The sequence below is a fragment of the Panthera pardus genome, unplaced genomic scaffold, assembly GCF_024362965.1.
Source record: "Panthera pardus isolate Hobbes unplaced genomic scaffold, ASM2436296v1 HiC_scaffold_12, whole genome shotgun sequence".
In the NCBI taxonomy this organism is placed as follows: Eukaryota; Metazoa; Chordata; class Mammalia; order Carnivora; family Felidae; genus Panthera; species Panthera pardus.
The window spans coordinates 54,352,125-54,424,213 of NW_026526677.1; the positions used below are offsets into that span (position 1 = coordinate 54,352,125).

The 72,089-nt window shown below is 36.7% G+C and overlaps 6 protein-coding genes, 1 non-coding gene and 1 pseudogene across 7 annotated transcripts; 5 read left to right on the forward strand and 3 right to left on the reverse strand.

Moving 5' to 3' along the window:
* The first annotated feature begins 13,165 nt into the window (after positions 1-13,165).
* LOC109267064 (olfactory receptor 52D1-like) lies at positions 13,166-14,405 on the forward strand. The gene has a single exon (XM_019449569.2). It carries the CDS (start codon positions 13,166-13,168, stop codon positions 14,108-14,110), a length of 945 nt encoding a protein of 314 aa, XP_019305114.2. The 3' UTR covers positions 14,111-14,405.
* A 7,222-nt stretch (positions 14,406-21,627) lies between these two features.
* Positions 21,628-22,572, forward strand: LOC109267065 (olfactory receptor 52D1-like). The gene has a single exon (XM_019449570.2). It carries the CDS (start codon positions 21,628-21,630, stop codon positions 22,570-22,572), a length of 945 nt encoding a protein of 314 aa, XP_019305115.2.
* A 10,700-nt stretch (positions 22,573-33,272) lies between these two features.
* LOC109267010 (olfactory receptor 52A1-like) lies at positions 33,273-34,321 on the reverse strand. Its single transcript, XM_019449525.2, has one exon. It carries the CDS (start codon positions 34,319-34,321, stop codon positions 33,371-33,373), a length of 951 nt encoding a protein of 316 aa, XP_019305070.2. The 3' UTR covers positions 33,273-33,370.
* A 7,770-nt stretch (positions 34,322-42,091) lies between these two features.
* LOC109267011 (olfactory receptor 52A1-like) lies at positions 42,092-43,936 on the reverse strand (annotated as a pseudogene).
* A 2,206-nt stretch (positions 43,937-46,142) lies between these two features.
* Positions 46,143-46,227, reverse strand: TRNAR-UCU (transfer RNA arginine (anticodon UCU)). The gene has a single exon. It is a non-coding gene; the product is annotated as a tRNA-Arg (tRNA).
* Positions 46,228-49,983: 3,756 nt separating this feature from the next.
* Positions 49,984-50,928, forward strand: LOC109267066 (olfactory receptor 52E4-like). Its single transcript, XM_019449571.1, has one exon. The coding sequence runs from the start codon at positions 49,984-49,986 to the stop codon at positions 50,926-50,928; it is 945 nt and encodes a 314-aa protein (XP_019305116.1).
* Positions 50,929-56,905: 5,977 nt separating this feature from the next.
* LOC109267013 (olfactory receptor 52K2-like) lies at positions 56,906-57,850 on the forward strand. Its single transcript, XM_019449526.1, has one exon. It carries the CDS (start codon positions 56,906-56,908, stop codon positions 57,848-57,850), a length of 945 nt encoding a protein of 314 aa, XP_019305071.1.
* Positions 57,851-67,049: 9,199 nt separating this feature from the next.
* Positions 67,050-68,069, forward strand: LOC109267014 (olfactory receptor 52E4-like). Its single transcript, XM_019449527.2, has one exon. It carries the CDS (start codon positions 67,050-67,052, stop codon positions 68,067-68,069), a length of 1,020 nt encoding a protein of 339 aa, XP_019305072.2.
* The last annotated feature ends 4,020 nt before the right edge of the window (positions 68,070-72,089 follow it).

Genomic DNA, 72,089 nt, shown 5'->3' on the forward strand with positions numbered 1-72,089 from the left:
TAGAGCAATTTTGATAGAGGCACGGGGTCCTTCATATTCTGGATTCTACTGACTGCTAAAGTATAGTTCCATATATTTCAAATTTGATTGGTAGTAGTTACAATAAACCACAGGCTACCATGTACATTCAGTTTTCCCTATTGATTAGTTGACTTTGAACTTAATATCAAGACACAGAATGTGAAATCTGTTATTAACAAATTTAAATATTTCCCCTTTTTATTACCCCAATATCTAAGACTATCTTCTTTTCTTGCTCATTTTCCTCAGCTTTCACTAGATTCCCCACTATATGTTTCTCATCTTTTAAAAATATTATTTAAAAACTAGCAGCCATCTGAAAAGGGGAGTGATATTTGTGCTGTGAAACTTTTTCTCACTCCTTGTGTCTTTATCCTACGAACTTAACATCCATAGCTAGGCACAAAGACTAACATCTCTGCGTTCACTAACACTCCATATGTAATTTAACTATAAGTAGAGTGTAAATTTTTCTGTTTTGGAAAACTGCATACATTTGGCATTATTCCTTTGACATCATGGATGCAGGACTAGGAGCAGTTTGAGGGCTACCGTAATACATTTAATTTGGACATGGCAGGTTTGAGATTCACGTGGAATATTGAATTGTATATGTCCTAAGGGAGAAGGTCTTAGCTAAGGTAAATATTCACATATTTTGAACATATAAGTGTGGTGGTCTGGCCAATTACGAGTAAATTCACTCAAGCAGCAGTTGCAGGATGAAGAAAACAGACAATATGAAAACATGCTGAAATTTTCGCTCCCATGCCCATTCACCTACATTTGCCTAAGACATTCTTAATTTACAGCTGTAGTTCCAGGTTAATTATCAAGGGTGCCCTTTTCCAGTATTTTTCTTCTCAGATAATGTGTGTTCACTCTGTCATTAAGACACCAATGACTTGTTACATTTTTAACAAATTTTAGACTGCTGCATTTGTAATGTATGAATTCATTTTTTGAGTGTAAAAATACAGTGAAATTGGCCGATCTTAAGTGGACAGTTAGATAAGTTTTAACAAATGTATGGCCCTTGTAACCCACCCCACAATCATAGTAGAAGACATTTTCATCACCCCCAAAAGTGCCCCTTCTCTTCTATCTTGAAAGTGTACTGTTGGGAAAATGTATTGTTTATATAATAGAAGTACTTGTCCTACCTCTGTCACTAGGAAATCAATGACTCAAGTTACAATTTTAAAGTTTTAGACTATTGCATTTAGTATGTTTATAGGCTGGAAAGTCTTGTAGTGGGGGTTCTGAATACACTTTTTCCAATGATTATTGTCCATGTCCATAATTTCTGTATGTGCTTGTTATACATGTGGATGAAACTATTATTTTAATGAATCTGATGCTGAGAGATTCTCCCCATGTGATTCCCAAGCCCAAATCTTGGTTGTATCAGGTATTTTCCATGGCCAGGACACTAGACTAAGAGGATCAGAGGTCCCTGGAAGGGACCTGTCGTTAGAAGTCATGTGCCAGTTGCCATGTATTCCATGAGATATTATCTATTCTACTGCCATCCTGTATCCCTTCCCCCCCACAGGATAACAGGTGGGCAGGCAGCTGGCTATTCTTTCAGCTCTCTGACACCTGAGTGTACTCCAGGAAGAAGACATAACCAGGTGCATGGGCAGGAGCACAAGTTCCTGGCACTGTTATTTTATTTGCATGTAGTAGTCACTCAGTGCTTCCAATAGAAAGGCATGGAAGATGATTTTTGTAGATGAGAGATCCTGTAAGGATGGTAGTCTCAGGAACTGCCCTGGAGGTTGGCCTAAGATATATATCAGCAGTGTACCTTACAGGAGAGCTGTTGTGATCCTTGGCATGGGCTGCTGCTGCCTTTTTTTTTTTTTAATATTTATTTTTGAGAAAGAGAGAAACAGAGTGTGAGCAGAGGAGGGGTGGAGAGAGTGGAGACACAGAATGTGAAGCAGCTGGAGGCTCCCAGCTGTCAGCTATCAGCACAGAGCCCTACATGGGGCTCGAACTCACGAACTGTGAGATCATCACCTGAGCCGGAGTCAGACACTTAACTGACTGAACTACCCAGACGCCCCTGGCCTGGGCTTCTTAAGATGGCAGCAAACTGATTGAGCCTGTTATACCAAAAGGTCTGCTTCCACTTCCCTTAAAGTTGATCATAATTTCACAGAATTTTTAAAAATGTTTATTAATTTATTTTGAAAGAGAGAGAGAGAGAGAGAGCATGAACAAGCAGGGGAGAGGGGCAGAGAGAGAGTGAGAGAGAGGGAGAGAGATTGAGATCCCTAAGCAGGCTTCGCGCTCAGCAAAAAGACTGACAAGGGGCTCGATCTCACAAACTGTGAAATCATGACCTGAGCCGAAATCAAGAGTCCCAGGCTTAACTGACTGAACCAACCAGATACCCTCAATTTCACAGGATTGATTTGACCCATTATACCAAAAGTCCTATATCTACTTCCCTCAAAGTTGATCATAATTTCACAGATCACATTCCAAGTAAATTTAGGAGATACTTTTAATCTTAGATTCCTAAGTTTTACATTTATAATATATGTGTCAACCAATTGCTTTCCAGATAACACAGTGGTTAAGTTTCCTATTCAGGAAACATTTCTAATAATTAATGTGTTTTTGAATCAAAATTTGCCACCATGGGTATGAGATTTCACCATATCTGATTTCATCATGGAATCAACAGGAGAAAAGGATAACAGAAAAAGAGGCATTTGTGAACAGCATGCGGTGAATTCAGAGAAGGGAGGAGAAAGAAATTCCATGGTGACTTTCCATTATAAAGAAACTGGGGACATGTTTGAAGCTTTACTTATTGCACGGTCTTTGGCGTTAATTTTTAAGAGAACTGATTTGTATAATTCATGTACAGGTTTTTTATGTCCGTTTGTGCCACAGAACTTAAGAAATGTTTTGCCTCCAGAATAGGGTATCCTTTGGATATTCTTAGTTTGGAGACAAATTATAAAATGAAAGAAAAAAAAAGAGAAAATTATGGTGATGAACTAAAAATCTACAAACAGATTTTCCTTTCAGTTAGAATAGTCTTTTCAAAGTAACTAACAGTAGGGTCTTAATATTAAAGGAAGATGTTGCACGTGGTATTATATTGACCTTATATGATATAGATTATTTTAATATTTTCACAATGACAATGGCTATATTTTTGTGATTATACAATTGAAATATTTTTATATTAAAAAATTAAACAACAGAGGTGCCTGGGTGGCTCAGTAAGTTAAGCATCTGACTCTTGACTTCGGCTCAGCTCGTGATCTCACGGTTCTTGAGATTGAGCCCTGTGTTGGGCTCTGCGCTGATAGTGCGGAGCCTGCTTAGGATTCTCTCTCTCCCTCTCTCTCTGCCTCTCTCTCTGTCTCTATCATTCTCAAATTTAAAAACAAATTTAAAAAAAAAGCAACCAAAGTAAAAATGAAGAAAATCAAAATACTGTTCTCACACACACACACACACACACGCGCGCACACACACACACACACACACACACACACACAAAACCCCCCAAAACCCAAAAAACAACTCACAATGGGTATTTTGTGAGTCTTTATTTAAAGACTTTAAAGACGTTTCTCTATAATGCAGTGTCATCCTAACCTCTGAGAAAAGACTCTAAATTATCCTTGTCTTATTTGAAGAATCTTTGTCTCCGCTATAGTATGTAAACTAGTCTGAAGCCTTTCCTCTGGAAAATGATTTAATGTGCTCATCAAACAAAATCAAGGAAATTCCAACTTTAGTAATACAAAAACCTAGGAGAAATTATTTTTTTGTGTGTGAATTACTTCTGAAGTCTGCAAATTCAAAATTGGCCATCAGTATGTTTTAATTTCCATGGAGACTAGTAACAAATATTAGAAAACATAATTACTAAATTAATAGAGGATAACCAGAATGATAAAAATAATAAATCTAGAAAATGCAAAAAGGAACAGAAAATTTACCTGACAACTTAAAATACAAAATAAAAATAGCAAAGCAAGACCCATTATCTAAACAATTAATGTCAATGCAAAAGACTATAGTTAAAAATCAGTTTAAAAATAATCATATACTATATAAAAGTAGTACAAAGAGCATACAGAGATGTTGAAGTAAAAGAATGGGGAAACCTAATACTATACAGATTTTTTAAAGAAAGAAAAATATTTTGTTTCAGATCATAATTAACATTTAACTCAGTACAGATCTTCATTGATATTTGCTCAAATTTATTCAAAACAATTTTGGAAGTGTAAGTTCCAAAATGTTTCATTGGTCACAAATCTCAAGTGGGCCCCATACATGAAACCTGCCATTTAAAAAATTTCACTTTTAATGTTTAACAATGTATATTTATTACTTAGACCATGTTTTAAATAATGTACCCTTTTTTGTTTTATATACTTAAAATGCACAGCTTGGTTATTTTGTGTATGTGTATATTGTGAAGTAATTGCTACAAACTTATTAACATATCCATTACTTCACATAGTTTCCTCTCTTTTGTATGTGGTGAGAATACTTGGGATCTATCCTTTTAGCACATTTCAAGTTTACAGTACAGCTATCCATAGTCCTTACACTATACATTAGACTCAGAATGTATCTACTTTCCATAACTGAAATTTTGTACCCCTTGGCTGACATCTCTCCATTTTCCTTTCCTCTCAGCCCCTAGTAACTGCTGTTCTCTGCTTCCATTTTATTTTTTAACTTTATTGAGGAATTATTGACAAATATAGTTGTATATATTTAAAGTGTGTAACGTGGTGATTTGGTATACACACATCCAACACATCACATAACTAATGTGTGTGTGTGTGTGTGTGTGTGTGTGTGTCTGTGGTCATCCTGAGTGGGTCTTAATATCTACTCTCAATAATTTTCAAGTCTACAGTACCATGTTATTAGCTACAGTCACCTGCAGTACATCAGATCCTCCGAACTTATTTTTCTTAGCTGAAAATTTGTACCCTTTGACCTACAGCACCCCATCCCCCCACTCTACTTCTGGAAGTCACCATCCTGTTCTCTGTTTCTATGAAGTCAGCTTTTTCTTTACTTAGATTCCACTTGTAAGTGAGATCATACAGTATTTGTCTTTCTGAAACCTTCCCTTTTGTTCTCATGAAAAGCATCCTGATACTGTAAATGGATTTCCTTATTTTCAGTGCAAATGAGTAAAAATGTTAATGTTGTAACATTCCTGTTCTAAACAGGAACTTACAATTCTTATTTGCATCAATCATTCAGAAGAGAGATGTGGCAACCTTTTTAGATTGCAATCAAATTTCTGAGAGAAGCATTGTTTTTCTAACAGATGACATTCTCATTACTATTTGATATATCAGCTGATATCAGTCAACATGGCTCACCAATAAGCTGATGAGTCCATTTCACAGTTATTCCAGAATCGTACAATACAGTATTTCACAGTATTTAACACATGAAATTGCTGTCTGAATCTCTGAAGACTTTCGTACAAAAAACAATTGCTTGTATATTTTCATTAGTAACAGAATTAGTATTTGGGTTGATCACATTACTAGATATGACAGTGGCTATTTGATAATGAAAGAAATTCAAGTAACCAAAATTCAGGAAGTTTTAAAACCTATATGCAACTAATAATTACTACAAAACATTAAAACATTCAAAAAACATTAAAACATTAATACAGTTGTGGAAATAAACAAATGAGAACAAGCAGATACTGTTTTTTCAGAGTTTGCTGTAGCAAGAGTACTGGTCATCACTCTGCCTTTTGCAGAGATTCAGACTGTCAGAAGAGTGGGAAGTTTGAAGGTAATAACATGCAAGGCCCGAGGTATGTTCTGAGTGACGGTTGTCAATATGTGGAAGCGGGTAGTGGGCTCACTAAAGGTGAGCTACTTGATTGATTTAGTTAACACATTTGTAGTGGGTCCTGTGTTGGAAATGGAGACAAAAAAAAAAAAAAAATAAGCAGTTGGCAGTTGTTGACCAAGTTCTGACCATTTTGGATTAATTGCTGTAGAGGTTGTGGATGAGCTTTCTGGACTTCCCACATGGGTCAGAGTTCATTGTCACAGAAGTCCTAGGCAATTTCCAGTTGTTCAATCTCATAGGGGAAGAATTATAAGAAGAAATAAGCAAATTTAATCATAATTTTGAGATTTTTAAATGATCTCTTTCATTAAATTATGAAACAATAAGAAAGATACAGATAAAGATTTAAACACGATTAACAACTAGACTTAATGGATATATATAGATCATTATATATCATAACAAAGACTATATATATTATCTTTCCAAGTGCACAAGATATTTACGGAAATTAACTATATACTGTGTCATGCATTCAACAAATGTCAACCAATTGAAATCCTGCATGTATACATGTATACATGTATGTATGTATATATTGGTGGGAGAGGGAGGAGTATGTGTGACTGCCTTTTTCCCCTTTGTAAACAGAGAAATTTTTTCCCACATCTCTTGATCCCTTGCCTATGGGCTGTCCAGTAGTTTTTGTAGGACAATTGACCTGAATCTTACCACATCTTTCTAGATTAAATACTAGTGTAAACAGAGGACAGAAGGTTGTTGCACTTATTATTTACTATGAGGTTATATGATAAGAAATCTATCTTGTTTAGGTCTCTGCTGCAGAACACCCTGTATGTATATTCAGGGTAAAATTGATGAAGGTGATCATATTCACCAGGATAAGATCACAAGAAAGGAAAGGGAGTTTAGACCACATGTAAGAGTCTGATCCTGGATTTTACACTGGGTAAATCAGAAAGTGATGGTTTGAAGGAGATGAATATTACCAATGGATTGTTGAACATGCAGTACTGGTGGGAACAAGCTGGGAAGTTATAAGGTTACAAGTGACGAACGGATGACTTGAGCTTGAGATTATGAACATGAGATTATGAAAGATTCAGGTTCATTGGTAATAAAACCTAGACTATGGAATGTGGGGTACTATTTGCAACAGGATAGAGAATAAGACCTTTAGAGGAGAAGAGATCAAGAAATTGAAAAACCAGGTTATTAGCAACTACAATCCCCAAGGAAGATGCAAAGTTCAATAATTCAGATATGGGGCACACATTATCAGGCATAAAATGCTGAAAATAATGGCACCTTCTTTATAAGGTTGTGAGTGTGTTTGTGTGTGTGAGTGTGTGCGTGCCTATAAAGAGAGATTATCACACTTATGAAGAATTTAGCAAATTTCCTGGTGTATCATAAGCACTTGATGAATGTTTTAATTGTGATGATTACAATCATAATGATGATGTTGTAATTGTTTTCCGGAAAGGGTGTTAACCTAGAATTTTCCTAAGGCATTTTAAATTATTCATTTTCTCCTTTCATTCATTCATTCATTCATTCATGGATTGACTCACTCATTCAACAACATTTTAATATATCAATGGTACACAACAAGACATAATTTCCTTTCCCTAAGTCCAGAGGCATCACTGTATGAGGTCAGTGTCCCCAGGGATATATGACTGGCATCACTGCCTACTAAACCCCTAGACTGTCATAATATTGGTTTAATAAATATTTACTAATGTGATAAATGAGAGAGTAGAAGAATACAGGTGGAATAGAAATGTAACAAACATAACTTGATTTAAAAAAAAGTCCAATGTTACTCTATCTGTAACCTTAAAATTAGCAGGAAATGAGAAGACATGATGTGAGAAATGGAGAGAATGTTAGAGGCAGAAGCAAAAACATGAAACAGAATCTTAAAGTAGACATTTTAAAAATGTCTAGGTTGGCTGAGACTCAAGAAAACTCAAAGATGAGCCCTTTAGCAGAAGGTAATGCCAAAGGGCTAGTAGGGACCAGATTATAAAGGCATTTGCTAGTTCTATTGGATGTTATCAGTTGTAATCTAGGCCCCTTACTGCTTTGCATAAGAAAGAATATAAACCTTAATTCAAGCATACTTCATTTTCAAACCTTAGTGATAGAGTAGTTAAGTAAATGAAACGTGGAGCCAGAGATATCTGGATTCAGATCTTGATATTACTCCTTATTAGCTGTAAACTTTTACAGAAAATATTTAATCTGTCAGTCTCTCTGTTTCCTCATATACTTAGTGATCATATTCTATTTCCAGAAGTTTTGGAAGTTCAGTGGGAGAAGGGATTTTAAGCACTAAGCCTAGGGTCTAGAAAATGATGATCTCTCAGTGCATAAACATAATCCTTTCCCTTGATTCTATGGTTTTATAATATTTTTTCCTGATAAATTCTGCAAATATATTCCATGTCAAAGCACTCAGCAGACCTTTGGGAAATAATGATGTTTCTATTTTTTATCTTAAGGGATAGTAAATAATGGTTGTTATACCTATAAGTAATTTAGTTCTTGGAGTTGGGGAAAAGGCCCTGTGTCCCAGAGGACCACTGATTTCCCTGCCATCTACACTCTTTAATCCAGTGGAATTTAGAGGTGGATGTAATGATAGCTCATGTTCACTGAGCACACTTCTTAGCATCTACTCCCTGTAGAAACTGACTCTCTGGATGACTCCCAGCTTTTGATTTGGGTGAGTTAAGATAGAGATACAAGACAGAGAAGGAGAGGAGAGGGCTACATTCAAACATCTGCATTTATAGAATTATGAGATCGTCAAAAAGGTAATTTATTCATCTCTTCAAATACACTTAGTAAAGCTCAGAATAAAGATCATAGACATGTAATATACTTAGAAGGTAGAATGGACCTTTTTTCCCCATAACTGATAAAAATATAGGTTAATTAGCTCTGAAGTATAGGGAGCACAAGGTCATATATACCCCAAATTAGAATTAATATAGCATTAAAGCTGCTTGACCAGGTAGGCTTTGAGGTCTGAGACAGCTGTGAACAACGAACAGTTTCTTTCCGCTCAACATTAGATGTGATGAGTCATTGCAAATCTTATGGGAGGAAAAATATTTGGAATAAGGTGAAAAAACTGTGTCTGTTTATTGAGGTGATCAATTGGGCAAGATCAAGCCATAGCCAACCTTTTCTCCCTATAGCCTTTATTTTCAAAACACTCCAGACTCCTACATTCTCTTAGTCACATTAACTATCATAATATTTGATGTAGTTCATCTTCAAACTAGTTAATCTGCACAGATAAGAGACAGTACAAAGTATAGAAATACTTCATTGTAAACCTTTGTGGGACATAAACATTTCACCTAAATGGATTTTCTAAAAGAAGGCAGTTGATATTTCTGTGTGCCGCCTCCACACCCACATGTTGATTTCCAGGCTGAAGTGTAGAAAGACTAATAATTCTAAGAAAAAATGCAGGGTATGTTTTAGTAGGTATAACAAAGTGCTTTGCTTGTGCTTTAAAATATAAGATTATTAATATATCCATGCATATTTGAATGCACTTTTGAGCATCAAAGTGGTGTGCTTTTGAAGGAGGCTTTATGTTGTATTCAAAAAGTTGAAGAGTCTTTGCGTGCTTGGATCTCTGGATGTAGTGTAACATAATTTATGACAATACAAAAGAAAACTTCAGATGTACAAAAAATCTGCTTGTTTGGGCCTCTAGGCATATGTGAGTACAGGTATCTAGATCTTCTCTGAATGAATTTATTAATTAAAAATTATTTTAATGTTTATTTTTTGAGAGAAGGAGATTGAGAACATGAACAGGGAGTGGTAGACAGAGAGAGAGAGACAGAGGATCTGAAGCAGGCCCAGTGCTGACGCAGAGAGCCCAGTGTGGGGCTCAAACTCATGAACCATGAGATCACAACCTGAGCTGAAGTCGGACGCTCAACCGACTGACCAACCCAGGTACTCCTCAATTTGTTAATTAAAACGTGTTGGGAGCCAACAGAGAAATGTGATAGCTTTGTGTTTCTCTGAAAGTGGAGATGTGAGTAATCAGGATCTTGAAGCCCTCAGATAAAACAGTAATTATACTGAAATCCTCTTTCAATTAGTTGCTTTATCTCTCTGTCCCTGGAGTCCTGTCTCAGAATCATGGAAGAGCAAAGCAGTAATAAAGATCAAAGGCAGAAACTCTTTTATTTCACTATGGGCAGAGGTGGCAGGGATAGTTCTCTTATCTTACCTCTGATATCTAGGTATCTTGTGGAAATCTTGATAAATATCAGACATGGCATTGCATTTGTGAAAGTGTTGGGAAACACGATAGATTTGTCAGTGAAAATAGGGATGTGGAGTTACACAGGCTGTGCAGCTACTTGTGTTACTGTGTTAATAGGCATCATCCAATGCCAGTCTCAGGGCTGGGTCATGGTAATATCTAGCTATGCTATTATTTCTGTACTGAGGAGAATTTAATCCTATGAAAGTGATAATAGTAATATATTTATGAATCTAATATTCCACAACTTGATAAGATCTGTCAAAAAGAAGTGTAAAAAGACTTGTAAAGATGCAATAAGAGCAAAGAGAAATAATCTGCCAATTTCTGTCCGAGGTAATTCAGCAAAAAGTCAGAGAGGAGATTACTTTTGAGCTAGACACTGTAAGAAGAGCAGTAGTTTGCAAAGGGAAATGAATAAAAGGGAGGGGGAGGAAAGTTGCAATTAGAAAAGTATGTGAACAAAAGCACAATTTTACAAAGAAGCATGACATACTGGAGAGTACTTAGAAGGTTGGTGTTACCCCATGGAGGGTATAGAAAGAGTACCTGGTGAAAAAGCCGGAAAGAATGGTTTATTTTGTTATCTAAAATGCAGATCTTATTATGGATACTTAGAAACTTTACTGGAGCTCATTACCTATAGAATGATTACCAAATTCCATTAGAATGATTAGTTTCTTAAATTCTTGCTCTTTGTAAGATAGTGTTCTAATTTGTTAATGTATTAATTAACTTAATCCTCCCAGCAAGTTTTTGTTTCACCCACTTTCCAGAAGACAATACTGGGGAAAAAGACATAGTCAGTATGTATAAAACAACCTAAATCTTATTATGGAGATAAATGCATTTGATAAAAAGACATAAGAAGAGTCTATGATGAGAATGAAAATAATCAGATGGAAGGGAAACAATGATAACATCACTAGTGATACTTGACCAATTTCAAGGTTTATTGAACTTTATTTCTTCTGAGCCAAATATTGTAATAATTAAAGTATTATATAAATGATCATTTTATAAGGCCCAGGCCAAGCTAAGAAAAATTCCCAATAACACTGAGAATATTTCTAATCAAATATATAATCAGTCTGATGTGTTCTACATTCTTCCCCAAATACTGGGTGGTGTAAGTCATATTCCAGTTTAATAAGGCATTTGACCAGTGTTTATGAATTATAATGTAGGGGTGTCAGGGTGGTTTACTCAGAGATCATGAGTTTGGAGCCTGTTTCGGATTCTGTGTCTCCCTCTCTCTTGGCCCCTCCCCTGCCTGCACTCTGTCTCTTTCTCTCAAAAATAAACAGTAAAAAATTTAAAAAATTTTAAACTATAGTGTAGCAAACAGGATTCAGTATTTGTAATCTCATTATTATTATATTTAATAGGTCTCTTTCTAACTAATAAACAGTATACACACCATGTTAGAGGGTTCAATACAATATTCTAGGATCATAAAAAGAATCCTGTTATTGGAATCTACTTACATCAAAATTATATTTCACTTGTTTTTATGTAGATGTATGTATGTGGATAAATGCTTAATAATAACAAAAGAAACACATGATAATGATTATTTTAAAATGTTACAGATTATAAAGTTTAAATGAAAGGGCTAATTTTTTAATCATTTGTTTAAAATCTCTTTGAGAGTCTTCCTTGGGGCACCTGGGTGGCTCAGTTGATTAAGTGACTGACTTGATTTTGGCTCAGGTCATGATCTCACGGTTTGTGACTTCAAGCCCTGCATCAGGCTGTGCACTAATAGCACAGAACCTGCTTGTGATTCTCTCTCTCCCTCTATCTCTGCCCCTCCCCTGCTCACTCTTTCTCTCTCAAACTAAATAACCTTTAAAAAAAATTAAATGAAATCATCTTGAGAAATCTGACTTGAAGATTGTGAAAAATATTAATAGGTTATAGTTGACTAAGACTGACCACTGTGCCACGAAATATTGAATATAGCATAATGAAAATATCATGGATTTGGCAGTCATGCAGAGTTTTGTGTTAAGAGTTCTGATCTCTCGCCAGACTTTCTGTGCTGCCATTGCATTATCTGTAGCACTCTGGGTTTCTGTTTCCTAACTGGTAAAATCGGCAGAAAAATATTTGGTTTGCATTGGTTTTCTAGCTAAAATGAACAAATAGAAGGATTCCAGGACAATGTCTTTTTTCATGTTAGGATCAACTAAGTATTACTTTTCTTCCTTACTTCGTATAAGAAATAATTTGAACTGAAATCACACTAATAGTGTAGAAATCAAAAGAGGTAACAAGTGCATGTATCTCTGTAGTGACTAGTATATTCAAATACAAGTAATAAAAGTTCATAACTGGACACAGAATGTACAGAACAGAAGAGAACTTAGTGGAAGCATGAGTATTAAATGACTTTGTGAAGACTATGCAGAAGACAGGTGAGTCTGTAGTGCTCCATCAGAAAGGCCAGTAATGCCTTGCAGCTCCTGGGGCTTGGTTCTGTGACAGCACTAAAAAAAACAGGACTGTCTGAGAAATGAGTAACTATACTTGAGAAAGTGAGACATCGGCTAGAAAATTACATTTCAGGATGACATTGAGAAGGCTGCTGGACTAGATAAATTTTAAGATCCATTTTGCCTGTAACACCAGATATTTTAGCAAAAGCTAATCTGGCCTTATGACTGAATCGAATTGTGAATTCAAGGAGTGGCATTGAGTTTTATTGTACATGGATGTTACAAAGTTGGGTTTTTCTGCTTTGTTTTGAACAAATTTGTGAAATTCATGACTTGATTGAGAATAAGGGCTTTGTGTTGGGTTGCATAGTTTTGCCTAGTGTTACTAAGTTTTTTTCACTCTAAATTATAACCTGAATGTTTTCTAATGTGATATTTTGGGGTCTTCCAGTTTTGTTTTCCATTTGTTGCCAGATTTGATTGTGATGATCTTGCCAGAAAACTTTTGCCCTAGAAAGGAGGATTGCTTCCACAAAAGACAGAGAGCAGCAGTACTATGGGACCAGCCAATAAATCTCAAACATCTCCAGACACCTTCTTGCTGATGGGCATCCCAGGACTAGAGCACCTGCATATCTGGATTGGGATTCCCCTCTGCTCCATGTACATGGTGGCTGTGGTGGGGAATGTGACCATCCTGGCCGTGGTGAGGGCAGAGCGGAGTCTCCATGAGCCTATGTTCCTCTTTCTGTGCATGCTCTCTATCACTGACCTGGTCCTCTCCACATCTACACTGCCTCGCATGCTCTGTCTCTTCTGGCTTGGAGCGCGTGACATTGCCTTTGATGCTTGCCTGGCTCAAATGTTCTTCATCCATAGCTTTACTGCTATGGAATCAGGATTTTTCCTGGCCATGGCCTTTGACCGTTACGTGGCCATTTGTCATCCGCTGCACCATACCACGATTCTCACCCATGCTCGCATTGCCAAAATGGGAGCTTCTGTGGTACTCCGGGGAGTGGCCTTCTTTTCCCCACATCCTATCCTGCTCAGGCAGCTGCCCTACTGCAGAACACGAGTCATTACCCACACCTACTGTGAGTTCATGGCCGTGGTGAAGCTGGCGTGTGTGGACACAGGAGCTACCAAACGTTACAGCCTCAGTGTAGCCTCTGTCATTGGTTCCTGCGATGGCTTTTTCATTGCTGTCTCTTATGCCCTAATCCTCCGTGCAGTCTTTCGCCTTCCATCACAGGAAGCAAGTTTTAAAGCTCTAGGAACCTGTGGCTCTCATGTCTGTGTCATCCTTGTTTTCTACTCCACAGCTGTCTTTACCTTCCTCACTCACCGCTTTGGCCACAATGTGGCCCCCCAAATTCATATCTTTATTGCCAATATGTACCTTCTGGTACCACCTTTCCTTAACCCCATTGTTTATGGTATTAGAACCAAAAAAATTCGAGACCATGTCCTTAGTTCTCTAAAGGTAAAAGTCACTTGATTATCCTGGAATTGTTTGCAGAGATGGTATCATAATCAGAAGGGAAGTAGGGAAATAATTGATCCCATTTTCATAAATGACATGGAATTTTCTCCCACTGAAATCAGACACAGAGAAGAGTGACCACACATAATAGAAACTCCACAATTGTAGTGAAACTAGAGGGCATGAGACATTTTGTGCACACATGGATTTTAAGGAGCTTCCTTAAAGCTTTTTTAATTGGAAAGCAGTCCCCTTCTGCTCCTTGCTGCTACTGATCTGTGTTGTAACTGGGCGTGGTAGTTTATTTTGAAGTAGGCGTGATTTAAAAAAAAGTGAAGAAGCCCATGAGAACCTCAAAAATTCCATGTAAAGTATTTGCAATTGAAAATTTAATGATCACTATCAATATTCTACAGAAGAGGCAATATAATAGGATTGATGTCTTTTTAATACAGGACATAGTAATTGTGTATTTTAGTCACAAGAATGGACACACACAAGACAAGTTGTCAAGCAGAAATGTGGAAAAGTTCAATAGTGCAATAATCAAGCCCACAGAATTTTTAAACATATTGCTCATAGAATATTCTGTCTCCACAAAGCATAACTTGTGCCTCTTATTGTTTTGTTACCTAAACTAAGATTGGGTCTCTTAAAGATATTCTCTTTACCTTCATCACAAATTATCCTGAAACCAGAAACAACTTTATGCTTGATGGTATGTATCTACTTGGGAATTTGCCCAGAGCTTAGGCCCAAGCCCACTGAACTAGATACAGATATTACATGTGCTTGCTCAAGGAGGTATCTATCATTATAAATAACTCAATTAATACATTTTTAGTGATTATGCTCCTGGTGATAATTAAAAATAAAATTATTTAAAAAAATATAAGTATTTTACTGGTAAAAGTCTGAATATTTTCTCTTTAAAAAATATGATTTATTCACTTCCTGGCTTGTACAAAATGGAAATTACTCCAGAGTCACTCAATAAACACATGCTGAATTTCCTTGAATTGATGTTCTCTTTTGTGGTTTTCTATTTGTAAAGTATTATTTGTATCTTCTTTCTTCTGTTTAGTATAGGAGCTTCTTAGAAGTAAATATCTGGGCCACTTCTCTGTATTCCTTTTCCTTAGACTCTGTTGCAATGTTGTTCAAGCTTTTATAATTTTAAATTTGGGATATTTCAACAGTTGCCACTGATATGTTCAAAGCATTAGTTTTTAATTACTATGTCTAATACATCCTTTACATTGAGATCATAGTTATCCTCATAAAAATTTAGAAAACAAACAGAATTGGGGCACCTGGGTGGCTCAGTCGGTTGAGCGTCCGACTTCAGCTCAGGTCACGATCTCGCGGTCCGTGAGTTCGAGCCCAGCGTCGGGCTCTGTGCTGACAGCTCAGAGCCTGGAGCCTGTTTCGGATTCTGTGTCTCCCTCTCTCTCTGCCCCTCCCCTATTCACGCTCTGTCTCTCTCTGTCTCAAAAATAAATAAACATTAAAAAAAATTAAAAAAAAGAAAACAAACAGAATTGATATGTCAGACCCATGTAAGCACCAGAATAGCAAAGCAAAACTTAATGAAATTCTTTTCTGCTCCTTCTCTTCTCATTCTTATATATCATTTGAACTGGTCCTGTTCATAAAGTCCCCCGCCTTCATTCAAACAATACGTCTCTCCATATCTTCGTGTTTTGCTTAGAATGTTTCTCTCCTACCTATTGTCTTTGTCACCTGGGAAGAACTTAATTATCCTTCAAGATCCAGCTCTTGTTTAAACTCCCCCACCTTATCAGAAAGATTACGTTTCTTTCCTCAAGTCAAATTAACTAAAAATTCCCCCCACCTCTATTGTAAAAAATGCCATGATATATTTTAGTTAAATTCTTAATATGCCTTTTGCCAATTAAACTCTTGGTATGGTTTGGGGTTAAGTGCACTGGCTCTAGAAGCAGAGTGCTGAGTTCATTATTCATCTCTGTCACTTTCTATCTGTGTGCTCACAGGCAAGTTGTCCAAACTTTCTGGACCTTGTTGTCAAAATTAATAAAATGAGGATTGTAAGATTTCTTGCCCCGTAGAATTTTAAGGATTAAATGAATGAAAGCATATGAAACACTTAACATAGTTAACATCGTGGATTATCATAACAAGTATAATTTTGTGTATTTATTATATGTCAGATTTGCAAGACATAGGTGTGCATTTAAATGTATATATGTGTGTGGGTAAATGTATACATTGATATGTATACATGCAATTTAAATTATATAATTATCACCATAATCACTAGATTATTAGTCTTGATTTTACATATGAGTAATTTAGACTCAGAGAGATTAAATAATTTGCTCATAGTCACATATTGACTAAGTGGTATAGTCTGGATTTAAACAAAAATGACAGTAATTAATCCCACTTTAAAATCCATTTACTTTTATTTTATTTTTTTTTAATTTTATTTTAAATTCCAGCACAGTTAACACACAATGTTATATCTGTTTCAGGTGTACAATATAGTGATTCAGTAATTCTATAGATTACCCAGTGATCATCATGACATGTGTCCTCTTTAATCCCATCACCTATTCAACCCATCCTTCCACCCATCTCCCCTCTGGTAACCATCAGTTTGTTCTCTATAGTTAAGAGTCTTGTTTCTTGGTTTTCTTCTCCTTTTTTTCCCCTTGTTTGTTGTTTCTTAAATTCCACATATGAGTGAAATCATATGGTATTTGCCTTTTTATGACTGACTTATTTCACTTGGCATCATATTCTCTAGCTCCATCCATGTCATTGCAAATGGCAAGATTCATTCCTTTTTATGGCTGAGTAATATTCCATTGTGTATATATACCTCATCTTCTTTATCCACTCATCAGTTGGTAGATATTTGGGCTCCTTCCATCATTTGGCTATTGTAAATAATGCTTCTATAAACATAGGGGTGTGTATATCCTTTTGAATTAGTGTTTTTGTATTTTTTGAAATCCCATTTACTTTTTATCTATAATGCCTCCAAGTGTCCTGTGAACCTATGTGTTCAGTGAATGATTCTGAAGGAATGAATAAAGCAATAAGATGTTTGAATTCACATTTCCTGTATTTTAGAACTCCCGATCATGTGATAGTTGTAATTAAGGGACCTGCATTAAAGCCATAAGGATATCTTTCAATGATCTTTTTTTGTAAGATAATGGAGAGTAATGACAATGACAGTAGAGACAGATCTCTCCCAGTCTAAAGAGAAAAGACGTCTTAAGGAAACGTAAACTCTGAGACTATTACCATTATGTTGGATGTTTCGTGAAGACAAATTATTAAGTCTGGACCTTCTTGCTATATTTTTGTTATTTGGAGTACCATGAACCATGGAATTTAATTATAATATATCCCCTGACAAGTATCAGCATTGCTTACATGTTAGGTTTGGAAATAAAAACTAAGGAGTTATGCTCACAGATTATATACCAATGGATGGCAAATAAGAAATGTCCAACAATAACAAACACAAAACTAAATCTAAATCTTCAAAGATTCTTAATTGAATTCTAGTTAAAGGAAGGAAGATATACAACTTATTCATATATTCATGCATCAAAAAATGATGGAGTGGCTAAAATGGGCCAGATTGTGCTAGGTTCTGAGGAGAGGTGAGCAAAACACAAGTCCATGTCTCAGGGACTTTACATTCTGGGGAAATGTAATGTGAAATAATTAAATGATGCTCAAATGCATAATTATACTGGATACTAAGGGCTGTCAAGTAGAAACAAAGATTTCTGTAAGTGCACATAACATGGGGTTTTGCTCTAGTCTAAGGGAGTCAAGGAAAGCTTCCTTAAAAATGATATTTGAGGGGCGCCTAGGTGGCTCAGTTGGTTGGGCTTCCGACTTTGGCTCAGGTCATGATCTCCAAGTCCGTGGGTTCGAGCCCCGCATCAGACTCTGTGCTGACAGCTCAGAGCCTGGAGGCTACTTTGGATTCTGTGTCTCCCTCTCTCTGCCCCGCCCCTGCTCGCACTCTCTCTCATTTGCTCTCTTTCGCTTTCTCTCTCTCAAAAATAAACATTAAAAAGAAAATTAAAAAAAAAAAACATATTTGAATGCCAAGTGGGAGTTAAGCAGCTGAGAAAAGAAAGATCATGAAATGGGACTGGTGATGTTACAGGGAAAGAGAACACGATATGTGAACATGTGTGGGTGGATCTTTAGATAGGAAGTGGCACCATATGTTTGAAAACTTGGAGAGAGTCCATTTTGTGGGCTGAAGGACAGAGAGTGAAGTGAAGAGTGGATGTCTGGGGCTGAGGATTCTCAGTTTTATCCTAAAAATGAGAGGAAGACTGTGAACATTTTATGCACAGGAGTGACATCATGTTTGTGTTTTTAAAAGATCATTGTGGGGCATGTGGATAGCTTAGTCCATTAAACATCCAACTTCGACTCAGGTAATGATCTCATGGTTTGTGAGTTCCACCCCACATGGGGATTTCTGCTGTCAGCACAAAGCCCATTTCAGATCCTCTGTCCCCTTCTCTCTCTCTTGCACATGCACACTCTCTCTCTTTCTCTCCCCCTCTCAAAAATAAGGAAACATACAGGGAAAATAAAAAGACCATTGTGACTACAGTGAGGAAAATGTTTCGCGACAAAGAATGGAAGAAAGGAATGCAAAAGGCCTCTTAGAACATTATAAAAGTTTTTGAGGACAATATGATAATAATTTGATCCAAGTTGGTAGCAATCATGATAGAAAGAATTAAATTTATTTGAGTACCCTGAGTATACTTTAGGCTAGGAGAAAATGGCTTAATGAAGACTTTGACAAGCTCACAGGTTGCAGGACTGTTGGTTACCCTTCAGGTGTTATTATAGGCCTAGAGTCTAGAGTGGAGACCTGTGGGGGCAGGGGCAGAGTGTGTGCATTTATTCATATGTAAACATTGGAAGACCTGCAATTCACCAGGTACTGGGGAAATAACCGTGAACAAACAAGATCCAGTCACTATCATTAGGATCTTTATATTTGACCACCAGCAAAACAGTTAACAGATTTTCCCTCTCTTTACCATTTACTCTCAGATTGAGCTTCTGACTTCTGCCAAAGGTCTTTCTGAAACTCAGTCTCTCCTAAACCCAGTATTGTGCTTTTTAAAAATTTTTTTTATAGAGCTCCTCTCTTGTTCCTACTTTAATCTCACTCCTTTATGTTTCTTTTTATATATCTTACTTACCTAACAAGGGCCTTATTTAGTCACTTAAGATGTATTTCAGTGGATACATTTTTTGAAGCGTAACTAACATATAGTTATATTAGTTTCTGGTGTAGAGTATAATGATTCAGAAATTCTGGGAGCGCCTGGGTGGCTCAGTCTGTTAAGCGTCCGACTTCCACTCAGGTCATGATCTCACAATTAGTGGGTTTGAGCCCCAAATCAGGCTCTCTGCTATAAGCAAAGAACCCACTTTGGATCTTCTGCCCTCCTCTGTCCCTACCCCTCCCCTGCTTGGGCTCTCTCTCTCTCTGTCTCTCTCAAAAATTAATAAATAAACTTAAAAAAAAATTCTGTACACTTCTCAGGGCTCATCAAGATAAGTGTGCTCTTAATCCCCCCTTTTTTTCCAACTTTTTGTGGATTTTAATTGCATCTAGGAAATCAAGACTCCTAATTTTAGTTTAAGTTTTGCTTATAGAGGCCCCAAAGTCACTGGAAATGAAAATGATTTCAACTATTGGTTTGGAAGCAAGCTGTAGCAATTTTAAAATGCTTATAGCTTCACACACATCTGCCTTCTGTTACTCCAGGTGTGCTTTAATTTCCATCCTAAATGATTCTCCAGCCCTTACTCTTTCTCTCTAGGGTTTCTAAACCTTATGAACAGTTAGATTTACAGTGCTCCTTAATATCTGCTCTTATTCGTACGTGGTATCCTTAGTGATTGGCTCTAGGATTTGTTTTCCAGGATATCCAGGCTAAATAAGGCACTTTGCCAACAGAGAAGCCAGTAGGGATCCCCAAGGACCAGAACAAACAGCATAAATCTGCCTTTTATTCTGGTCATCAGCAGATCTTCCCCATACCTTCAGTAAATGAATGCTTTGCTGCTCCCAGTCCCACTGTGACTAGACTCACAACCATCTACAGGTACTACTTACTCTAGGAAAAGAGAGGAAAAGGAGGGAAAAGAGTAGAAAATCCTGGGATGCAAGGTCATGGAGGGAAAAAGAGATTCTCTTTTAATCCACCTACTACCATCACCAGCCCTTGTAAGGCCATGGTTGGAATCTACAATCTTTAGGATACCCAGTGACACTCTTTAGAAAATAAGTATATTTCTAATTTTTATGTCTAAATTGGTGGTGTCTTTACTTATGATTAATGTTGATATAGTTGTTCCTGGCAACTGTTCGTGATTGCTCAGACAGAACTTCACCATGTTGTTAAAACTCTATAATGTCCTAATGTCCCCATCACATGGAGAAATTTTATCTACATTATTCCTCATGGTTCATAATTCAATTTCTACCTGAAAAGTCCAATTGATAGCGAGTTTCTGGTGTCACAGGACTGTCTTTTCTATTTGAATTTGTGATAGGATCATTTCCCCTATTGGACTAAAATGCACCTTTTAAAATTTTTTAACATCCTTTATTTGGCCGGATACCTATTTCTGGTGACACTATTTTTTTTTTTTTTTTTTTTTTTGCTCTTTAGTATTTGAGGATAAAGTTATTTAGGGCCATCAAATATTCCTTTTTATGGTGTCAATTAAAGAGTATTCATTATCCTCGTTACAGTTCTTTCCAAGAAACAACCAAAAGAACATTGCTTTCTCCATATCTCACTTAAAATTTGTACTTATAGAAAAAGAAGAAAATTTGCATTTATAGAATATCAAAACATTCGGAAAATTATGCCAGGATCATTGCATGTTTTATACAATATTGAAATTTAATCATGGATTTAATCCTCACTTCAAGCTTTGAAAGGTAAGCCTCATCCCAATTTTGAGATGAGGAAATGAGGCTTTGTCTTAAACAGCTTGATCAAGTCACTTAAGTGGCAGGACTGAGATTGTATCCCAGACATGTGTTTTCTCAAAGGCTTTGCTATTTTAACTATCCCAAGTTACCTTCGAGGAGGTCTGACTATCCTGTGGCTATCGTGTGCTTTTTGGCAAATGCAGTTGACACATGAAATACTTAGATCTCAATTTATGATGTATAAACATTACAGTAGTATGTTAGCAGATATGCCACTCTTATTGGGGGCTCTTCAAAATTTAAAATTTATACCTGAGACTGCTTCTCCCTTCTTCAGTGAGAGTAGCCTAGGGTTATCTCCCTCCACACCTTAAGTAACTGAAGCTTTTGATCATTAGTTTATACAGTATAATTATGATTATCACCATAAGCTACTGGAATACCCAGCATTTTAGGTGCAAATGATGCTGTGATTTCAAAATGTCCCTTGTTTCTTTCTCCCTAGGAATCAGACTGTTAGGAGTTCAGATTAGGGATGTCCTCTTGCAACAAGTCCATTCCTCAACCCTTGACATTTGTCCTGGCTGGAATTCCTGGCTTGGAATCTTCCCATGGCTGGTTCTCTGTGCCTTTTTTCTTGGTATTTGTCATTACAATGATTGGGAATGCCGCCATCTTATGCATCATCTGGGTGGAGAAGAGTCTTCATGAGCCCGTGTTTCTCCTCCTGGCCATGCTGTCTGTTGTTGACCTGTCCCTGGTCAGTGTCACTGTGCCCCGCATGCTAGGGATCTTCTGGATGAATGCCAAAGACATCAGCTTTAATGCCTGCCTCGCACAAATGTTTTTCATCCCTTCATTTTATGTCATGGAGTCTGGGATCCTCCTAGCCATGGCTTTTGACAGATTTGTGGCTATCTGGTACCCTCTCAGATATACGACCATCCTTGCTAACAACATACTTGTGAAGATGGCCCTGGCTGTCCTGACAAGGGCAGTGGCAGTGCTGACTCCAGCACCCATCCTGGCAAAAAGACTGGAAAGCTTCCAAACCCACATCATCTCTTACTCCTACTGTGCCTACATGGCTGTGGTACAGATAGCCTGTGGGGACATCTCCAACCACATTGTCTATGGCCTCATGGTTATTGTAACATCTGTGGGATTTGATTTGCTTTTTATCATTCTGTCCTATGGGCTGATCCTTCATGCTGTCTTTCGGATCCCCTCTTGGGAGGCAGGGGGCAAAGCTCTCAGTACATGTGGCTCCCATCTTTGTGTCATAGCTCTCTTTTATTCTCCTGTTGTCTTCTCTGTCCTGGCCCAGATTTTAGGCTACCATATGGCTCCCTATATCCAGATTATCATTGACAACCTCTACTTCCTAGTGCCTCCCATGGCCAACCCCTTGATTTATGGAGCCCGGACTAAGCAAATGCGGGAGCGGGTACTACGGATCCTCCGCTGTCATAGAAACTGAGGATGATATCTGAGGTGGACAGGATACCTGTGATATGGAGCTGGAAATCTTGTTAGGTTGAAGGTAGAGATAATGGCTGCCTGATTTCAGGCTTCCTGGGCAAAGGAATAGCAAAGGCAAGAGAAGGATTCGGTGAGTGTGGGCACATAATGGGGGGCATGTTCTCTCCATCAGAATGTAGTTTTTATGAAACTCTCATGACCAGAACCTTCCCCAAATGTTTATGTAAGTTATAAAGTAGGAGATATTTTGTTGTTAATTCTATTATTTAATCCCATCAGAGAACATAAATTGTAAGCTCATTTTTTTTCAAATGATGTAAAAAATGAATTTAGTCATACATTCTCATGATCTATGGGCAAAAATAATTATCCAAATTTTTTGTTGATTCCATGATTTTTCTTCCACACCTATGTTTTCAGATATTATACCAACATAAAATTATATATCATAAAAAACAATCCTAATGGGAATAAACATGTATAAATATCTATGATCATGTCTGAGTAATGAGCTCATTTTTGGTCTGAATGGTTTTAATGCAGAAGAGTCATCTTTAGAGAGTTACTATTGGTGTCTAAATATGGAACCAATATACAGTGGGTTGGACTTGGTAGGTAAGTATTTTACAAAGGCAGCGGGGGGGGGGGGGAAGGCCTTTAACAAAGTTATTTTTTCACTAGCTTCGTTTTCTCCCTTCCACCTACCTGACCTCATATACTTTCATATATTCAAGACACCCGAATTTGTATCTTAAATCATGAATTATGTCTGTGTTCCAGAAAAAAAAAAAACACATTATAATAGCCTTGTGAACAACTCTTCATATATACCCTCAACTTAAATCTTCCCAAACTAAACTCTTAGTCTCCTTCCTAGCTTGATTGTCCCTCTGCATTCCCCATTTTTTTCTTTTGACTTCAGTTAAATTAAAAAGCTTGAAATTACTTAGTTGTCTTTATTTCTTTTCCTTCATCCAACCAGTGACCAAGACATGCCTGCACATTTCCACTCTCTACTTCTCTACCTCATACTTTCATCAGTGTACTGCAGATTCTCCTAACCTTCCTATACCAAATCTCTCTCTCCTATCCAAAGTTATTATTAGCACTGCAACACGTCTTTCCCAAGCAAATATCTCATTTTGTCCACTTAAATCTCCAGCAGCCTATGCCTCAAGACAAAGCCTAAACTCCCCAGCACTCAAGTTATTGCTTGACTTGATGCCCATCTGCCTTGCCAGGTGCTTTCTTTTCACTAAATCATAATTAGGCATCAATCCAGCTAAAGCTGACTGCTTTATTTGAAAAGAAACAACACATATCTTGCTACTTTAGCTCATTCTTAATGCCATTTTGGAGGCATTTTCACTTGGTCTTTCTTACTCAAAATTCTTCCCATCTCACACTTCAATTTGTTTTCCTTAATGCCTGCCTTCAGATGATATCACTCAGTCATTTTCTGTATTGCCAGACACTAGGTTTCCTTGATCTGGCCTATACTTCAGATGCTGGTCTGCATGCCTTCCCATTACCCTTACACTGACATTTCTTTAAGGGCCATGCCCAGAAACTGAATTTTTCACTGCACATAAGCAGATTGTAATCCTCCTTGTCTTAGTTTTTCAGAAACAGTATTGAACGTCAACTCATAAAACATGGGATAACCTATACATGTAAATCATACCCATCTTCCTATCTCTAATGTTCACAATTTAGATATCCCTAGGTCTAACTGGAACAAAATTACACAGATGACATTTATGTCGCACAAATGTATACAAATATACATGCTTTTTGTTTCATGTACATGCTTACAATCATCTTATTTGTCTATAAACATCTCTTTCTCTCAGTCTCTCTCTGAAACATGCTATCATATTCATATTTGTACACGTTCATACACCATACCTGAGAAACGCAAGCATTCACAAGCACATATATGTACACGTGTATCTGACGTACATATTAATTACGTCCATAAATATGCAAAACCACGATTAAACTCCTTGCAGTTTGCCTGAACAAGTTTTCAGAGACCTAACTTTGCTCAGATAAATTAACGACTCCTCTCCGAATGCCCCTACCACATGCTGTTTATCATTATCTGGGACTCATTTTATGCAATACTTTCTATGTAAGCCTTCCTTGACCTCCCCTCTCTTCTTTTTCTCTACTCTCTATTGGGTTCATTTTCAGTGGTCTCCAGTGTCACTCAGTCCTCCCTTAATTGTAACACATGATTACTTCATATGACAATTGCCTCTTTACATGATCTTTTTCTACACTAAAATTAAATATATAATATTATAGTGAAATCTCTTCGACTCCATTTCTGAATATTATTTAGGGCATGTTCTTTCACCTTCAGTGTACCATTGGTGTTCCCTCAAATATAATTCCCCTTCTCAATTGTTATAATTAATTTAGCTAGGCTATAAACAACTCCCAAATTAAGAGTTTGGGATTGTTTGGGCTCAATACTCCCATTTCATTTTCTTTCATGGTTGCATGGCAAAAAGGGTTGCGTGGGGCTAGAATCTTGTGAAGAGTCGGTGAGAATGGACATCCAATGTGGCTTCTTCATGGACAAGCCTGGTGCCATAGTGCTCCTCCCCCTAGGCTCTCTTTCCATAACATTAGCCTGGGTTTCTTACCTGGTGTTTCAGGGCTTCATGAGGTAAAGACCAGAAGCTGCTGGACCAGATATGGTCTATACCCAAGACTTAGACAGCATCACTTTTGTAGTATCTTATTGCTCAAAGCAGTCAAAGGATTTGACCAAATCAAGGGGTTGGAAAGTAGTCTCACTATTGATGATTAGATTGCAGAAAAACATTGAATTTAGAAAATACTGTTATAGCCATCTTTGACAGATCCAGTCTGGCATAGTTTCTTCTCTGTCTACAACAGTTCACATCCCTTTCATAGGCAGCATATACTTAACATCTCCTCTAAAATTCCAGGCCTCATCCTATTATGATATCTGTCCAGAATTTCATCATCTAAGTCATACCCAGATGTAGGTGAGGCTTCAAAGGTTTGGTTCCTTAGATATAGTTCTTTGAGTACAATTTCCTTTTTCTATGAATATCTATTAACTGAAGAGATAAGTCTTCTGCCTCTTACACTGCCAACATAGAATGTTAGTACAGCAATTAGAAAACTGTAAAAACATTCCCATTCCAAAAGAGGAAGAAAGATGGAGCATGGGAGTCGCTGGTCCCTAGCATGCTAAAATCTAAGGCACACATTCTCAGCTTCTTGATTAAGTTCTTACCCTGCTCCATGAGGATAATTCTGCTTCTTTGTGATTCTTGGCTTTACCTGCTGAGACCTAGATCCTGTACTCTGTATCATCACTCATTTTCTAAAAGAAGTGGACCACATTTTCATTTTATCTTCCTAAGCCTATAGTTTGGGGACTCCAGTGGTTCTTTTCATTTTGAGATGCCTGTGCTTTTCAATCTAACCAGGCAGTTCTTCTGACTAGTAAAGGATCTTGAAAATGCATACTTTTATCCAGAAGCTAGCTCATGCTTTAAGAGTATATAATGTCTAGAGAAAAAGTGAATGAGAAACAATTTTGTGTTCGAACTCAGAAATACCTGAGGCTTCTGTGGCTGTTATGAGTAGTGTTTGCAAGTTAAACACTTACTTCTTTAACTCATTTTTCTCTATACATATTTTATTACAAGTGGCATTGTCAGCATTGTCTGGAAGTTTCCTTCATTTTTTATTTTCTACCTTAAAAAAAGTTCCACCATCCACAGATACCTTTATTCTCTGGTACACAATGACAAGTTTGTCATTCTATTTAATGCCTTCATTAACAGTCTTATTGGTATTCTTCAAGATTCTGTCTGTCCGCTCAAAGCCAGTGCTTCATATTCTAGGGGTTTCTGTTATTGCAGAATCTAGTTGTTAACATCATTTTTCATATGTATGTATGTATGTGTGTGTGTGTGTTTTATTGTTTATTTATTTTTGAGGAGAGGAAGGGGCAGAGAGAGGAGAACAGAGAATCTGAAGTGGGCTCCACGCTGACAGCAGCAAACCTGATGTGGGGCTCGAACTCATGAACCGCAAGATCATGACCTGAGCCGAAGTCAGACACTCAACTGACTGAGCCACCCAGGCATCCCTTTATATTTTAACTGGTGATGTGTAATATAACACTGCAAAACTTAGTGGCTTTAAATGGTATTTTATGATTTTTTTTTTTCTCTCAAGGTACTATTGATTGTCTGGACTCATCTGTATAGTTCTCACTTGGGAGTCTCTCAAGCAGTTGCAGATAATGTTTAGAACAGGAATCTAAGACTGGGTACTCAAGCCTTCTTCATTCATATGTTAGGCATTGCAGTCTACCTCCACACTGACTCCTGTTCCATCGGATTAGAATTAGGTGGGTTCTTACATGGTGGCATGAAAACAGAAAAGGTTGTGGTATTAGTTAAGGTCTCTACCAAGACCTGGCACAGATTGTTTTCTGTTGTATTCATGGCAGATGAAGGGCCCTAAACATATCAGGGTATAGGGAAGAGTCCATTCTTGACTGAGGAGTGGCAAGAGCACATAACAGAAAAGTGTGTGATGTGGAAGATACGGTTATTAGCCATTCTTGGAAGATAGAATTTGCCACACTGAACTTTTCTTTCACTTCCATCATAAATGATTTTTCAGTTTCTACCTCTTCTCAATGGCTCCATATTATGTTCCTAAACATTTCTATCATTGCTCACCAATGATGATTTTCCAGTGCTTCCCATATTAGGTCTCATACATATAATCAGTCTACTCTCGATTTTGTGAATTAGTTTTATTCTCTAGAGATTCCAAGGCAGCCAAGGTGTTTTGGATACAGAGATTTATAGGGATTCATGACAGCCAGGGCACACCAGCACACATCTATTCCTTTCCAAGACAACATGCCTAATTCTATACAATAGCAATTTTCTTCCCATGACTCAAAAAATTAGCTTCCCTTCTGATTCCTGCTCCATTGAGAAAAGACTCTCAATCAACTCTAGTTTCTATTCCAGGAAAAAAAAAAGTTGGATTGGGTACAGTTATGGAATGTAAAGTCATATGGAAAAAAGAAATACTCAAATATTCTCACTGATTAAATACACCAACAACCAGTTGTTAGTTCATATGCCTACCCACTGAAAATAATTATCATTCCTTACAGCTCTGACTCAACCCAACCAGTGGTACTTATAGCTGCTGTGATTTTCTTCTAATTCCATCTGCCGCATGAAGAATGTCGATCCATAGAAAGGATTGCTCAATTGCTATTTGAAAATCTCCTCTGATAGAGAGCTTCCTCCACATGCACACCTAATGGCACTATGTGGCATAATTTACATAATTCACACTATGGCATTGTGTTTCCCTCGAGTTCTTAGCAATAGTGAGCTCAAATTTACCTTTTTATCATCCACTCCTGAAATATATAAGATCTGGTGGCCACAAAAGAAATATGTTTTGTCTAGCGTATTCTTGCAATTGAAGTGACAGTTACCAGAGACTTCAAATTCTACTTTAATAAAGGTAAAAATTCAAAGTTCCTTAATAACATTAGTCACTTTCAATTCAATTACTCACAACAAATGTTTAGTTTGTAGATGACTTTCAAGGTTTTCCACCCCATAGGTAAGAAATAATATTTTTACTTTTTTAAAAAATGTATTTTAGAGAGAGACAGGGAGAGTGTGAGCCAGGGAGAGGGGCAAAGGAAAAGAGAGAATCTTTCTCTAGTCAGTGTGGAGCCTGATGTGGGGCTTGATCCCATGACCCTGGGATCATGACCTGAGCCAAAATCAAGAGTGAGACACTCAACCAACTGAGCCACCTGGGTGCCCCTATACTTTTTTAGTACAGATTAAGTGCAAGATTAAATTTTGTCATTTAACTATCTTATCACAATTGCAAAATTTATATTATTTTTTTTCATCAAATTGGGACATTAAAGCATAAACTTAAAACAACCATGTCCAAGGTCACCTCTAATAAACTCTGAATGTATCTCAGATATGTAGTACTTCAAAGCCTTTGATCTTTGGGTTATACCAGCTTACCTTCCTACATGCCATTATCATTTAGCTGTGTTTTCCCTTGTACCAAATACAGCTAGCATTTAAAGCTCCTTGATCTGACTAATGTCATCAACCAAGAACAATACTGTATTAATCTTTAAACATCTGGGGCACATAAAGTTTGACTCAAGCAGTTTGAAATCAACAAGAGAGAAGAAACATTTTTTTTTCCAAAATATGACACCATTTTTGTTATTTTTAAAATGAAAACAGGGACTGTTGGTGGGAATGTAAATTGGTATAGTCACTATGGAAGACAGTATGGAGGTTCCTCAAAAAACTAAAAATAGAACTACCATATAATTCAGTAATCATACTTCAGGGTATATACCCAAGGGAAATGAAAATAGAATATCAAAGAAATATTTCTACTCCCATGTTTATTACAGCAATATTAACAATAGCCATGATACGGAGACAATCTAAGTGTCAATCAGTGGATGAATGGACAAACACACACACACACACACACACACACACACACACACACACACAATGGAAGATCATTCAGCTATGAGAAAGAAGGACATCCTATTGTTTGTCACAACATGGCTGGACCTTGAGGGCATTATGTTAAGTGAAATAAATCAGAAAAATACAAATACTATATGATATCACTTACATGTGGAATCTATAAAGGCCAAACTCATAGAAACAGAGTAGAATGGTGGTTACCAGGGGCTGGGGATGGAGGAAGGGGAGATGTTGGTCAAAGAGTACAAATTTCCAGTTATAAGATAAGTTCTGGGCGTCTAATGCATATTATAGGGATTATAGCTAGCAATACTGTATTATATACTTGAAAGTTGTTGAGAGATAACATCTTAAATGTTCTTACAACAGAAAAGAAATGGTTATTATGTGACATGATGCTGGTGTTAGCTAACACTGTGGTGGAATCATTTTGCACTGTATGTGTTTTGAATCAACACATTGTACATCTTAAACCTGAACAGTGTTATATGTCAATTATATCTCCACAATGCTGGAAGAGAAATAAATGCAATGTAGAATTTAATTCTGCTGTGGTTATGAAGTAGGAGCTTGAGTCAGATTACACATAAGAATTTTCTCTCTAAATGATCTCACTTGGGCATTGGTACGTGAACATCTATTAACACATAATATGCTATGATTGTAAAGGCATAGACATTTATTGGAGTTTTTATAGAATTTAACTTCAGGTTTTCCCTAAAATCAACTTCCATTAGAAGTCATACACTGTCCATGTATCAAATATTTCCTTTAGGATGTTTCAAATTTGCACTACTTTTTAAAATAGGTATTCTTATTTCCATTCAGAGCAAGAAGCTTCATATCAAGAGGACTAGAAAGGAAATATAAATTTTATTATAGTAAGATTTTCTTCAATATATTAAAATTTTATTGTGGAAGCAACAAAAAAATACACCACCAGTGTTTCCTTACTCCGTCTATTTTTCCTTATCTCAGGTCGCTGTCATAACAATGACTTCCTTGCATTTTATATTAAATTTTTAATGCCTGTCTTCATTATTATTGTTAACAATTTTAATAATGATAATAACTATCTTTTAAGCGCCTTATCATTATGTGCTGTGCTTAAAACACATTTTAAATTGTTATGTCCATACAATCGTCCTTTAAGGGAATTATTATTATCCCAATTATAAAGATGAGGGAAACTAGGTTTAGACAATTAAAATATTTTTAAATTTTCTTTTTATAACACACAACTATTAGATAGTAGAGTCAAAAGTCAGGCTTACATCTGTCTGATCAAGATATCCATGTTTTTAATATTTTTACAGTACTGTTTTCCTGGAGAGAATTTCTTGAGGGCAGGGACTGCATGAACATTATTTAGGCTCTTTCAGAGCCTTTCATACTATGTACACAATATAGATACTGAGTTTAAACAAAATGAATGAATTAATAAATGGATAAATAGATTAATAGCTTTCACACCTGTTTTGGGTTTTGATTCAGATAGTGGCAGGAGGATTGAAAGTTTCCTTCACTAGTATATTCCATATTTTTTTTGAAGACAGCTAGTTTATCTTATTTGGAAATCTCACTCTTTTGGTCTACCTTTTGTATGTCTTTCTTTTAAAAGACTCTAGATGGGGGTGGGGGGATACCTGGGTGGCTTAGTTGGTTAAGCCTCTGACTTAGGCTCAGGTCATGATCTCATGGTTGGTGAGTTGGAGCCCTGCATCGGGCTTTGTGCTGACAACTCAGAGCCCAGAGCCTGCTTCAGATTCCATGTCTCCCCCTCTCTCTGCCCCTCCCCTGCTCACACTCTGTCTCTCTCTCTCTCTCTCTCTCTCTCTCTCTCTCAAAAATAAATAAACATTAAACAAAATTTTTTAAAGTAAAAAATGTAAAAGCCTCTAGATGGAATTCTAGTCCCACAAAATATATAAAAGAATCTTTCTTATTACAAAAATCACTTTAGGATAAGAATTTAATTCAATATGTCTCAATATTTCTTGTGAAGACACGCAAGATAATACCAAAAAAAAAAAAAATCATCCAGTGAGCCTTATCTTGTCTGCCTGGGAAACAAAGGATGCCCCCTCCTTCCCAGTAGAAAGGCTATATAACCAAATTCAGTTTTCCATTGGCTCAGGTAACAGGGAAAATCTCCTCATATTGGAAAACTAGTGTTTCCATTTGTTCTTCTAAATAGTTCGTACTTCAGAATTTTTCCCATAAATATCTGACTGCTTGGTACCTGAGACCTATGTATTAATTCTCCTACAAATCTATTTCATGGGGATTCTTTCTCTGGAGTACATGACACATTTAGCATTGTTCCATACCTTGTCTAAGTCTGTGAAATCATGAAGGAACTTACTGTCTTCTGTTTACTTGTTTTTTTCATGTTTACCCAGAAAAACATTTTCTTACCTACATTATAAAAGACTGTCTGTCCATTTACCCTCAACCTGCTCCGTATATTGCCTGTAGATAGTCTCTTCATTTCAGTGGATTCCCATGACTCCAAGACCTTTCTCTGACCTGGGGAGCATGCTCTGTCCATAAATAGTACATGTGAGAAGTGTTGGGAAGGTGATATTTTAGGAGTTACCATCTAACAAGAGATGGAGATTTCTAGATAAATATGCTGTTTCTAGCCCCTCATTGGTACAGTTTCAAGGTGTGACCCTTACCTTTTCCAGATACCCTCAACAGGAAAGAGCTCTGGTAATCCATAGCAGTAACCTGCTCAGTCATGCACACATGAATGGCTTACTTCCCTTCATTATCTTTCTTGCTCAGTCCCTTGCAAACTTTTTTCTTGAAGCAAGTCCCAAATATACTACATACACTAAAATTATTGCTTTGATTTGCTTTTGGGGAAACCCTTGATAGACACTCTTATGCCATACTCACCTGTTTATATACTGAGATCATCATAGGGTAAACTTTAATCTTCTATTCCTACTGTAAGACATAGTATAAGTCTTTAGCTCGACCATCAAGAGGAGGGAGACAAACCACTATGGTAAATAGAAAAAACAACTGAGTTAAGATTATTGGTGTCCATATGGTGATAATAATGGTAGTGTATATGCTCTCAAGCCACAGAGATGCTGGACAAGAAGGTCTGACATGAAAAGGTAACTAAAGGAGATATAGATAAACTTCAAAGTCTTTGGATTTTCTTCAGTAGCTTGTAAGCCCTTTGAGAAGTTTCATGCCCCTCATCAGAGAACTGCTCATGTTGATGGATTGCATCTCAAAAATGTTGGAAGTATCTCCTAATATCATTTAGGGAAAAAAAATAAGTTCATAGCGAGTTACCAGACTATACAGAGAATGAACTCCTTCCAAGGCCATCACAAGCTAGTCAATGGCAACTCTGAGAAGTTGAGTTGTTCATTTATCCAATAAAAGGACTATATTTGTACAACTAAATAAAACCATGTGTCAGACATTGATATATTAATACATAATTCCCTACTTCAGAATTCTGTGTATTATTGATCACTAACAAAGGCACAGATGAGCCTGCTTTTTCCTGAATCACTGCTCAAGGAGGTTAGATGCACACACACCCGCACATACTTCTCCACATCTATATGAGTTATGATGATAGTGTTTTAAAAATGTGAAATCTTGGTTAATAACATTTTATCATTTTAAGTAAAATGCATTATTCAAATCTAACATTTGTCTTGACTTCCTATATGAGGTCTTCTCCAATTCTTTTTAAAATCTAAATTAGTTGCTTCTCACATGTGAAAGTAGATATTTTCTTATTCTTTTACCATGGCCTAAATAACATTAAATTATATTTGCTCAGTATTTTATATTGTAGCTATACTCTCATCTTTTGAAATCATGGAATCTGTCTTTGTCACTGTTACACATAAAGGATAAACTGCTTCTTGGTATTGCAGAAAGATACAATAGATGTGCAAATGAGGAAGGAAGAAAAAAACAAGAAAGATTGATAGAAGGAAGGAAGGTAAAAGAAAAGATAAAGGAAGAAAGGAATAGAGAGATGGGGGAGATTATAGGAATTAATGAGATGCTTATATACTTGTTACTCAAGTTTATCTCACCTTCTGATTCCTTTTGTTTGGGGAATATAGATTATTTAGGGGAGATCCTTATAATGTGAAAGTCCCACCAACATAGACATAGTACAAGGAGTTTCCATCATAAATGGGTAAATATACATTTTTCCAGTGTCATTCTGTTCTTAGATCACTTCTGGGTGTCAGGCTTCAGAATACAAATCTGAGCAACCCGCATGCGGATCTCCTTGGTCTTCACACCATAGACAATGGGGTTAAGGGCTGGGGGCACAAGCAGATAGATGGTAGACAAGAGGATATGAACATAGGGTGATACATGTCCAAAACGGTGGCTGAAGAAGGAAAAAAAGGCAAGGATATAAAACTCCAGGAAGACAACAATATGGGCAGTACAAGTATTGAATGCTTTGCGTCGTGCCTCCTTCTGGGGAAGACGAAAAACAACCTGAAATATCAGAATGTAGGAGATGAAGACAAAGATCATGTCAAAACCTAGAATTGCAAAGGCCACAAAGAGCCCATATGATTTATTAATATGGACATCTTCTGCAGCCAACTTGACCACAGCCATGTGCTCACAGTAGGAATGGACAATGACCACAGATTGGAAAAGTTGCAGGCGTTTAAGCAGAATGGGTAAAATTCCAACAAGCACTGTTGCCCGGACTACTACCATCAGTACGATTTGAACTAGAAAGAGAGGTGTGAGGATGGATGTGTGCCTCAAAGGATCACAGATGGCAACATAGCGGTCAAAGGCCATGGCCAACAGGATACCAGATTCCATGCCCTGCAAGGCATGGATAAAGAAGAGCTGAGTGAGGCAAGCATCAAAAGCCATGGAGCACAAGCCAAACCAGAAGATGGCCAACATCTTGGGAGCAATGGCTACACAGAGACCTACGTCAGTGGCTGCCAAAACTGCTAGGAAGATGTACATGGGTTGGTGAAGACTGCGTTCTGTAAGGATGATGATTAACAAGAAGATGTTCCCCAGCACAGCCACCAGGCACACTCCAAGGAAGGGAAATCCAATCCAAAACTGCACATGCTCTAGTCCAGGGATCCCAGTCAGGGTCACAGTCTTTGGGTTCAGATATGACATGTTGGTAGATCCCATCAGGGTGATAAATCCTTTTCTCTCCACTGACTCTGATACCTATTCAGAGAAAAATTATGGATGAAAAATAAGGGAATTCTCATCATGTCTTCTATAACATAAAAAAACATAGATGGAAATGTGGCCACTACTTTTAATTTTGAGGAATCAACAAGTCACTATTAGAACAGGATTCTTGAATATCTTTTCCCAAAGCCAGTGTGGGTATCTGCATGAAGAAATTGTAGAAATGGAATTTATGATTCTAAGAGCATTGATCTTGCTAGGTTCTGAAGTGTTCTCAGATGGTATAGAGGACAATATTAGCTCCTTTGTCTATATCTATCTCCAAACTCCAGACACCTTTCAGATTAAGAGAAATCCCTCTGGGGCACTTGAAGGCATAGGATAGATTCTCAAACCCATAGACCTGTCCATTGTTTTCAAAGCTCAGAATCTCCAGAAAGTGGCAGCCTTTCCCAGTCTTCCCATTTCTTTGTGGTTTAGGGAGTAAAATACTGTCCCACAGATCTTAGGAATTGACTCTCAGAGTGGGGAATGAGGATATTTGTTCTTTCTGCAAATACTGGTTGAGCTGACTATGTGCAGACCCATTATCCAGGTTCATGGAAATGATATGGAGGAGTTGTTCTTTTATCAGTAGAGGCAGAGTGTATTTGACTCACTGAGATAATTCTGTTTGGTTAGCTTTCAAAGTGGATATATAAGCAGAATGGGGTAGATGGTGATATAAGTAGTCACAGATCCTAGAGAAGACAGAAAGTTGTGAAGATTGATAGGAAGTCAATTGAATAAACAGGCACCATAAATTAGGATAGGATAGTAACCTACAGAAACAGATCAATTGGAAAACCAGTGTAGCTTAAATATTCTGACGATATTAATGTGTTTCAGATGCAAAAAACAGGGTTGGCTGTGAGCCACTGTAATGTCCATAATGGAGCTCGACCTAACCTAGGTGCTTTCGTTCATTTTACTGGTGTTATTTGGCCAAGAAAATAATTACTCCTTTTGATTGTACTGTCCCATTTCACACCCACCTCAAACTTCTGGAATTTTTATAATTTGCTCTCTTTCCTTATAAATTTATTCAGTAAACCTTATGTACTCTTTTTTACTTTTTCATTAGCCATTCTACAAGCTTAAAATCATCCAAAAGTTTCATTTTGTTTTCCTTATGATTTTGTCACAGCCAAATCATTGAATAGAGAATACCGCTCTGAATGAGATTTTACACATTTTCTTTGAAGGGAAACTAGAAGGATTACTGCTATAACATCATAGGAAAAAACAGGCTGGTTCACAGTCAGTAGGAATATAGATGTGGCTATCACTAAGAAGTCCCTAATGCAATAAAATCTAAAATACTTTACTGCTTGATTGAAAGTAGGAGATCATTATATGACCTTCTGTAGCTACATATACCAATGGACTATGACCAAGGCAATAAGAAGCTATATATTATAGAAATTTTGTGAAAGGAAATTCCCTCTGATGCCCAAATAACGAGGTTAGGTGAGGAAGTAGTGGATTCTCTAGAAGAGATTACTGATAAACATGAATATATCTTACTAAGGTGACATGAGTAGACAAAGGCAGAACCTAAAGGAACAGTAAAAGGCCACTAGATATATTTATAATGCTTGATGGTATAAGGATAAAATGCTAAATAGTATAGCATATGCTATATATAAATAATATAAATGTGTATTATATAAACACAAATACATATATGCATTATTTGTATATTTATAATACATAAAATAATTATAATAGTTATACAAGTAATATGATTACATATTATATAAAATAAATTTATATTAGACAAATACATATTTATATAAACATTTGTGTATGTAATTTATATTATATAAATATATAAGAAAATATAAAAATATAAAATGTATAAATGTAAACAAAATATATATGTAAATTAAATTTGTATATGATAAAATATACATTACATGTAAGGTTTTATATTATATATATAAATATATATGTATATGTAATTTTTTGTATATTATGATGTTTTGATATCTTACAAAACCTTTCTGGCTGGGAGAGACCCACCTCTCTCTGGCTGGGTTAGTTAATTCTTAAAGTAACAAAGGGTCCAGCCAGGATCATACCTTCGATATGCAAACTAACCAGTCCATACCTCCTTTATCTGCCAGGAAACAGTATCCTTCTGCCTTAATTATCTTGGGGCCAAGTACCAGGAAACTAGACACTATACCTCTAACACAAAATCCACCAAACTTATTCCAACTAACCAATTCTAAACTGTTCACACTTTCCTTCCTTCCTTTCCTGTGGAAATACCAACAAAGTCCAGAGCTTAAGCACTTAAATGCTCTGCCTTTGCCACTCTCCCCACCTCCCCCTCCTTTCCTCTGCCTCCTAATCACCCTGGTGATTTTCTATTTGGCCCTGCAAGGCCTCTGTGTCTCCTGTCTCTAGGACCTATTGGTATGATTACCTCTGTTTTCCTGAGCCTCTCCACTGTTTTTTCTTGAGGCTGCAGCATACTGATAATCTGATAAAAAGATAAATAGTATGTAAAATCATGGGATAAGAATTTAGAAATATAGCATATCATCTATTGCTGGCACTATGATATGTTACATGGAATCTTACCCAGTTCCTTAATTTTTCTCAACTGTAAATGGGAGTAATAATGGCACTTAACTCACTGAATTATTGTGAGAACTGTGTTAGTTTATATGTGAAGAACTCAGGACAATGTATGAAAGAAAGTAAACACTCAATGTTTGGTAGTTAGTGCTTGTCAGAACCTGTATAGAACTTCTTAGAATACAGACACATCACTGCCTTCTTGAGAAAGACAAAACAAAAGGTAAAACAAAAATATGGAAATGAGGGAACCCGGGTGGTTCAGTCGGTTGGGGATCTAACTCTTGATTTGGCTCAGGTCAGGTCATGGTCTCATGGTTTATTAGATCGACCCCCACATCAGGCTCACGCTGACACCTCCTCCAATCCTGCGCATGAGAAACTTCCTGAAAAAAGAGTTGATTAAAACTTCATGAGATGTTGAATTTTCTGGAGTGGAATACACTCCCTCAGTTTGATCTATGGGATTGGACATTTGTGTAAGCAGATGAAATGATCATTGTTACAACAACAAAAAAATGACTTCCCAATCATGTGCAGACTGTGGTGGAGTCAATATATTTCACTGATTTTAATTAATTTGACCACTTCACCTGATAAATAATCATGTACTCCTTTAAAGTCTTAGTAGGTAGGGGCACCTGGGTGGCTCAGTCAGTTAAGCATTGGACTCTTGATTTCAGCTCAGGTCATGATCTCATGGTTTGTGAGTTTGAGTCCTGCATTGGGCTCCACACTGACAATGTGGAGTCTGCTTGGGGCTCTCTCTCCCTCTCTCTGCACCCCCCAAAAAAATTAAATTAAAAAAAAAACCTTAAAAATAAATAAAGTCAGTAGGTAGATGGAAAACCCATAAATAGGAAAACTAATTTCTAGTAGCTTCTAAGGCCATAAAGGCATACATCTTATGCAATCTTTCTGTATTAATCAGATCAGAAAAATATTCATTCCTGGTCCCTGAGTAAAAGAGAAGGAGAGAAGAATAGGAAGATGCCTTAAATGGAGGCAGGGTAAAGCATAAAAAACAAGAGGCAAATACACTAGATTTTGATGCCCCAGATAAAGAGAAAACTATATTTAGGAAGATGAGTTATGAGCTATGCTTATGGTGGCAACAAGCCCAGATAGCAAAACTATTAAAGGCAATAAATAGGACGTTCCCATTTTTTACTTTCTCTTCATACCTTACAAGCTTTCCTGCTCAAACTGCAAACACATGCACACACAAACACACACCATTCAAAAACATGGATTATCTTCTTATTTTTTATAAACCAAGCAATGCTAGAACTACTTTGTAGTAAACACTAGAGAAGGAGCTTGAAAACCTTATTTTATTTTATTTTATTTTATTTTATTTTATTTTATTTTTGCCCCACCACTAATTAACTGGGATGGCAGTTCATAGTTTTCTTCACATGGGATTAAGAAGATGGTACTGTATTACCTTTGCATCTCTTCCATCTCTAAATGACATGAATCTAGTCCATCTCTAATATTATTGACAAATCTACTTGGGTCAGAGAAAATGTGACATGTCAAAGGAAAGTATGCCACTGAAAGACGCAGGATTAGGATCATCTAATTCACTGTCCTTTCTGGTTCCTCTTAAAATTTGCTACAATTAGAAACACTGAGCCATACTCAGGTCCCAGTTAGTGGAGAAGAAATTTACCCAGAGAAAGAGAGAGCTGGCTACAATGTAAGATCAATGGATGAAGCAGCTTTTCTTCTTTTTTTTTTTTTTTTTTTTTTTCCGCTAGGCTTTGATTTGGAAAGGTACTAATAGCTAAGTGTCTTTTATCATCTGTCTTTAGCTGTTGCTTTTCTTGGCCTTTGAATTTGAGGTGATCCCAGGGCAATTTTCAGACCTGGCCTAGAGAGCTCACCACCTGACTGAAACTCAGCCCCATTTTGGAGGAGAAAGGTATCTTTTGCTGGAGGGCACATAGCCAGAAAGTACTGTTACTCCGTAAGAAGTTATTTTCAAAGAATGAAAATCAGGGAATCTCAAATTATGGGTTATGTTCAGATCATGGTGAATCTGAGATCATTAGAAATGTGGGGGGGGGGACATCTAGGAAGTGGAAAATTTGTAGATGGAAAAGAGGGAAGACAATTTAGTTCACCCTCTGGCCTATGGCCAGACTTGTGGCTTAAGAGAATAGAAAAGATGCTTATCTTTATAAATACTACTCATAGCATGCAAAATTATGTTGGAAACTTAAAATTGAAACTAAAGGACCTCTATAAAACTATCTCCCCCTTTTTGCTAAAGCAAAGTTTTCATTTCCCAGTTACTCTTGTTTTCATCACAACATTGTATTGTTTTCTTTGTCTCTATTAAATATTTGGACTCATTTTGTTGAGGCCACTCATGCTTATAATTAGCAACCTGAGCAAGTGCTTCCTTGTCTCCATGAAAGTTATTACCGTGTTCATAATTCTTTTACATGACTAACACAAACTTTGAAATTACTTACTATATTTATTTTATGCCAACATTGTCAAATGCCTCACATTTTCATTCTCTCACTATTCATTTCTTAGAGATTAATTTTAAAAATGGATATTAGGTTCCCCTAATGATGAGGGTTAAAACTGTAGGAACAAGTTTTTTCGATCTCTCTCTTTCTGAATGTGTGTGTGTGGGTGTCTACACACATGTGTATAAGGGTATACACAAGGATTAGAGAGCAGGTGAATTGCAATAGTGTGTTCCAGTATAGGGTATGTATGGGCCTCATGGATACTGGGGGAAGGGTGTTGCAGTCAAGGACAACAGAAAATGCAAAGACATTGAAGTTGAATATACAATGCATGCTTGGTAGCTGTAAGGAGGCATGGGTAACTGGAAAGGAATAAGCAAGGGGGATTCACTTATAAAGGATAATTTCGAGGGGTGCCTGGGTGACTCAGTCAGTTAAGCATTTCAACTCTTGATGTTAGCTCAGGTCATGACCTCACGCTTCCTGATCTAGCTGCCCTGACACCATGGAGCCTGGTTGGAATTTCTCTTCTCCATCTCTCTCTGCCCCTCCCCCACTCATGCTCTTTCCTTCTCTCTCAAAATAAACATTAAAAACTAAAATAAAAGATAATTTTGAGAGATAAGAGTGGGGCAATTGTAAGACCTAGGCTCTAATTCTTAAAAAAAAAAAAAAAAAAAACGAGAAATTGAGTTTGGTTTTGTAGTAGAGAAGTGTTAATGTTCTCAACTGTATTTAAGTAAGCTTCCTGGCTATTCCTTTGGTAATTGATATAAGTGGAAAATAGTTGAGACAGGGAGCCATTTATAACCTGCATCAATCAACATAGACCAACTAATGTTGTAGTAAAATAAATTCCCTAAATCTCAGGAACTTGTAGCAACAGAGATATACTTCTCACCTATGTGTCAGTTTTGCTGCTTTGATCCAGGGCTTAGGCTGGAGGCGGAGCCCTTTTATTAACCACTGCTATTGTTGTGTCACCAGAGAAAGAGAAAGAGAGACTATGAAAGTAAATGATGAACTTAATGTTTATTTATTTTAGAGAGAGAGAGAGAGAAAGAGAGAAACAGAGTGCTAGCAGGGTAGGGGCAGAGAAAGAGGGAGACACAGAATTCAAAGCAGGCTCCAGGCTCAGAGCTGTCAGCACAGAGCTTGACCGGGGCTTGAACCCACAAGCGTTGAGATCATGACCTGAGCTGAAGTCAGACGCTTAACTGACTGAAACATCCAGACACCCCAGTAAATGATGAATTTTAAATTATTAGTTCATAAGTGACATAAGTCTCTCCATTTCTATTTCACTGACAAGGAAGTCACATGATGTAATACTGATGCGATTAATATGGATAAAAATGTGATTAATATGGCACAGACTGATATGGGTGACATTATTAAGAAAGTTTCATAAATATTAGGGACTAATAATACAATCTACTACATTGTGACTGCAATGTCCAGAAAAAAATTAATGGTTTGTACCAGGTAGTTATTTAGTAAATGAGGTGGCCAGAAGCACTTGTTCTGGATATTTTAATAGGAACCCAACACAATAAGATTTAACCAGAAACAAAAGTTCATATCAATATATGCAGAAAAAGAATTTTCAAAAGTTCTATGTGCAATCTTCATTTAAAAAATAAATATCTACAGGTGCCTGGGTGGCTCAGTTGGTTAAATGTCCAACTTTGACTCAGGTCATGATCTCACAGTTTGTGAGTTCTAGCCCCACATCAGGCTCTGTTCTGACATTTCAGAACCTGGAGCCTGCTTCAGATTCTGTGTCTCCCTCTCTCTCTCTGCCTCTCCCCACCTCACTCATGCTCTGTCTCTTTCTGTCTCTCAAAAATAAATAAAAACATTTTTAAAAGTATAAAAATAAATTAAAAATATAAATAAACAAACAAACAAACAAGCATATATCCAGGGGCACCTTGGTGGCTCAGTCAGTTAAGCGTCTGACTTCGGCTCAGGCCATGATCTCAGGATTTGTGAGTTTGAACCCCACATCAAGCTCACTGCTGTCAGCCTGTCAGCCCAGAGCCCGCTTTGGATCCTCTATCCCCCTCTCATTGCCCCTCCCCTGCTTGCACTTGCCCTAAAATAAATAAATATTTTTTCAAGCAAAAAATAAAAAATAAATATCTAGTCATGAGCAAAATAGGAATATCACTCACATAGCCAATTAGAAAACACAGCTGCCCCTTCCAGCCTGGCTCTTAAAAATATCCTCACTTTTGATGTCAGGAGAGCAGAGTGTTTATGCTTAGTCTGTGCTTTCTTACTTTTTTTTTTCTTTAGCAGATGTCAAAGAGAATATTTGATTGTCAGCTATGTAGGTGACGGCTGCTGTGAGCACAACACTCACTAAAGATAAATGGCTGACTGGTCCTGCTTGTATATTGTGTTCCCAGTGCATGTACCAACAACTTTATTATTTGCCATGAAGTGCGTGCTGGTTAATGATTCATTGCCTCTCAGCTCCAGGTTCACTTTTTGCCTTCTCTGTGAAAATGTGCCTTGGCCCTCTGATTACTTTGTCTTCACAGCTCGTGAAATGCTACACTTTGTCCGTGGATGGCATGGGTAAGGAACTGAAGGAGGGGAGGGTTTTGCTTCCTGGTTCCTACATGGTCACTCCACAGACTCAGTGCAGTTTGTTTGCCATCTGTAGTCGACAGTAGGCTCCTGCAGCTCTTGCAAATCCTCCAGGGCCCAAATTCTGCAATAAATGAAGGAGGCAGCACCCAGTGGCCAGCCGTTTCCTCATGAGCCCTGGCATCCTACAAGGTGGACTTGTGGCACGTTCCACTGAAGCAGTATCACAGCCACTTTTCTGTCTCTCAGTGATCCAAGGCTCTTCCTTCTCTAATGAGGTCTAGTTAACAGACCGGAGCTTTATAGTTTTTTTCATCAATGCTTAGGTCTATGATTCACCTTAAGTTAATTTTGCTATGTCATATGAGGTAGATGTCAAGTTCATTTTCTCATACAATTATTTGCTCCAGCTCTCCATTTCAGGAAGACTATCTAATCTCCATTACATCACTTATCTATCTTCTTCAAAAAACAAATGACCTTACATGTATGAGTATATTGCATATTTCACGGTTAACAGAAGTCACAATAAATATTAATTTTATTTGTAATTGAATAAATGAAAACAGAGGATATCAAAATGTGTAGCATGTGAAAAAGCAATGGTTAAAATAAATCCCTACTTGAAAATGCATAAATTCCAAAAGGGAAAGTTTGAAAACCAATAATCAAAGCTTCTTTATGAATAAGTAAAAAGAACTGCAAATTAAACACAAAGAAAGTAAAAGGAAAGACATGATAAAGATTGGATTAGAAGTCAAATGCATTACAGATAGAAAGTACCATTGTTAGTTTGGATACTTTTTATGTAACCTAGCTGTGGTTTTGGAGCTAAAAGCTTTTAAGATAGAGCCTAATGATGTGAATCCCCAACAGTGAATGCACGGAGTCCAAACTCTCTCCATCTCTAGGAAATAAAAGTATTCTCTACCTGACCACAAACATTCGATAGATCACGGTGGGATCCATGACTCAGAAGAAAAATCCATGCCACATGCTTACGAATTACCTTATTTTTTACACCATAGACAATAGGGTTGAGTGGCACAAGGAGATAGATGGTAGACAGGAGAATGTGGGTAGGGCGAGCTACATGTCCAAAACGGTAGCTGAAAAAGGAGAAGGCGGCAAGAATATAAAACTCAAGGAAAACAAAAATATGAGCTGTGCATGTGTTAAATGCTGTGAGCCGTGCCTCCTTTTGGTGTAGACAAAAAACAGCCTGGAAATATGGATATAGGAAATGAGGACAAAAATCATGTCAAATCCCAGTATTGTAAAACCTACTAGGAGACCACATGTTTTATTGACTTGGATGTCTTCTGCAGCTAGCTTGACCATGGCCATGTGCTCACAGTAAGAGTGGGGCAATCAGAATGGAATGAAAAACATGAAATCTTTTGATTAGAGTGGGTGACAGACCAACCAGCACTGTAGCTTGGATCGCCACTGTTGCTATCATCTGATCCAGGATGGAAGGCGTGAGGATGGATGTGTCTCAGTGGATCACAGATGGCAATGTAGCGGTCAAAAGCCATGGCCAACAGAATGCCAGACTCCATGCACTGCAAGGCATGAATGAAGAACAGCTGGGTCAGGCAGCTGTCAAAGGCCATGGAACAAGATCTGAACCAGAAGATGGCCAACATCCTGGGAGCAATGGCTGCGCAGAGTCCTATGTCAGTGGCCGCCAGCACTGCCAGGATGTTATGCATGGGCTGATGCAGGCTGCGTTCTGTAGCAATGATGATTAGTAAAATAATATTTCCCAGAAGAGCCACTATGCACACAGCAAAGAAGGGAAACCCAGTCCAAAACTGCACATGTTCTAGTCCAGGAATTCTGATTAAGATTACAGTTCTGGGGTCAAATATGATGTATTGATGGATGCCATAGACATTGGTATTCTGTCTTCTTGCTGCTGATTCTGACACCTGCAGAAGGAAACTTGGATGAGAAATGAAGAGGCTTCATCCCTCACTATCATTCAACCATTATCTTTCAACCATTGAGCATTGAGCAAGTAAGTTCAGATCTATGGATGGCAGTATGGCCAGAATGTTCTGATGAAGTTCTATAATAATAATGTCAGAGCGGTAGAAGCAAACAATCCTGCAGACCTTAACCTGAGCTAAAAAATGGGAACATTTCAGTATTCCTGCCTTCGTTTTTGTGGAAATGGAAACCATGAGATGGAGAACACTGATTTTTGCCATCTGTCATCAGCTCTAGCCTAGTTTGCCTGAAAGCCACCATTAAGTGTTCCTTCTTTATCTACCTAGATGCCAACCCAGTTTCACTGCAGTTGGAAATTCTCCTGGCAGTCTTGATGTCCTAGAAGAAATCTTGTTTCTGTCACTGTGTGTGCATTAATATATAATCCTATGAGAGCCTTCAATATTACTTCAATATTACTCCTGGTGCCAGAGAGGGAGTTATTTATCTCAGAGTCATTAACATTGGTTCCCCATGGGATTTGTTAGAAGGGTTTATCTTCCTTATATTAACTCATTCGTTTATCAAAATGTTGAACAAACTACTGCTTTTCCAGGCACTCAACGTGGTCCTTAGAAGAAATTTGAAGAGGGTGTTCATCTTTCAGATACAGCCAGATGAAATTAATTCTCTAAAGTAATTAAGGCTCACTTATTTAGGGTAGATTTGTGGAATAGGGAATGTGAAATAGTCTGTTTTTACTGGGGCTTAGGAAAAGGAAGGAGAAGAAGAAAGAGAAGGGAAAAAAAAAGAAAAGGATGCACAGTTACCAAATTCAAGAAGAATGGACAATTTAAAATAGGGTAGTGTATTAAAAAAAAAAAAAGCAGGGGTGCCTGGGTGGCTCAGTCAGTTATGCCTCCGACTTTGGCTCAGGTCATAAACTCATGGTTCATGAGTTAGAGCCCCAAGTCAAGCTCTCTGCTGGAAGCACATAGCCCAATTCGAATCCTCTGTCCCCCTCTCTCTCTGCACTTACTCTGCTACTCCTTCTCTCAAAAATAAATAAATAAATAAATAAAAGAAAAGCAGAATCTGGCTACTTTAGACATACTCTGAAGCTAGGTTAGTGTAATTATGTTTTCTTCCCTGTTAAAGATCACTGGATCACTAGACTTCTTGAGCTCTGGTTAAGATTGCATATCCTGTTTTGCATGGTAGACTCTCTACTTTTGCTTTTTAATACCTTTACACTGTATTGTGAATGATTAGCTGTGGTTTAAATCCTGAAGCACCTCTGACTGTGATGTCTTACAATATGAGTAGTACCTGATATCGAATGTCACATCGAATGTCACAACTGAGCTAATGGTTCTTGAAGTAAAACTCAAAAAAGTGTAGGGACCCATCAATGACTGCGTTCGCCTGGAGTTTATCTCTCATGTTTTCCCAGACTAAGCCCCCAGCAACTTGTCAATTATAGTTTGTATTTTCTTTTTTTTTTTTTTTTTAAGTTTATTTATTTTTGAGACACAGAGAGACAGAGCATGAACGGGGGAGGGGCAGAGAGAGAGGGAGACACAGAATAGGAAGCAGGCTCCAGGCTCTGAGCCATCAGCCCAGAGCCCTACGCGGGGCTTGAATTCACAGACCGAGAGATCGTGACCAGAGCTGAAGTCGGACGCTTAACCCACTGAGCCACCCAGGCGCCCCTGTAGTTTGTATTTTCTTATCCTGGCACTGCTTCTCTTAGAGATTTCTGCTCTGGTAAATTATAATTTTTCTGTCTTCACTTATTGGTTTCTCCAGTTTGGGGGACAGCAGTTTGCCCTGTGACCTTACCTCTGAGTCTAGGAAGAGTTGCTGACTTCTCAGTTGGTTCAGCTTTTTACTTGTTGTTAGGGTAGAGTGTGAACTTCCATATTCTCATATGCCAGACTGGAGATTCAAACTGAAGTCTGAATCCTGCTGTTTTCATCCATTCTACCACTCTTCATTTTGACTGGGGATTTTAAAACATTTACATTTATTTTTTATTTTTATTTTTTTAATTATTTTTTTTAACGTTTATTCATTCTTGAGAGACAGAGCATGAGCAGGGAAGGGGCAGAGAGAGGGAGACACAGAATCCGAAACAGGCTCCAGGCTCCGAGCTGTCAGCACCGAGCCCAACACGGGGCTTGAACCCACAAACTGGAAGATCCTGACCTGAGCAGAAGTCAGATGCTCAACCGACTGAGCCACCCAGGCTCCCCGAAACATTTACATTTAAAATAATTATTCCTAGGGAAGGATTTACCATTACTGTTTTGTTATTTATTTCCTTTATGTCTTATAACTTTCTTGTCCCTCGTTTCCTCTTTTATTGCCTGTCTTTGTGTTTGCTTAATTTTTGTAATGACACTTTTTGGATTCCTTGACATTTCCTTTTGTGTATAGTTTACAAATATTTTCTTTGTGATTGCCACAGGAATTACATATAACATCCCAAAGTTATAACAATATATTTTAAACTAAACTTCAGTCCCAGACAAAAGCTCTACTCCCTTCTTTAGAACTCCACCACCCACATAATGACATTATGTTATTAATGTTACAAAGTACATCCTTATATATTTTGTATGCATTAACTTAGATTTATAATTGTTTGTGCTTTTGTCTTTCATATCCTGTAGAAGAATAAAAAGTTGAGTTATGAACCAAAATTGGGATAATACTGATTTTTATACCTGTGTATGTATTTATCTTTGCTGAAGAACTTTATATTTTTGTATAGATTTGAGTTACTCTCTAGCTTCCTTTCATTTCAACAGAAAGGACTCCCTTTAGCATTCCTTGTAAAGCAGGTTTAGAGATAATGAACTCTCTCAGCTTTTGTGTGTCTGGGAATATCTTATTGTCCTCATTTGGAAGGGCACTTTTGCTAGATAAGGAATTCTTGAATATTTTTTTAATAATTTACATATAGCACCCCCCTCTGTTCTGGCCTGCAAAGTTTATGTCCCAAGTTGCAATGGAATGAAGCTGATGTGTTAAAGGAATAAAGAATGTGTTCTCTATCTTTTCAGTTCCCTTCAAGTCCTGTTAAGTGGTTGACAGATTATATCAAAATACTAAGAGATGGCTATATCTGCAACTGTAAACCCAAGGGAGTGTACAGATAAACTATGATTCCTGCAATTAGGAAGATTATCAAATATTTACCAACAATACAAATACCCCCCTCCCCTTTCTTAGTGATTCCATGAGGACCTGTTTGTGTCACTTGTTATTCTTGCTTATCCTCTGAGATTACCATGCTGAAGCTACTATATATGGAAACTACATGTTTAGGTTGCTTCTTGGTTCCGAGTCCGTTTCCTTGTGAGATAGTTAAGGTTATGAAACTAAAGAAGGATGGAGAGAAAGATAGTCTGAGCAATCTAAGGAAAACTTTCAAAGACATGGGATTTTCTTAACATCTTTTTACTTTCCAAATGTCCTAGTTTCAAGAAAGAAGATATAATTCTTTGAAACAGAAGGAATACACATTTTTCATTCTTTATGGATGAAATGAAGAAAAAAATAGATTGTAGGAAACGAAGATCTTTTTTAAGGATCTCATAGAAAGTTTTCTCTCATTTTGACCATATTTCATATTGTGTGAATCTATTGAAGGAACAAGAAGAAGGATACCTCATGATCTCTATACTCAACCTCAGGTTGGCATTTTCAGGGAGATGATCTCACAGTTATTATATCATGTGTTTTTGTACAAAAAAAAGTGTTTTAGAAACCAGTGTGTGTATCTCTGAGTGTGTGCACTTTCTACTTCTGTGCTTACAATGCTCTGCATTGTATCTGTAACTCCAACAGTTACTAGTAAGCACCTGACAACCACTGAATTGGTCTAGATTATAAAATTTCCTGCTGGTTATGTGCTTACACATGAATGTGTAGGGACCTTTGTTTACCCACAGAATTTTATCTCACTTTAATTTCTTTATAATCATTTTTTAAATTTTTTTTAATGTTTATTTTTGAGAGAGAGAGAGAGAGAGAGAGAGAGAGAGAGAGAGAGAGACAGGGCCTGAGCAGGGGAGGGGTAGAGAGATAGGGAAATACAGAATCCAAAACAGGCTTCAGGCTCCAAGCTGTCAGCACATAACATGACACAGGGCTTGAACCCACAAATCATGAGATCATGGCCTGAATTCAAGTGGGATGCTTAACCGACTGAGCCACCCAGGCACCCCATCGCTTTGTAATCTTTGAGTCTCAACTACACTAGATTTAATTCATTACATCATGATTGTTCTTCCCAGTGGAACTTTGTTTATGCCCCTTTCCTTTGCTTTGTTTATGTGTGTGTGCATGTGGGTGCAGATAGACGGATACATATTATCTTTATCTATACCTAAATATCTATATTCAGATTCCATAGGACCAAGTCATATAATCTTCACATTCCAACCTAAGTTCCATTTACTCAAGAAGACTTTTTTTGACTCATGAAGCTTAATTTGATCCTTTGGTATCATTTCTGTATAACTCATCCTTCCCTTAGCTTTGGGATAAGTTTTGGCCATATAAATTATGTGTTGAAAGTTACACTACCATTACTTGTTTAAAGCTAAATCAGGAAAAAGACATATTTTTGTTTTTCACTGTAATAAAGCTAGGTTATAGTACATATAAAAGCCTGGAAAAAATTGTTTGGTTAATAATATATGGGGGATATAATAAGTATTCTGGCATGATTCAGGAAAGCATATGTATTGGTAACTCTGTGTAAGTTCTTATTAGTACATATTATATTTATAAGGATTTGTTTGGGACAGAAGGAGAGCATATTATCTTTAAAAACTGATGGAAGTTCTACATAAGTACTATGTACTGCCTTGATGGGAGCTGGGAGAAGCAGAAAACTAGTAACCAAGGGTTACTCTACAACTGAAGCATTTGTGGTGACTTAGAAGTTAGTTTTTCTCTTTAACCTTCTCAACTCCTGCCTCATGCTCACCCACTTTATCCCAGAACTTCTCTGCTATGGGGATTTGACTATTGCTTGGAATTATAGGACGAAGTATAAAGAAATCTACTATAGTCCATAACTGATATCTCAAGCATCATCAGGTATAAATTTACCAATCCAATAAATAAACCGTTGTGCATGTTTGAGAATTTGAGTTTCTAGATCAACAAATGAAGGAGCACAATTAGTATCCGTCTGTACTGTGAAATAATCTAAATCTGGGAAAAAAAATGAGAATAAAAGTGTAGTGAGTGGGGTTAATGTTAAGAAATATCCTTACCAATAGATATCTGTTGGTTCAAAAGAACATAATATGTGCCTACTTGAACAGTACATGATAGAAAGAAATAAACAATAGGAAAAAAGCAAGTTGTAATCTTGTCAGATTAGTCACGTGTGCACAGTGGTAAATGAAAGGCTAAAGATAAAGACTGAGTTGATTCTACTTCAAAAGCTGTGTCAAAGACTTCAGTATCATGTCCAGAGAGGGACAAAGACCATTTATTTCTATTCCCCATGTGAATGCCAGATTGGACTATAAGGGTCCTTTCAATAACTACTTGATGTTTTCACAGTGCTTCTGCTTGATCACTTCTAGTTAGGGGAAAGCCCACTGACATACGGGAAATAATGAATGGTAACTCAAGGAAGACATTCAGTAAATATTAGTTGACTTACGTTCAGGTATGACTACAGATGGAATCTTTTACTGGAAATGAAGGGACAAGGTAATTTATAAGTCCCTGGGATAATATGATATAAGTATTATCTTTCTGTACTTCTAAACACAGTCATTTGGTTAGTTATTACTAATTTTGGTATTATGGTCCTAGTGAATTTAAATACACCTGATTATGAATTTGAATTGTTTTTAGCAATAGATCATTAAGGGTCTTCCTGAACTGAATCTCCATGTTTTTAGCATCTGGTTGTGATCATCTGTCATAGCAACTTTATCTTTAGAAGTACTGATAAGCCCGGGAAAAAGCATCATGCCTCCTTTCAACACCTCTCATCCTTCTCCTGTCACCTTCTTGCTGATGGGCATCCCAGGACTAGAGCACCTGCATGTCTGGATTGGGATTCCCTTCTGCTCCATGTACGTGGTGGCTGTGGTGGGGAATGTGAGCATCCTGGCCGTGGTGAAGGCAGAGCGGAGTCTCCATGAGCCTATGTTCTTCTTTTTGTGCATGCTCTCCGTCACTGACCTGGTCCTCTCCACATCTACACTGCCTCGGATGCTGTGTCTCTTCTGGCTTGGAGTCCATGACATTGCCTTTGATGTCTGTCTAGCCCAAATGTTCTTCATTCATAGTTTTACTGCTATGGAATCTGGCTTTTTTCTGGCCATGGCCTTTGACCGTTATGTGGCCATTTGTCATCCACTGCACCATACTACCATTCTCACCCATGCACGCATCACCATAATGAGTATTATTGTGGTGATTAGGGGTGTAGCCTTCTTTTCTCCACATCCCATCCTGCTCAAACAACTTCCCTACTGCAGATCACGAATTATTGCCCACACCTATTGTGAGTTCATGGCCGTGGTGAAGCTGGCATGTATGGACATAGGGGCCACCAAGAGTTATAGCCTCAGTATGGCTTCTATCATTGGCTCATGTGATGCAATTCTCATTGCTGTATCCTATGCCTTCATCCTCCGCTCTGTATTCCGTCTGCCATCCCGAGAAGCTAGCTTTAAGGCTCTGGGCACATGTGGGTCACATGTCTGTGTTATTCTTGTCTTCTATTCCACAGCTGGTTTTTCCATTTTCACTCACCGTTTTGGGAAAAATGTGCCTGCACATGTCCATATTTTTATTGCAAATATGTACCTTTTGGTGCCCCCTTTTCTCAACCCTATTGTATATGGAGTAAGGACCAAGAAAATACGGGAACATGTTATTAGGACATTAATGGTCAAAGTTGCTTGATTGTAGTTGAATTGATAAAATAAATGGAAATAAAAGAAGTGATATAATTAAAATAACTAGCTGCTCTTACTCTCACAAGCAGAATTGCATTTACCATCTGAAAGTTCTTTTATTTACTATATGTCTGTGAATTCCAAAAATTCTAATCAAACAAGTTATTTCAGCTTTTTCATGTATTAAATATTTGAGGACAAATTGTCAATCTCCTTCTAACTGTATGTCTTATGGAGGATAATTACAAACAGAGAGTGAACAGTGGAAGGAGAAAAAGGATAAGTAAACAATATAGAAAAAAAGGATTTCTATAGAGAACTAAATGATGGACAGTTTCCCACTTGTATTTATGGAACAGCTCAGTGTACAACTGCAATAAGCTTCTCTTGATGTTTCTCTTTGTTAATATATATTTGTATGTTGGTAATAAAGAAAAGACCATGAAGATCAGTCTATCATCGATCTATATATCCATGTATCTATGTATCTATCCAACATCACCACTTATGCTTTTTTGCAATTAAGATAAGAATGTAACTAAAGGACATTTACTGGTGGCTTTTTTAGTATTGTGGTAAAATATACATAACATAATAGTTGTTATTTTAACCATTTTTAATTGTCCAGTTCAGTGTAATTCATGCATTCACATTGCTGTGCAGTCATCACCACCATTCTTCTTCAGAGATTTTTATCTTTCCCATCTGAAATCTATCCCTTAACATTAACTTCCCATTCCCCACATTCCCTGGCAACTACCATTATATTGTCTTTGTGAATTTGTCTACTCTAGGTACTTCATATAAGTGGAATCATACAGTATTAGTCTTTTTGTGACTGGCTTATTTCACTCAACATAATTTCTTCAAGGTCCATTTATGTTGTAGAATGCGTCAGAATTTCCTTACCTTTTAATGTGGAATAATATTTCCAATAAATATTATAGTGGACTATAGATACATAGATAAAACAGACATATATCTAGATACAGATTCTTATCTATCTATCTATATTTCATTTATCCATTTATCTATGGATGGACACTTGGGTTGCTTCCAACTTTTGCCTCCTATGAGTAATGCTATTGTGGATGTAGTTATATAAATATCTGTTCTAGTCTCTGTTTTAATTTCTTTTGGATAAATACCCAGAAGTGGAATTGCTGTATTATATGGTAATTCTGTGTTTTCATTTTTGAGCAATAGCCATGTCTCTTTTTGCACAGAAGCTGCATCATATTACATTCTCACTAGCAATGCAAAAGGGTTCCAATTTTTCATATCCACACCAATGATTTTTTTTTAATTTTTTTAAATGTTTATTTATTTTCAAGAGACAGAGAAACAGGAAGTGAGGAGGGGGTAGCACAGAGAGAGGGAGACACAGAATTCAAGCAGGCTCCAGGCTCTGAGCTGTCAGCACAGAGCCTGATGTGGGGCTTGAATCCATGAACTGTGAGATCACGACCTGAGCTGAAGTCGTACGTCTAACCGACTGAGCCACCCAGGCACTCCTAATTTTTTTAATTTTTTAAAAATAGTAGCCATCCTAATATATATGAAGTGGTGTCTCATTTTGGTTTTGATTTGCATTTCCCTAAAAATTAGTGATGTTGAACATCTTTTCATGTATATATTTGCCATTTGTACACATTCTTTGGAAAAAATTTTATTCAAGTTATTTGCTCATTTTCTAATCTATTGTGTTGTTGTCATTGCTGTTGAGCTTTAAAAGTTCTTTATATATTCTGGCTATTAATTTATTATCAGATATATGGTTTACAAATATTTTCTCCCATTCTGTGGGTTGCCTTTCCCTCTCTTGATAGTGCCCTTTGATGCACAAAAGTATTGTTTTCCTGCTCATTTTTTAATTGAAATATAATTAACATATAATGCTATATTAGTTTCAGGTGTAGAATATAATGATTCAACATTCTATACATTACTCAGTGCTCATCACAGTAAGTTGACTCCTAATCCCCTTCACTTATTTCACCCATTTCGTCACCCACCTCCCCTCTGGCAACAACCAGTTTGTTGTCTGTATTTAAGTACAAAAGTTTTAATTTTGGTGAAGTCCAGCTTATTTATTTTTATTTTTGTTGCCTATGTTTTTGTGTCTTATCCAAGAAATTGTCAAATACAATGTCATAAGGTTTTCTATTTTTTTTCTAAGTATTTGATAGTTTCACCTCTCCTATTTAGGTCTTTGATCCATTTTCAGTAATTTTTTTCTGTATGATATGAGTTCAATTTCATTCCATTGCATGTAGATATCTAGTTTTTTCACTGCCATTTGTTGAAAAAAAAAAACTGTTCTTTCTCCATTGAATGATCTGGGCTCTCTTGTAGAAATTACCTGACCATATATGTTAGAGTTTATTTGGGAGCTTTCTTTTCTCTTGTATAGGTCTATATGTCTGTCTTTAGGCCAGTACCATACTTATTTGATTACTATAGCTTTGTAGTAAGTTGTGAAATCAGGAAGTATGAGACCTCAACTTTGTTCTTATTTTCAAGATTTTTTTTTGTGTGTGGCTATTTTGTGTGAGATTTTGTATGAATTTTAGATTGGATTTTTCTGTTTCTACAAAAATGTCATTGCAACTTTGGTAAGGATTGCATTGAATCTGTAGATGACTTTGGGTAGCATTGGCATATTAACATTATGTTTTCCAATCCATGACCATGGAATATCTTTCTATTTATTTGTGTCTTCATTAATATCTTCCAACAATGTTTTGTAGTTTTTAGTGTACAAGTATTTGTCTCTTTGCTTAAATTTATTCCTATTTTATTCTTTTGGAATTTATTATAAATATAATTATTTATGTAATTTCCTTTTCAGATTGTTCATTGTTAGTGTATAGAAATGCAATTTTGGGGTTTTGCATGTTGATTTTGAATATTGCAATTTTGCTAATTTATTTATTGGTTATATTAGGTATGTTTGTGTGTGTGTGTGTGTGTGTGTGTGTGTGTGCATACAAGTGTGATATCTTTATGGTTTTCTTCTTACAAGATCAAATCATCTGCAAACATAGTTTTGTATCTTCCTTCCCAACTTGTATGCCTTTTATTTATTTTTCTTGTCTAATTGCTATAGCTAATACTTCCAGAACTATGTTGCATACAAGCGATAGAAATGGGCATATCTCTCTTGTTCCTGATCATAAAGAAAAAACTTTCAGTATTTCACCATTGAGTACAATGTTAGTACAAGGGCTTATCATATATGGCCTTTATTATGTTGAGGTTGAGGTTGCTGGTCATTTTTTATTGTCCTCTTTCTAATATTTAATAACAGTTAACTAGGAAATACCGTCATTCTTTCAAATCAACCAATTACCAAAGCCCTATAGAATTATTAAAGGTATCTATATTAGTAAGAATCTAACCAGGACACAAAAAAAATTTGAATATTTAGGACAGGACATCTTTAATACTGATAATTATTTATATAATTATATAGCTTCTGAGAAGTGAAATATTAAAAATAAAGACTCCCAGAAATTAAGAACTATAAGAAGCCATACCAGCTCTAGGTCAGTGAAACATAGGGGGCAGCCAGCAGTTCCAGACTCAAAGATATGAGTCTCCCAGTGGAAGGTGAAACCATGGAAGTCCTCTCTGGCAGGATCTGGAGCCCTGGAGTAGATGCAGTTGAAGAGAGTGAGAAATAGGGAGAAATGACCTGACCTTTCTTTCCTCTTCCCTAATATTTTCCTGCCAGTACCTACACTGAACAAACCCAGCATAAATACAGATGATCTGTGATCCTGGGAAACATAGCCTGCAATGGTCAATGCTCCTGAAATACAGAAAAAGGAGAAGAAGTTGAGGAAGGACAAGTTTATAAGGAAGACATATTTAATATATGCATAACATTGCAACGAAAATGCACATAATGATTCTTTTGTATATAGGGATAATGAATATCCTTTACTTGATTAAACAAGTAAAATTCAAGAGGATTCAGTAATAGAAACATGACTAGAAAGTATCCTGGAGCTTTGGTTGTTTTTCAGAACTAGATAAGATTCAAGTAAGTTACTTAATATCTGGAGACGTATGGGGATATTAATATGGATACCCTAATTAATTAATAACCATGTGCCTCTCTGATATTCTCCATTCTGTCTAGCTCTCATCACATATGTTGTGAGAAGGCATTAATTCGCAGTGCCTACATGTGCTTAAGCCCTAGAAGTGTAATAAATCAAGTATCTCAAGAGACTCGGAGTCCAGAGACCATCTCTTCTTGGTTTCTAAGTTCAGAGCTAGCTTGGGTGGCAATGACACTACAAGATTGATTCCCTTCAAGAGACCAAACTGTTCCTGAAGAGACTAGGAGAAATTATTGAAATTGCTTATAATCAGACAACATTCTCGAAGGAGGTGATAGGTAGGATATTCCTTGCAGGCATCTGGTCCCCCAGGATAAGAGATATAATGAAACTTGCTGTAGTATAGCATATATTAAGCTGACCTTCACAGTGAACAATGGTGCCATCTCATTATAGAGGTAAGATAACCTGGTTACAGGCTGCAGAGTTGTAGTTGAGTTGGGATTGGAAAACTCAATGCTTCCATAAGAAGGGAATGATGGAACCTAGGATGGGGTTCTAGGTCCAGTCTTAAGTGGTGAAGACAGCACTTGTGGCTCTCTGAAAGATGGTTGAACTTCTTGACAAAAAATAAGGTAGAACAAGATGAACTCAATATTTAAGCTGAAATGAACAGTTTGTTCATTCATAATTTTTGTTAATCTACTTCTAGGATTTAGTCCTAAACTGAACTGGTCAAAACATTTTTTTAAAAATAATTCTTTTATTCAGAGTGAAAGGATACTTCATGTTATAAAAGCTCACCATATACCAATATTTGAACCAAGATAATTATTTATCAATTCAAAATTTAGTATTGTTAGGATATCCTTCCAAAATAATTGCTCACAAACTCTAAGGAGTGATTTCTGGTAAGCCAATTTCTGGAAATCAAGAGTTTTATTTAAAAGTTTTCTTAAGGAATCAGACCTCTAAACCCAGACAGCAAACTGATGGTTGCTAGAGGGAAGAGGGGTGGGAGATGGAAGATAGAGCCTTCCAGTTATGGAATGAGTAAGTTATAGGAATAAAAGGCACAGCATTGGGCATATAGGGAAAAAATTTTAGCTTTGGAAACAGAAGTCAGTGTGAAGTGTACTGTGTGATTGAAAAATGTATTATTCACCTTCTGGAAGAATTTGATTGATCTTTTACAAAACAACACAAATATCTGGTAATCTGAATACCCATGTTTTCCAGACTTAGTCATTTTTTCTATTGGATAGTCCTTTGCTAAGTGATTTTCTTATTGTTCAGTTGAGCTGATTTTATGAAGATAAGGGTCCTTGATTTATTAGCTCAATGACTCACCTTTAAAAATAGGACCAGTTTGGTTCATACTTCTTCATTCTCCTTTTTTTTAGCTAATTTCCCCAATTGTTCTTTAGTATTTCCCAAGTCACCTTTTCATTATATCTATAAGCCCTATCATTGAGAAAGGGGTGAGAGACGTTAAATATCACAAATCACTGATCTCAATCATAATGGTTGGACTTACCCTTTTTTGCTTGTCTCAAATTATAGAAAATTATATCTTCATACTCAGCAATATATCACCTGTTACCTCTCTAATACTATAATACTACTGAAATGCATATGGCTAACTGAACAACACTTTCTGGAAAAAAAAAGGCAAGGAGATAGATAGATGATAGATAGATGATAGATAGATACTTTTCTACTAATTTTTCTTACCCAAAAAAGCACAATCCCATATATTTAATGCATTGCGAGATTATACTACTGAAGAAATAATTCAATAACTGGCATCTCTCCAAACCCATAGTAATGGAAGAAAAACATTGATATTCATATATTTATAATCTTTGTGATTTTTAATTTGGACAGGGTCATGGAATATCTACTGTTTGCATAATGTTAAATTACAACAGGACCAGTCTTCACCCTACCAGCTTTCTACTGCTTGGCATTCCAGGATTGGAGGCTGTTCACATATGGATTTCTATCCCTTTTTGTCTAGTCTACCTCGTGTCACTAATGGGAAATGTTGCCCTTCTATTAATTGTCAAGACAGACCACAAACTACACGAACCTATGTACCTCTTTCTATGCATGCTTTCAGTGGCTGACTTGATTCTTACTTCTTCTACACTTCCCAAGATACTTAGCCTCTTCTGGTTCAATTACAGAGAGATCTACTTTGAAGCCTGCCTCACTCAAATGTATCTTATTCATTCTCTGTCTACTATGGAATCTGGATTTATCCTGGCCATGGCTTTTGACCGCTACATAGCCATTTGCCACCCATTAAGACATTCCACTATCCTGACCCCTGCAGTGATTATAGGCTTCGGTTTGGGCATTGTCTTTAGAGGAGCTGTACTCCTCAGTCCACATCCCTTTCTACTGAGGTGGCTTTCCTACTGCAGAACTAATGTCATCTCCCATACGTACTGTGAGTTTATGGCTGTGATAAAGCTAGTTTGCACTGAAACCAAGATTCGTAGAGCCTACAGCCTAATTGTGGCATTCCTGACAGGGGGATTGGATTTCATATTGATCATCTGTTCTTATGTCCTTATTCTTTTCACTGTCTTTAATCTGCCTTCGAAAGCTGCCCGCCTCAAGACCTTAAGTACATGTGTCTCCCATGTATGGGTCATCTTAGTGTTTTATACACCAGCCTTTTTCTCTTTTCTCACTCATAGGTTTGGCCACCACATCGCTCCACATATCCATATTTTTATAGCCAATATATATCTTCTTATTCCACCTATGATGAACCCTATTATTTATGGTGTAAAAACCAAGAGAATCCGGGAGGGATTCTTTAAATTCTTAATAATCAAATGTGTTTGAAAGCATATATTGCTGCTTTCAAGATTCTCCCTTTGTCTTTTTCTTTTAAACATTTGACTGATACTTTAGGTAAGGATATCTTGTTTTCATTCTGCTTAGAATTTGTTGAGCTTCTTGTTTGTGAGGATTGAAGTTTTTTTGTTTTTTTTTTTTATCAATTTTTGAAAAATTTCAGCCATTATTTCTTCAAATGTTATTTCTGTCTCTCCTGTCCTTCTAGGATTTTCTTTATAGGCTTTTTTTTTTTTTTTTTCTGTATCCTACAGGGGTCTTTGAGACTTTTTCATTTTTCTCTTCTTTTTTTTTTTTTTTTTTTTTGCTTTTCAGGCTGAATAGTTTCAATTGGCCTCTCTTCAAGCTTGCTTATTCATTTTTTTCTCTAAGTTTAAATATGCTTTTGAGCACCTATTGTGGATTTTACATTCATTTATTATACATTTCCATTATATTTGGTTCTTTGTAAATAATTCCTGTCTATTTATACTCTGTATTTGGTGACACATGATTCTCAAACTCTTCCTTTTCTTCTTTAGACTTGGTTTATTTTAGTTCTTGGAACTTATTTGTAATAGCTGATATCAAGTCTGATTCATAAGCAAGATTTTTACTTGGAGTGGGTTTTGTTTGTTTGTTTTGTTTTGTTTTGTTTTTGAAATCTTGTGCATGCACTATGCACATGGGTAGGTGGCCTTCTATATTCCTAAAAATATGTTGGAACTTTTCAAATCCTCCTATGAACATCTCACTCTCTGTTTTTATTTGTTTGCTTGTTTTTGTTTTGTTTGTTTGTTGGCTGGTTTGTTTTGAGTTTTATAGTCAGTCTTTTGTTAACCCAATTAGTAAGTTTGTCTTAGGACACTTTAATGTTAAACAATTGCCATTACAAATGCCTTTTTCTCATAGGTTGATTTCTGAGTCATGTCAAATAAAAACAAGCCTTTTGAATAGAGCATTTTTCAAGCTTCCTGTTGTGTCAAATAGTGACAGTTTATTTTGATAGTGATTTTTGGACTGCCAAACCAATTTTGTCCCTTCTTTTGGATGCTAGGATGCTGGTTTTCAAAGACATAGAATGCATTTCTAAAAACTTTAAATGCCTGTGTCGATTAACTTTAATATCTGTGTCATTTCTGGGTCAGTTTCAATTGATTAATTTTTCTTACTTATTATGAATTTTGTTTTTCTATTACTTTTCATGACTTATAGGTTGGAATGGATTATATACATAATTATATATGATAATATATAAAACATATATAAACATATAAAATATGAAAAAAACAATATATATTTTACCCTGTGGGATGATAAATTCTTTTTTGTATTTCTATGTTTTCAGGCTTTGTTCTGGGACTTAATTAGATTGAATATTGGTCAAGCTTGTCAGGTTTTGTTTTAGGCTGTACAGTGTGAAACCAGAGCAATATTTCATCTAGTTCTCATTTTGTCTCACTGTTTGGTTTCCCTATATTTTCCTATATCACAATAAATTATGAAAAATTCCTCAGTGACTTCTCAAAAAGGGTTGGCTTCAAATATTGTCCCAATTTTGTGTGTGTGGTTTTGGGTAGATTGGTTCACAGAGGTTTTGCTCCAACTAATCTGAACTAATTAGTTCACAATGAACTAATCAGTATTGAAGTAATTTTTAAAGCAGTCCTTCTGAAGAACAAAGAAGTTGTCTCTCTGCAGATTTCTTCTCTTTGGTACACTGATTTACTGTTTCTGTTTTATTCTTCCAAGAATCCCAGATCCAGGGGCACCTGGGTGGCTCATTCGATTAAGCATCCAACTCTTGACTTCAGCTCATGTTATGATCTCATGGGGTCGTGAGTTCAAGCTTCGCATTAGGCTCTGCGCTGACAGCAGGATTCTCTATCTCCCTCTCTGTCTCTCTCTGCCCCTTCACCACTCACTCTCTCTCAAAAATAAAAATAGAAATAAATTCCTTTTTTTTCAAAAATTAAAAAAAAATAATGTTTATTTATTTTTGAGAGACAGAGAAACAGAGGATGAGCAGGGGAGGAGCAGATAGAGAGAGACACACACAGAAAGAATCCAAAGCAGACCCCAGGCTCTGAGCTGTCAGCACACGATGCAGGGCTCAAACTCAATGAACTGAACTGTGAGATCATGACCTGAGCCAAGCTTGGAAGTTGGATGGTTAACCGACTAAGCCACCTAGGCACCCCAAACAAACAAACAGAAATCTTAAAAGAAGAAGAAGGAGAAGAAGAAAGAAGAGGAAGAAGAGGAAGGGAAAGAAGAGGAGGAAGAGGAAGAAGAAAAAAGAAGAAAGCTGAAAGAGGAAAGAAGAAGAATCCCAGCTCCAGATCCTGAATTTAAGAATCATGTTGTACTCTGCCTGGGCTCTACCTTTCCCTAATGTGTTTTGGTAACTTTCCCTATGCAGTAAGAGCTTGGGCAATTGAAAGGATAACCTCATTAGTTTCCCATCCCACAGATTCCATTGTCTTTCATTATCTGATGTCCAATACCTTGAGTGCCTTTACTTCACATATTTTATGGTACTTTAGTTCTTTCATGCACATTCCTGTTACTCCAACTTGTCCAAAAACAAATGTCCCCACATATTCCTTTAAGTTCAAATTTAGAAATCCTCAACTATCTAAATTCTTGTATCTGATTCTTCACTATACAAATTGTGAAACATTTTCTCATACTGTTCACTAATTGAGTAAACACACACAGACACACTCATACACACATACAAACACACACAGATTGTGTGTGAAACAATACAAATTGTGAAACATTTTCTCATACTGTTCACTAATTGAGTAAACACACACAGACACACTCATACACACATACAAACACACACAGTGTATCTGTATAGACTGATATAAAATACTTCGGTTGATAGGGTGCCTGGGTGTCTCAGTAAGTTGACATCTAGCTCTTGATTTCAGTTCAGGTCATGATCTCACATTTTGTGAGTTCAAGCCCCAGGTAGGGCTCTGTGTGGACAGTGGGAAGCCTGCTTGGGATTCACTCTTTCCTTCTGTCTGTGCCCCTCCCCTGCTTGTTCTCTCTCTCTTTCTCTCTCTCTCTCTCTCTCTCTCTCTCAAAAGAAATAGATAAACTTAATAAAAATTATTTAAAAATTTTTTTAACATTTATTCATTATTGAGAGACAGAGAGAGACAGAGCATGGGAGGAGCAGAAAGAGGAGGAGACACAGAATCTGAAGCAGGCTCCAGACACTGAGCTGTCAGCACAGAGCCTGATGCGGGGCTCAAACTCACAAACTGCGAGATCATGACTTGAGCCGAAGTCAGATGCTTAACCAACTGAGCCACCCAGGTGCCCCCTAATAAAAATTATTTTAAAAATATTTAAAAATAAAGCAAATACTTTGTTTTAAATATACCTTTATTAAAAATAGAGCTGCTTTTGGAGGATGTTGCTTTCATCTGCATGAACTTTGCCTTTATTTTTATTGTAATGAAATCTAGACGTAATTACCAGTCATCCATGGTCAGTGCTTTATTGCTATCCATTTTTTATTAAGTTTATTTATTTATTTTGAGAGAGAGAGCAGGGGAGGGGCAGGGAGAGAGGGAGAGAGAGAATCACAAGCAGACTCCACACTGTCAGCACAGAGCCTGACGCAGGGCTTGAACTCATCAACAGTGAGATCATGACCTAAGCAGAAACAAAGAGACGCTTAACCGACTGAGCCATCCAGGTGCCCCTGCTATCCATCTTTGTATGTCAAATTTATAGCCTAGACCAGCTGACATAATTGGAGCTCCCTAAAGGCAACTGGCTGTAGGGGGTAAGGGATTTCCCTTTCCAATGAGGAAATCTTTAAATCCAATGAGTCTCAGAGGAGGACAATCTATGTACCATTTATTATTACCACTTCAGTTCCCATCATGATTAGTTGCCACTACCACTTATTAACGTGATTATTATGTTATTCATTGTATTAAATACCATAACCATATTAATTCATTAAGCTTCATATAGACAATATGATATATGTACTACTAGTATTCATATTTTAAAGTTCAAGAAATTTGAGATTGTAAAGATGAAATTACATGAAAACAGTTATACAACCAATACTAGCAGAGCCAACTCTGAAGACAGGTCTTCCTCTACAGCATGAGGTTCATCACATTTTACCTAATGACACTCATGCTGGTGTTAACAGCAAAGAGAAGGTCTGTCCATTTAGAAGCATTAGCCACTTAGTTCCCTCCGTTTCCAGAAGACTAAAAGCCTTTCGTTCAAAGTATTCTAGATTATTTTGGTAATCAGAGATGTAGAAATATATGTCTGCATATCTATCTGCATATCGATATATCTATATCTTTTTAATTAAATATTTAAAAAAAGAAGAGAAGAAATGGGATATGCAATCCCTGATATTTAACGCTATCTATGGAGTAGACTCCTGGTGTTAATAACACTATGCTTTCCTTGTACTTTACACATCAAATAGGGGCCTTTTACACCATACTGACTGAGAAAAAGGAAACAGGGAATTTTGTCTTTAAGAAGGGAAACTCAGATCCTGGGATAAAATATGTTATATAGCACTATATATATATATTTTTTCCCTTCCATTCAAGTTGACATATTAAATCTCACAGTGCTAAATGTGTTCTTTTGAGACATCCTTAGTCGCTCTTTGTTTGATTTTGGCAAATCATTTATCCTATGAGCTCTAGTGAAGCTATCTCAATGGATAATATAAACATCAGAGACAAAATAAATGATACAGTGGGTGGCAAGGGAAGTCTGCAAGTGTAGACTGGTCAGAGAAGACTAAGGACAGGAGAAGTGGTAGAAAAGGGGACAAAATGCCTCATTATGTTTTCTGTGTTGGCTTACGTCTGGTATACCTCATCCATTGGTCATCAGTGTTTGTTAGTTCTAATTTCACAGATTCCTTCCAATGCTAGCAACTAAAGAGCAACAGGGAATTTAATTACACTACTTGACATTGTTACCTAGTCCCTCACATCCATTTGGAAATGGAAATCCCAGGCTTACATTTGAAAGACAAAATTAAATAACGAAAGTAATAGTAAATAAAAAATGACTTTTTATTTGTCAAACAGTAAATGGGGAATTTTGTTGTATACATTATTAATTTTCATATTATATAACTCCTGAAAAGAAGATATTATTATCCTCCTCTTTAAGATAAGGAACTAGCATCAACTAAGCTGTTGTACCTCATGCAATGTCTGGGGAAATATGAAATTTTAGGGAATATCTGGGTAAAGATGATCATTTCAGGTGATTATGAGGCAGCCACTGCATGGGTAACACTTTATTCACGCTGCTTTAAACAATACTGACTTATAACTCTGTTCGAAAATGTGGGACTATAGAAAGTTTACTCAGCTTCATGCTGTGAAGACCGATGTTTTCCTTATACAATCTGCAATGTTCAGTTCCACAAAAGTACAATTAAACAATCATCATTGTGACCCTAGTACCCACACACTTTTGATTATTGGTTCCTGAGGTTAGTCCTCTAATGACTGCAAAAGTCTCAGAAGGCTGTAATCTGTCTGGTCAGTGAGATTCCTCTAGAAGAACAAAGAGAGACATTCTCATTGGTGATCATTGACAGCCATCCCCATGGGGCATTCATTTTGCATAACCCTCCTAAAACCTATGGCTCCAGAGCAAGAAGCAGCAGGCATCTGGTTTGTCTTGTAGGCGTCTGCAAGATGAGTGCAACCCCAGGCAAAACCCAGCCAGATGAAGAAATAGGACTACGTGAGACAGGCATTTCTACTCGAGAGAAAAACAGAAGAATTAAAAATACTTACTAGCTTATATGACAAGGATAGTGAGCAACAAATGGACTCCAACCATAGCACAGACGCAGCATCAGGAAGGTCTCCTGCCATGCCAGTCTTTACTTCCATGGCTAAATTGTAGGGGCATCTACAGGGTCTCCCATAGAGGGTAAGGTGACTAAAGGAAAGGCAGCACTTAGGGAATTTAAGATGGAGACTATTTATAAACAAGAACAGAATTAATTAAACGTAATATTTTATGGGCTTACTGGTGCATGCAACTGAACAAAATGTTTTCTAGGTTTGAAAGGTATTTAAGACCAAAAGTAATGGTCAATGAGGTAGTTAAATTCTGAAGTAGTGCACACTGCCTGCCACTCTGGCGATGCATCTGAGAGGTATGGCTAGATGCTTTGTTTGAACTTTATAAAGTGAGAGTAACATAAAGATCAAGTAAAACCATAAATCAAGGTCCGTTTAAATGGCCCAAATATTCATATTTGTCTTTGCATATCAGTCTGATCACATTCACAGAAATTGATTTATGCTAGGTTCAGTAAGTGTTTTCAATCCAAAATAGCAATTTGCTTTTATAGACAGTTTCTAAGTAAAACGACAGTTTTCCAATGAAGAGAAAAAATAAGCCTGATAGGGGAAAAGATGTTTTAGAGACATAATCAGGGCAATAACTATCTAGTTTTCACTTGAAAATCAGCCTCTTTTTGTTCTTATTTATTTGTTTAGTGAAACTATCAGCAAAATAAATCCATGCTGTTTTCAGTAATTACGGGGCGGTGTTTATGAAGTGGATATATGGAGCAAAATATGACTTTAGGTAGTGTGTTTTCTTTCCCTAGGGTAACGTTTACGCTTTCTTTCACTTTTTGAATTTTAAGATTAAAACAAATATTACTGGCTAATTCCAAAATCCTCACCCTCCATACCTGTTTCTGGCACAAACTTTCCTTCCCTCTATAGATTATCATAAGATATGGGTCACATATTTGAGGTACAAAGAGTATTTTTTAAAATATTTATCTCTTTACTTTTGAGAGAGAGGGAGCACAAGCAGGGGAGGAGCAGAGAGATAGGGAGACACAGAAACCCAGGTGCCCCACGAAGAGTATTTTTTTTTTTTAATTTTTTAATCTTTATTTTTGAGAGAAAGATAGAGAGACAGAGCATGAGCAGGGGGAGGAACAGAGAGAAAGGGAGGAACAGAGAGAAAGGGAGGCACAGAATCCAAAGCAGGCTCCAGGCTCTGAGCTGTCAGCACAGACCCCGATGTGGGGCTCGAACCCATGAACCGTAAGATCATGACCTGAGCTGAAGTCGGACACTTAACTGACTGAGCCACCCAGGCACCCCAACTATCTTTTTACTCCATTTGCTTTTAAGATCTCTATGATTTCTGAAACTCTATTAACTTTTTAAAAAATGTGTCTATATGGAGATGCAGTTGATTTATAACATTGTATAATTTAAGGTGTACGGTTGTTAATTTGGCAGATTTATATATTGCATTATGATTACCACATAGTATTAGCTAACACCTTTAATCATATCTTTTTTATCATTTCTTATTTTTTTATCTTATTTTGTATATTTTTATTATCTTATTACCATTTCTGTTTTGGAGTTAGGAAAAATTAAAATCTAATCTCTTAGCTACCTTGAAGTTTATAATAGCAACATTTTTGTCTATAATCATTTTGCAGTGAATTACAATCTCCAGAACATATTACTAGTTGCAAATTTCCACTGACTCTTTGTTAACTTTTTAAAGTTATTCCTGATTTTTAAAATCCATTTTAAAGTCTCGCTCAAATCAAATTTCATTGTCCACGGACATCATGTGATAGAGTAATTGTGTACTTCCTCTGGCACCATTTATACTTCTCAGAAGCTACAGAAACATCTGTTGCTGTGCTTGAGCCATTGGGACTCTCCAGTGGAGCTATAAAATCTGAAGTTAGCATTTCATGAGGGAATAATTCAAATCTCTGAATTCCTGGCTTTAATTCAACACAACACAATTAATCTGGAGGGATATAGACAACTTGTCTATGTTTACTCAAACCTAAGACATGAGAGAGGCAGTGATGAGGGTACTGTAGCATATTGGTGTGAAGAAGGACTTTCTAGAACTCAGGCATAAATATTCCAAATTACTTTGGACTCTTGAGACTCAGCTGTGCTGAAAATAAACTGAGAGCATGCAATAGAGGAAGACACGGTGGTCCCTCTGAAGATAAGTTGGAGACTTCTCTGGATTGCCTCCTTGTTGACAGGTAAATTGGTGTAGTCCCACCACATAGAACTAGCCACTAATAAGTTAGATCAAGATGCTCTTGGCATTTTTCCCAATCATCCTTTAGAAATTCTGGTCCACAAGGTACCTGGCACCAACTCTGGGAAAGTAAGTGTATGCAGGTATATTCTCTGGGCTTAAGAATAATTTAGTAAGAAATAACATACTAACCATTAGTTTCACAGTGAACAGCTGGTATCAACTGAGATGTTGGAATGTAAATTTTATATTATATATTTGTATATTAGATATTATATTAATATTGCATATATTTATTTATATCATATATATATATATATTTGTATGAATTATCATGAAAGCATGGACAATCTGCCAAAGTAACATTTTTCCAGGGATCCTGGAAAATCCAGGGAGCATACTTTTTGGATGTAAGGTCAATGACTTTGTTGCTATCTTAAAGCTATTATGCATTTAAGTGATCAGATGCTGGTTCTTTATGGCCAGAAATTCACCAGGGCAGCAAATTTCAAAAGTATTGTCCTTTGAAGCATTGCAAGTGTGGAATGCTTAATATTCCTTCATGCCTTGCTTTTAAAAATCTCTATTTAGAATTTATCTCATGCCAAATTCTCCAACACCATAATTACTTTGGAGGGGTACTTCTCAGAGAAGGCATTGTTATAGGTTCCTGGTTAGAATGTGAGGAACTTGAGTTATTTATCAGAAATTTTGCAGAAGGAAGGAAAGAAGAAAGAAAGAAAGAAAGAAAGAAAGAAAGAAAGAAAGAAAGAAAGAAAGAAAAGAAAAGAAAAGAAAAGAAAAAAGAAAAGAAAAGAAAAGAGAAAAGAAAAGAAAAGAAAAGAAAAGAAAAGAAAAGAAAAGAAAAAGAGATTTTGCTCAGCCTGGCTATCACAGACAGAAGGAGAAGACTTAGTGTCAGGCAGAATGTTGTGGAGTTTCTGAGCTTAAGGAGATAGTCTTTACTCAAGCTAGTCCTTAATGAGATTAATAGCTGACAGTGAGTAATGCAATACATGTAATTTCAGAGAAGCTCACCAAGGAGGACTTAAAATATGAATAAAATTGCTCAGTTGCAATTTTACCTAAGTAATCCTACTGTATATTTACCAGAGTATATATGCACTTGACCACTCCAGGGACAAAGGAAGGAAAGAAAGCAAGACTATATCTTCACGTAGCCAGAATCACCATGATTGACTTTAACTCCACTGCATTCACCAATCCTAGTACCTTCTTCCTGATGGGCATACCTGGCCTAGAATATTTGCATATTTGGATAGCCATCCCTTTCTGCTCAATGTATATTGTGGCGCTCATGGGAAACATACTTATCCTTTTTATCATCAAAGCTGAGACTGTTCTCCATGAACCCATGTTCTATTTTCTTTCCATGTTGGCCATCACAGACCTCATCTTGTCAACCTCCACTCTTCCCAAGATGTTGGGTATGTTCTGGTTCAATTATCATGAAATCGGCTTCCATGCCTGTCTCACTCAGATGTTTTTCATCCATGCTTTCTCTGGGGTCGAGTCAGGGCTTCTTGTGGCCATGGCATTTGACCGGTATGTGGCAATCTGCAATCCGCTGAGACACACATCCATTCTTACAAATACTGTGGTGGCTCAAGTTGGCATAGTGGCACTTCTACGTGGGTTAGTACTAATGACACCACATCCGTTTCTGGTAAGGAGATGGCCATATTGCCAGTCCAATGTAGTCCCCCACACATACTGTGAGCACATGGCTGTGGTGAAATTGGCTTGTGCTGACATTTCCATCAATAGTCTTTATAGTTTGGCAGTCATTGTCTTAATTGTTGGGACTGATGTGACATGCATCTCTCTGTCCTATGTACAGATACTTCGTACTGTATTTAATCTCCCTTCTAATGATTCCAGGTTGAAGACCCTCAGCACTTGTGGGTCCCATGTGTGTGTCATCCTCACCTTCTACATCCCTGCTCTTTTTTCCTTCCTCACCCACCGTTTTAGTAAGCATATACCACGCCACACCCACATCCTGCTGGCCAACATGTACTTGTTGGTACCACCTATGCTGAACCCTATCATCTATGGAGTAAGGACCAGACAGATCCGAGAATGTGTTCAACAATTATTCATGACTAAAATCAGCTGAGAATTCTGGGTCTTATTTTTCCACTTATTCCCATCCTCCTGTAATTCTTTGGTATAAATTTCTTGGATTCTAGCTTCAGCAAGACCAAGTATTAGAATCTTAATTCTTACTTACTATTTCCATAAGTGGAAGTTATATTTAACTAACATGCATATGTAAAACAGATACAGCAATACCTATGTCATAAGTTAATGGTTACAAAGTGTTTAGTACTGTTTCTAGTATATTGTAGCACCTAATAAAGATATTATTTCAGTCTGTGAAATAATTCTTCTGTGTGTTATGTGTTTGTTTTCTCAGTGTCTTTATGAAACATGTTTATTAGTTTATTTTATAAGATTAACCAAATAAGAACATCAATCTGACTGTGGCTTTTTTTCTAATGTTTATTTATTTTTGAAGGAGAGAGAGACAGAGCATGAACTGGGGAAGGGCAGAGAGAGGGAGACACAGAATTCTAAGTGGGGTCTAGGCTCTGAGCTGTCAGCACAGAGCCTGACGCAGGGCTCGGACTCAAGAACCATGAGAATGACCCAAGCCAAAGTCCAACGCTTAACTGACTGAGCCACCCAGATGCCCCTTTCTATCTTTTTTAATGGGGGAATTTTCAACTAGATAATCCAGATGGCAGTCTGCATTGGGTTGATTTGTCCTCTCACTGTAACCATAGGGAAAGTTGGTGAGAGATGGGCAGAAGAGAAAAATGTTGGGTAGGCCATAGAGCTTTCAGCTTGCAACTTATGAGAAGGGTGCATGTTAGGAACTCCCTTGAGAATTGATATGGATTGCAAAGTGAGTCATTCCCACTGCTAGTGCAAACACTGTGTATCTTTCAAACTTGTGGAAAATTTCAAAGAATTAGAACTGTTATTCCTGAAATGAGCAAATAAAATAAAATGATGACTGATTTTGCATTCATCTATCCACTCAGTAAGTATCTAGTAAGTATCTGTAATGTGCCCAACACTTATATGGACATAGAAGACATGACAGTAAACAAAAGAAGCCAAATTATTTCCCTTAGTAAAGCTGATAGGCAATAAGTAAAGATGGTAAATGAAAGTAATTAATGTATACTGATTATAAGGGGGACTTTTCTAGTAATATTTAATGTTACAAATTTTAGTCTAATCTACTTCTGGTTGTATCCCACATCTTTTGATTGCTGATGGATACTGAAAGAGGAATCTTAAATTTTCCAAATACAATAGTGGATCTGACAATATTTTCTTTCATTTCATCAATTTTCTTCATGTAATTTGAATTCTGCACTTAAGTGCATATGCATTTATCTTCTTTTATCTTGATATAATATCCGTCTTTATCCTTGACAGTATCTCTTATTCTGAATTCTTTGTCTTATATTAATATAGCCACTTCCACCTCTTTTACATACTGTCTGCATGGCATGTATTTTCCAACTTTTTAATTTAACCTATCTATGTATTTATATTTAAAGGAGTTTTTTTGTACACAAATACAGTTGGATCTTGTTCTTTTATCCGATTTCACTATCTCTGTCTTAAATTGGTGTGTTTAGACCAGTACCATTTAATGTGATTAATGATATGGTTGAGCTTAAGTTTACCATTTTTGTATGTGTGTCCCATAAGTCTGATCTGTTTGTTGTTCTTATTCATCCCCTCCCCCCACTGCTTACTTTTGGATTTAAGTAGTTTTAGTATTGAGTTTTAATTTATCTATTGGTTTTTGGCTATAATCTATTTTATTTTATTTTATTTTATTTTATTTTATTTTATTTTATTTTATTTTATTTTATTTTATTTTTTAGGGATTGCTCTAGATCACAGTTTTCCAACTGTGACACTGTTACTATTTTCAGCCAGATAATAATTTGATGGAAAGTTTGTCCTGTGCACTGCAGGATGTTTAGCACCTTCTCTGGTCTATGGCTGCTAGATACTGCTAACAACTAATGGTATCTCTAGAAATTACCAAATGTCTGACTGGGAGCAAATAGGACTGAGAACCACTGATATACAGATTGTGACATACATACCTAACCTTTCACAATTGACTTAGAGTTAATATTTTACCACTTCAAGTGAAATGTAAAAGAACCTTACTTTTATGGGATCCTGTACTTCCCTACATGTTGCAGTTGTCAAATGTACATCTGCATGCATGGAAACCCCACAAAGGCTATGTAAAAGTTATCTTAAACAACTGGAGCAAGTGAGTTTCATATTTAACCATATAATTATAATTTCTGTTGCTCTCCCTTTACTACTGATCTCCTAATTTTCAAATTTGTATAACCTCTCTTCAACCATAAGTCATTTTAGAATTTCATTTTGAGACTGGCTGCTGGTGATGGATTCTCTCAGATTTTCCTCAGCTGGCAAAGCCTTTATTTCATCTGCATTCCTGAAATATATTTTCTCTGTGTATTGAATTTTGAGTTAACTGTTTTTTTTAAATAAATTTTAGCGCTTAAAAATACTGTTCCACTGTCTTCCGGACTTTAAGCTTCCTTATGAGAAATTACACTCATTCAAATTGTTCATCTTCACATAATGACTTATTTTTCTGGCTTTTTGCAATAAATTTTCTTTATCTTTGATTTTTACCAATTCAATATGTTCTTTCTATATGTATGCTGTTCTTTAAGTTTACTTGTTTAGGGATCAAGAAGTTTTAAAAATCTATGAATTTATACCTTATACCAAGTTTAAAAATAATTTCCTATTGTTCCACTAAATATATTTCTCTGCCCAATATTTTTTTTTCCTCCTTCTGGGACACCAGTGACATGAATATTAGAGATTTTTATGTGTTCTACATCCTTGAAGCTCTGTTCATGATTTTAATATTTTTTCTCTATTCTCCAGATTGAATCATTTTCTTAATCGAGTTTACACTTTCTTCTTCATTCTGCTATTGAGCTAATCTGATGAATTTCAGATTTAAGACTTTTACTTATAAAATGATGACATTGTTCTTTTTTTATACTTTGTTATCTCTGTGTACGACCTCTCTTTCACATACTTCAACAGTGTTTACCTTTAAGTCATAAAGAATAATTGTCATAACTGCTTTAGAGTTTTTGTATGACAGTTCCAACGTCTGACTGATATTGGGATTGGAATCTGTGGATCATTCCTTCCCTTGATAGTCACATGTTTTCTGGTTTTTCATATGTTTAATATTTAAAAAAAATTTTATCATGAACATTTTGAATATAGATCTTGTTAAAATCCTTTGTATAAGGTTGATTTTATCTTTTCCGGGAAATCAATTTGGTTATGTTCAGACTGCAAGTCCTATCTTGCTTCCTGTGATGGTTCTAATGGATGCTTTTGTCCCTCTTCCTGACATTTGGAGATGGTTTATATAGTAATTGAGTTCTCAGTGCCTTTACTGTGTTTTGTTGGATCTGTCCTATGCATGTGCAGCTCAGGAGTAAGCTCATAGTTGGTGTCAGTTCATATACAGAATTTAAGGAGCTACTTATTCAGCTCTCTCTTCTCCAGGATTATTTTCACATTCTGTAGTTGTCAGGAGTCACCTCTCGCATCTCCATGACCAGAAAGACAGCCTTTCTGGTAGAATTTAGCGGTATGTATCACCATATCATCAAACTGGGTACCGCCCTTGGGGAAGTAGGAAAGGAAGAAAGAAAGAAAGAAAGAAAGAAAGAAAGAAAGAAAGAAAGAAAGAAGAAAGAAAAAAAGAAGAAAGAAAACAAAGGATAACAATAAGAATTTCACACACATTCTCAAATATTAGCCTTCTCTTTTCTTCCCTTCCCCCTTCCTTTCTCCCTTCCTTTCTTTCTTCTTTCTTTCCCTTTTTCTATCCATCTCTTCCTTCCTCTCTCCCTCCTTCTTTTTTTCTTTATTTCCTTGTTTCTTTATTTTCCTTATTTCTCTTTCTTTTTTTATTTCTTTCTGGCCAGAAAGATAAACCTTCTCTTGGGGTTTTAGCTGTTTGTATTATTCTGTGACTGAGATATAACTGTCAGTCAGATCTAGTAGAAAAACAAAGAAGAAATAGGAG

What these genes read in the sequence shown, in the direction of transcription:
- LOC109267064 (XM_019449569.2), top strand. Translation starts at nt 13,166, where the DNA reads ATGGGACCAGCCAATAAATCTCAAACATCTCCAGACACCTTCTTGCTG.
- LOC109267065 (XM_019449570.2), top strand. Translation starts at nt 21,628, where the DNA reads ATGTCCTCTTGCAACAAGTCCATTCCTCAACCCTTGACATTTGTCCTG.
- LOC109267010 (XM_019449525.2), bottom strand. Translation starts at nt 34,321, where the DNA reads ATGGGATCTACCAACATGTCATATCTGAACCCAAAGACTGTGACCCTG.
- LOC109267066 (XM_019449571.1), top strand. Translation starts at nt 49,984, where the DNA reads ATGCCTCCTTTCAACACCTCTCATCCTTCTCCTGTCACCTTCTTGCTG.
- LOC109267013 (XM_019449526.1), top strand. Translation starts at nt 56,906, where the DNA reads ATGTTAAATTACAACAGGACCAGTCTTCACCCTACCAGCTTTCTACTG.
- LOC109267014 (XM_019449527.2), top strand. Translation starts at nt 67,050, where the DNA reads ATGCACTTGACCACTCCAGGGACAAAGGAAGGAAAGAAAGCAAGACTA.